General features: G+C 40.4%; 3 protein-coding genes across 7 annotated transcripts; 1 reads left to right on the top strand and 2 right to left on the bottom strand.

Moving 5' to 3' along the window:
• The first annotated feature begins 2704 nt into the window (after nt 1–2704).
• Nucleotides 2705–10412, top strand: fgf18a (fibroblast growth factor 18a). Of its 4 annotated transcripts, XM_086158688.1 has the most exons (6): nt 2919–4147; nt 7541–7580; nt 7683–7863; nt 9767–9873; nt 10023–10250; nt 10336–10388. In XM_086158688.1, exons 1-6 carry the CDS (start codon nt 4116–4118, stop codon nt 10339–10341), a joined length of 594 nt encoding a protein of 197 aa, XP_086014814.1. In that variant the 5' UTR covers nt 2919–4115; the 3' UTR covers nt 10342–10388. The 4 variants fall into 4 exon arrangements, with proteins under 4 accessions (XP_086014812.1, XP_086014814.1, XP_086014811.1 ...); XM_086158686.1 differs by having other exon boundaries at nt 2705–4147; nt 7686–7863; nt 10023–10412; XM_086158685.1 differs by having other exon boundaries at nt 10023–10412.
• Nucleotides 10413–14155: 3743 nt separating this feature from the next.
• On the bottom strand, nt 14156–31658 carry fbxw11a (F-box and WD repeat domain containing 11a). Of its 2 annotated transcripts, XM_086158682.1 has the most exons (14): nt 31505–31658; nt 28877–28981; nt 24034–24102; nt 22852–23071; nt 21816–22002; nt 21117–21207; nt 20613–20750; nt 19736–19854; nt 18276–18525; nt 17479–17597; nt 16030–16140; nt 15850–15928; nt 15547–15711; nt 14156–15419 (listed from the first exon to the last, which is right to left on the bottom strand). In XM_086158682.1, exons 1-13 carry the CDS (start codon nt 31541–31543, stop codon nt 15550–15552), a joined length of 1689 nt encoding a protein of 562 aa, XP_086014808.1. In that variant the 5' UTR covers nt 31544–31658; the 3' UTR covers nt 14156–15419; nt 15547–15549. The 2 variants fall into 2 exon arrangements, with proteins under 2 accessions (XP_086014808.1, XP_086014809.1); XM_086158683.1 differs by lacking the exon at nt 28877–28981.
• A 1819-nt stretch (nt 31659–33477) lies between these two features.
• On the bottom strand, nt 33478–42334 carry etf1a (eukaryotic translation termination factor 1a). The gene is made up of 11 exons (XM_086158204.1): nt 42243–42334; nt 41755–41865; nt 40414–40589; nt 39402–39541; nt 39177–39315; nt 37381–37571; nt 36397–36526; nt 36121–36294; nt 35950–36014; nt 35018–35165; nt 33478–34224 (listed from the first exon to the last, which is right to left on the bottom strand). The coding sequence occupies exons 2-11, from the start codon at nt 41838–41840 to the stop codon at nt 34142–34144; spliced, it is 1332 nt and encodes a 443-aa protein (XP_086014330.1). The 5' UTR covers nt 41841–41865; nt 42243–42334; the 3' UTR covers nt 33478–34141.
• Between the last annotated feature and the right edge of the window lie 18614 nt (nt 42335–60948).

Raw genomic sequence — 60948 nt, 5'->3', positions numbered from 1 at the left:
AGATCTACAGCGGCTACTGGGCCCCAGATACACGTCCACAAACACACACACACACACACACACACACACACACTCACAGAGCTCTCATTCACTTTAATGAGATGAGAGAGGAGCACAAAGGCATAACGTCCATCAGTGCCGAGTCTATTCAACACGACAGAGGGTATATGCAAAAAAAAAAAAAAAAAAAAAAAACATATGTCCCGGTGACTCTACATGTTTGCGCACATGTGCATTTATGGATAAATTACGATCCGGGCGAGAAGCACGGATTTGGTGACGGGCTGAGAAATTACAAGGGGGGGGGGGGCGCGCGCGAGTGCGACGACGTGCGCGAATACAAGTTTGTGTGTCTTAGCTGAGGATCAATAGGCAGGATCTGCAGAGGCAAAGACACGAGCGATCAATAAGCTGGCTGCAAAAAGAGGGAGGGACGGCGCAAGCAGATAAAATAACAGATTGTAGAGACAGATAGGGAGGACGGAAAATGAAACACGGTAAGAATGATGTGATGGAAGAAAAACAGAAAGACAAAAGGCTTCATCGGTTTTATAAATGACTCCTTTTGTAACGAACTCTCCGTGAGTTCGGGGATTCGGGGAACGCGAAGTTTGTCGTTTCGACAAAAAAAAAAAAAAGCACGATCGAAAACATCCGCTGATCATTTGTCATCACATTTACAGGCGTCGACTAATGAGTGTTTAGCAGAGCAGGGAGGATCACATCAGGATCAACCTTTCAGCAGCTTTGTTCACTGACTAACCTGTTACGGCATCATTCAGGGACAACCTGTCATTGAAATCGCCGGCCATTCCAGATGCGAATACAGCTCAGTTCCTGTAAATCACGTGATTATTTATTATTTATTTACGATCCGAGAGGTGAAAAAAAAAAAAAAAACCAAAAGCAAAACGGAACGGTAATCATCAGCTAAATCCGCGATTACTTTTTTTTTTTTTTTTTGAGTTAGACTCTCGTGTATCGGATGACTGAAGCGCGGAGCTTTCGCAGTATAGGCAGAGGTAACGCGGTCCAACTTTGAACCCTTCCATCTGGGCTTAACAGTACTAGACGAGCCCATACCTCATCACCAGAATGCGGTTCAGTTCCTTCTCCACAACATTTACACTCTTGTCCCTTGCAGCCGTGCGGTGAGCGGTGAAAAAGCACCGAGACACAGGTGCAAAGACGAGAAGAGAGCCAGTGGTAGGAAAGAAGGCCAGAAGCTTGTCTATGGAGCATGACTGGAAAGGCATTCAACCACAGTACCCCTTCCCAGCCCAGCACAATCCTGTCCAGTTGCAGAACTCTCTTTTCTGTCTGTCTGTCTGCATGTCTGTCTCTTTCTTTCTTTCTTTCTTTCTTTCTTTCTTTCTTCGTGTATGTGCACACGCGCATGTGATTTGAAAGTACAATGTAGAAAAAGAATAAGCCTAATCTTGGAGCCAAGATAACTGTCCCTGATGTATGAGGCCAACCCCCTCCCACCTTCAGTGCGCGCACAGACACACACGTACATGCACACAAGTACCCTCCCTCTCTCTGTTCCCACTCACACTGTGTGTGTGTGTGTGTGTGTGTGTGTGTGTCAATGAAAGGTATGGCAGGAGTGTTGTGTTGGCTTGGCTGACCGTCTGCGGTTGTACGGCGGTGAGAGGGAATTTTGGGGAGCGCAGAGCGGGCGTTGCTGCCGAAATCCCTGAGAAATGTTCGTTTTGGATCCGTGTCTGTGCTTACATACCACCCTCCCGACTGTCTCCCATTCTTTTTCATTTTTCCCTCTTAAGGTTTAACTTAAAAGTTAAGAAACGGGGAGTTTGAACACATGATTTCAACACAGATTGACTGGACTCCTCTCGATCACGCTGTGCTATGCGTTTGCATGTGTGTGTGTGTGTGTGTGTGTGTGTGTGTGTGACAGAGAGAGAAAGAGAGAGCACTGTCCTTCATCCTGAGGCAGCAGCGGCGAGGTTATCTTCGGGGCCAAGATGTCTGTTGATACAAATATAAATCCACTTTTGGGGCAGGTGTCCTTTCACAAAAAAAAAAAAAAAGAAAAGAAAAAGAAAAACAAAAACTTATATAACAGATTATCTCCACACTCCGTCGAGTTTTAAACCCAGTTGAAATGTTTTTTTTTTTCTGCATTTATGTGTGGATGAATTGACATTTCCAGTACATTTTTTTAATCGGAATTTGCAGGCGTGTCTCTGTCGAATTAAAGCAATGCGAAACAAGGAACCCCGAGGGAAATTATTGTATCATGACAAACTATTTGGTAACATTCGCACTGTGGACAGGAATTGGTATCAACTACCCGGCACTTGCTGGAATTTATACTTTTTGCAGTTGAAGTTTGGTCGGCATCGCATAGCCACTGACTAATCCCATTTTGATCCAGTAAGTGTGCATGTGCGTGTGAGTGAGAGAAAGAGAGAAAGAGGTGGGAGGGAAGGAGGAGAGGAGAGGAGGCGAGGGGAGGGAGGGAGGGAGGGAAGGAGGGAGGATTGATCCGCGTCTGTTAAAATCTTGTTCTGGTTTTCTTGGAGTGAGGTCTGTGCCTGCCGACGCGCCTCTCCTGTGCAGCCCCCCTCAAGAGGAGCTCTTTATGGAAGGAAACATTTGGATTTTTTTTTTTTTTTTTTTTTGAAAACGAGAAAGAGCTTCTTAATACCAGAAGAGTGGATTAAGGCGCACGACTGGGTTGTTTTTTTTTTTTTTTTTTGCCTTTTTCTCCTGTGAATGAAGAAGGGGGCATGTATAAGGGGGAGAGGGACGGTCAGGGTTCTGGGTTGGGAGTCGATCTGTCAGTGTGATTTCGGGTAAACACATTTCCCGTGCGCCCGTTTAACTTTTAAATTATTATTTCTGTAGAAATTGACGACCTTGACTCCCCTCTTCTTGCAACGCGGAGTTCGTTTTTTTTTTTTTTTTCTTTTCTCGGAACGGAGAGACTTTCGTGTTTTTTCCTCCCTTCCAGAGAAACTCCTAAAAAAAAAAAAAAAAAAAACTTTCTACGTCTAAAAAAAATAAATAAAAAGATCGGATTGCATTTTCCCCCCTTCAAACATTTTGGAGGTGATGTCATCGTGCTGTGTTTTTGGCTGATATTGTGTCGAGAAGGCACACGGAGGACTACTGCAGCCAGGCGGTAACCAGCGGCTGAGGCAGCGGGGGAAGTCCGGAAAATCAGGTGCAAAGTGCGGCTGTCATTTCCTCTGCGTGTCGCGGGTGGCGGACCACAGCTGTTCCCATCCTCTCCAGCCACCCCTTCCCCCAACCCCTCCTGAACGGGACCGCTCCAGGACTACCCCCCTCCCCCCCCCCCCACACACACACCGCCACCGCTTCTTGCTGCAGGACACCGTTGGTCAAAGACCCCTTGACCCGGCTTTTACGCGCAGACATGACCGAGATCGCCTTCCACTGCCCTGCGCCTGCAGAACCCCCGTCTCCAGCTTGCCGTTTGCACCATCAACCTGACCAGACCGCCCATCTCCGACAGTTACTACAGCTCTGCCAGGACTAAAAAAACAAAAAACAAACCAAAAACCAAACATCCCTCCCGCACCGACAGTTTTATTTAGTTTCAACCAGGGGGGGATCTCGCTGGATTACGCACACAGGGATTACGCACGGAGCGCAATCCGTCCCCATCGCGCGTAATTGTGCGGGTCAACGCGGTCGTAAGAAAGCGGTGCTGCGTGTGATCCCGCGAAGCGTGTGCACGATTTCACCTGTTCCTTCCCCTGTCGGGGACGCGCAGTGTTTTAACCCCCCCCCCACCCCCTCCCACCCTCCTTTCACCCGCACCCTCCCCACCCCCACCCGCCCACTTGACTCTCTCCCGGTCCCGGACAGCTGTTAGGAGGTTGCCCGGCGGTCACAGTGGCACAGTTCATTTGGCCTCACACCCCACCGAGCCCGGGACCGCGCACTCACCCACGCCGGGGGGAAACCGGGTGCACGCCGTCGCCCATGCCAACGGGAGTGCCCACTGACTCTGCCCAAGAACCTTCGGATCTCAGCCACAGAGGGGAACTCTCCTCCGGACTGGCTCGGACCAAGCGAGGAGACTGTCTCTGGCCCAGTTTCCACAGTGGAGGGGGGAAGCGATGTGGTCCCTTCTTTCCACGCTGACCGTCTTGTAAGTGACTTTCTTCTTTTTTTTTTTTTTTTTTTTTTTTTTTCAAAAAAAAAAGGTGCCATACTAGAATTTCTTCGGCCCCGGGCCCCGAAACTTTCCCTCCCGTCGGCGCCGAGCGCAGGTCTGGTAGGTGCGGATGAAGATGATGGAGTGGAAGGTTGCGAATGTCTCGAAATGACATCACTCCTCATCAGTCCCCGTAGAAAACATGCCATGAAGGCCCTGTTTTGATTGGCTGACAGTTCAGGGTCACTGGGTCAGAGTCAGGGCCCTGTTACTCATAAAACCTGCCATAAACATCTCCATCACCATCTGCACTTACTTCAGGGATGGCCAAACTGGCTCAGAAAGTCAATTTTCTCATTGCCAAAAATGTTTTTCCCCTCCATTGAAAATATTTAAGAAGTTTAGTCAAATAACACCGGCTCTATCTGGTGGGATAGGAAAATGATAACGCGCCAAGTGCAGATCTCAGGAAGGGGGATAAAGACTTAAGGGGCTTGAGTTTGCCCATTCGAGGTGTGTCTTGTTAAAAGCCAATGGATTTATTTTTCTTTCTTTGTGTCGGCTGTACTTCACCCAGATGGCAGTCATCTCCAGATATTTCTCATTCCTCACACAACCTGGACAGGGTGTGTGCCGCTACTGCTCGAGTCTGCCTGACTTTCTGTCTTCTCTTCTGCGTCTCACTCTCTCCATTTACCCACCTAACTGCCTACATCTGTCTTCCAGTCTCGCTTATACCCCCTTTTTTTTCCACAGATACTCGCTGAGATAAAAAAAAAAGAAAAAAAAAAGTATGAATTAATAACTGATGAATGATGGCGCCCCTGGCAGTATCTGAGTGGAGGCAGACCGACTGTTTAGTCTGCTGGTTTTGGTTTGGTTCTACGAGAGCCAATCATCTATCCGTTCATTTCCGTCTTGCCCATCACCTTCGCCGCAGCCAATTGACTTCATCGAAATGTGCATCCGTTCCCAAAACGACGTCTCGCCGCCTCGATCGGGCTCCCCGGGCCGAAGGGGAAGGCGGAGAGCGCATCGCCGCGACGACAACCTGTCGCTCTTTCTTCGCCGTATCGAGGCCGTCTGCTTCTTCAACCATTGTTCCGCCGCCGGGTCGGTTAACGTCAATACCGCTCGTACGCCCGCGGCTGAACATCTGAGACTCCTGCAGCGGGCCGAAGCCCACCGCGTCGGCGTCGGCCTACCGCTTTAACCGCCGCTACACACAACCCGAAAACCACGGCTCTGTGCGGAGCCCCACCGGGCCGACCGCTCGCGCTCCACACACCGGTGCCCGGTCCTCGCTGCTGTGGCCTGCTCGTCTAACCGCAGCCTTCATATGGTAAATCTGCTGGGACGCAGGTTTATGATGTCAGACCCTTGTTTGTTTTGGCCCGAACCCAGCGCGCACCGGGCTTTCCCTCCTCTCTCCTGTCTTTACTCTCCCCAACTTTCACGCTGCGCTTATTCTCTCCTTTTCTCATCCCTCCCCCACCCAAGTGATCCCGTCTCCCTCTTTCCTCTCTCCTTCTCCTTCTCTTTGTGGCTGGCATAATATGGAGTGTCTGTGGTTTTTGTGGGAGCAGGGAATCCAGTGCTGAGGCACTTTTCCTGCAGTGTCCTCGGCAGCGGCGCAGCTTTGGTGTTTTAACAGCTGAGAGTCCTCACCATGCACAGGCGCTCGGGTTTTTTCGGCTGTGCAGGCAAAATGTTTCGGGCCCGGTGTTGCATTGCCCGGGATGTCTGCATCTATTAGAATGACTCAAAAGCCAACACACCAGCTATGGGAAAGTAAGGGACGCCGGTGTCAGTGATGTATGTATGTATGTATGCGTGGGTTGGGAAGGAGCGACGTGCCGGTGGAGTTCTTCAACCCCCGAACCCCCTTTTCGTTCTTTCCTATTATTTATCTCTTTGTCGCCTAGCGCCACGCTAGGCTATCACTCCAGTTTCTCTAATTTGGTCACCTGGAAATGTCTTACCTGACACGCCTTATTGTCACCAACCTCGGTGAAACCTCTTCCTCTATTCCTTTTTCTTCTTCTCTGGCTGCATCTCTTGTTTATTTATATTTACATCAACTTCCTGTGTCCTACCTGCTATCCCTTTCTGTCCCTCACAGCGTAGCTCTCTCTCCTCCTCACTATCTACCTCTTTTAGCAGTGCATATGTCTTTGCTTTGGCCTGGTTGTCAGCTGCCTGCTCCTCCTGTTACCCCACCACCACCACTCACACACACACACACACACACACTCTACACAAACACACACTGCACACATCTGTGTTCATGCCCATGACAGTGTGGAGGAGTCACCTTGCTAACCCCAAACATAAAGATGGGAGGCAGGGAATGATAGGAGAAAGGTATCGGTGGTGGTTGGGGTTGAGGAAGAGAAAGAGAGAGGGAGAGAGTGCACGAGAGAGAGAGAGAGTGCACGAGAGAGAGAGAGAGGTATGCAGAGAGACAGCAAAGGATGAGGTGGGGAAAGACAAAATTTCTAAAATTGCTTTTCAGCCCACACACTGGGTTCTGAACTTTGTCAAATCTTCAGCCACTAATTCAGAGCAGCTCAAGGTCTGACAGACTAGATTCTAGACAACAGAACCATTCCTGTCTATAGCTATAAATAATAAATGATGGATTCAAGGTCACGGTATAAACTTCAATTAAGAAGCAAGAAAAAAAATAATTGTGAATGTAACCAGCTGTTTTCGGACTCAATGTTGCCTGTAAATGTCCAATAGGAGCGAGTTACTAACCGGTCAAGAGAGAAGCTGTTCGGCTTTCGTATCGGCGGAATTTCACAGCGACGATTTCCCCATCGGCGGATTCGTCCACGAGTGACATATTTGGTAGTTAATATTCCCAAATTTTCACGGCATCTGTAATAACGGACACAATCCCCGACTTTCCGAAGCCACGTCATAGCAGCGTACACCTGTAGTCCAGCCCAGCTGTCTACATATACGGAGCAGCCAAATAAACCGTTCCCTTTTATGTCCGAAGAAAAACATGTTCTAGCTGTCTCGGCATTTGCAATTTCACTACGGTCCAATCGGGTCATTTGGAGGCCAGATTTCGGTGCGGGTGAAAGTCACAGCCCGGTCAGAAAGTAGGCTCGTACAGAAGGCTGGTAGCATAACTATAAACACGGCTCTGGGTGTTGTCTGTCCGCCCCGATCCCTGGACATCTGCCTGTCCGTATGTCACGTCGCCGCCGCCGCCGCCGCCGCAGCCGCGTGAGTAATCACCCAATAAGGAAAAGAGATGTTGAACAGACAGACCGGCAAAGAAGAAAGAGATGGAAATGATGTTGTCACGCCTGATTCTTCCAACCTTCCATGTTGCCTACGATTTCTAAGCCCATCTGTTTCTACTTTTTCCAGATGTATCCAGATGTTGCTGGTGATGTGCAATCCATTACAGGTGAGAGTCTATCGGATCCGTAAACGGACGAGCTAACGGCTCGGCGGTTGTGTGTGTGTGTGTGCCAACCTTTTGGATACGTGTGTGTGTGTGTCATCCCAGCAGGTGCTCGGCGTGGATGGGGTCAACTTCAGCGTGCACGTGGAGAACCAGACGCAGGTGCGAGACACCATGAGTCGACGACACCACCGCGTTTACCAGCTGTATAGCCGTACCAGCGGGAAACATGTCCAAGTGCTGGGACGCAGAATAAGCGCCCGCGGAGAGGACGGAGACAAATATGGTAAATCACACGCAGATAGATGTGCGTCGAGACAGCGGGTCGACTGTTAAATGTGCATTTAAACGCAAAGTCGTGCATGTGCCTTCCCGGCCTTTGGCGCCGGCGAAGAGGAGCCGGTCTCGGTCGTACAAAGGCTTCATCGACTGTCTGACTCGATGATTCACAAGAGAGGAAAAGGCAGAAAAGCGAGAGGAAGAAGTCGGCGAAAAAAAAAAAAGCGTGAGTTCGAGGGAAAATCCTGGTAGGCAGAGTGTCAGACTGAGTGTTAGAAGCTCATCTCCTTTATTGATCTATTTATTGATTTCTTATCCACACAGTTTTCTCCTCTGGATTTAAAACAGCAGGTTTTTTCCCTTCCTCCCTCCATTCTTTAACACTACCTCTTTCCATCCCCCACCACATCCTTCACTCCACCTTCTCCCTGAGCAATGTGTAACCCATTCTGAAACCCCACACAATCAATGGGCAGAGGAGAGCCAAGTCATGAAGTACGAGACTTTATACAACTATCACCGAGCTATTATCCGGCAACCCAAGGCGGATCGAGAAGAAATAAAGCACGCACGGGGCAGGTGCGCAAAGATATAAACGCAAAGAGACAAAAAAATAAAAAGCAGAAAGCAGATGAGAGGAGAGTCGGGGGGAAGAGAGGAAGAGGACAAGAAGAGGGAGGGAGGTATTGATTTTTCTTGACCCCTTTGTTGACTGAGGTCATGTAGGAACCATTTTAGGCATTTATTTTTAAACAGGCACAAACAGGCTTTGAAGATGTGTAGTTGTGAAGTGATACGGGCCGGCCGGGTGATCATGCGTGCACCAAACACACACACACACACACACATACTAACCACTACCACACATGCGTATTCCTCGCAACAACAACAACAACATTGCAATCAGTCGGAATATTCCCCCGCTTTTCCCGGCACGCTGCGCACCGTCCACTCCGGACCGTTATCTTTTTTTTACGAGGCCCGTTTGTGGTCAGTGGCCTCACATCCGAGTGTGTGACCAGGCTTATCTTAAAACCATCTGTCCGACCGGAGACGTTTACATCTGTCTCTGATTTATCCGCAGGTTTAAAAGCAACTATGAATCCTAAAAGTTCAATTTAACGTGAACTGTTATCTGGGTTTTAAAAGTCAAACCTGATTTAAAGGTACTTTGGCGATCCGTACAATTAGTGTCGCTCAAATTTGTACTGGGTTTCTTTTTTTTACTTTTTTTTTTTTTTTTGGAGGGTAAGGGTGGAATGAAAAGCGGGCAACATCATTCTTTTTAAAGAGCGATGAAAATGAAACATTACGTACTGACAGTATTCTTTTCATCTCGGCGACGTGCGGTGAGGTTCGTAGCTGGCGAAGAATCCCTGGAAGCAGGAGCGCCCCCTACCATGAGGCAGGGGAACTGCGTGCCTCACTTCATGGCTCTTTGCGGACGTTTTATGATCGCCCGGCACAACAAACTAGCAACACTCATACTGTTGTTGACTCTGTACATTGGAAATGTAGTTCATACAGCAAAAGCATTTAAAAATCTTGATAGGGACACACAGAGAGACGGCAATACGATCTTAGTGCAGAGCGTGCCGGCAGTCAGCTGCGCATTCGACGTTGAGGCTCAACTGTCGGCTGCCTCACCGCACATCTCCTCTCAGTACTTGAAAAGTAAATGTGAAAATCCAGCGACTTTGAACAGAAAAGCAATCTAAAACTGATGAAGTTGAAAAAAAAATACCTTTATGGTGCAAATTAGGGATAAATCTAACCATTTAATTCTTTTGTTTCATTCCAAGATTGGTAAGTGAGGCACGGCTTCTCCTGCCTCCCCTGATTGCACATCAGTGTTTTATCTCCCATTAGGCTCTAATGTCTGTCTGTCCTTCTGTCTGTCCCTTCACAAGCCCAGCTCGTAGTGGAGGCCGACACCTTTGGTAGCCAGGTGAGAATCCGGGGTAAAGAAACCAATTTCTACCTGTGCATGAATCGCCGAGGGAAACTGGTGGGAAAGGTGAGAAATTTTTGGATTCTCAGATTTCTGGTTAAAAAGACATGTTATCTTACGGCTTTCCTGACCAGCCTTTTTTTTTTTTTTTTTTTTTTTTTGTCTCTCCCCGCTGTGCTTCTGTGTGTCTACCTGTGGTTTCTGTGCTCTCTCAGAAGGCCAGTAATAGAAGCGCCGACTGTGTCTTTGTGGAAAAGGTTCTGGAAAACCACTACACAGCTCTGATGTCAGCACGCTACACAGGCTGGTATGTGGGCTTCACAAAAAGAGGGCGTCCTCGCCGTGGCCCTCACACACTCCCCAACCAGCAGGACGTACATTTCATGAAGCGTTTCCCGCCCGGGGAGCAGCCTGACCTCACCACACCCTTCCGTTTCACTACAGTGAGTAAGCGGGCCAAAAGAGTACGCGCTACTGGGCCCCGTTAGTAGCGGCTAATGCTAACACCCACTGTCTTGTCATCCAAAGCCTTGACCTGAGCCTGCCCATGGCCAACCCAGTCATCTCCTTCATTGCACAGGATAAGCACGTCCGTGTTCGGGGGGGGAAAACAAAAAACAAAAAAAACATTGAAACCGGATGATTCATTCATGGGGTTTAGCTTTGCACCTACTAATTTGCCACTACAGCCCCATACTAAGTGATCATTCCTCCCTTCCTGGACCAACAGGACCTTTCGCAGTCCATCACTGGAAGATAAGCGGACCTGGTCTGCTTCATTTTAATGACCAGAAATATTGATAGGAAACCTGAAGGGGAGACAAACACAGTCTGAGGACCTCTTGCTCCTCAAAGACAAAAACAACAAGGCCTTAATTGCTCCGGCATCGGACCAGCTGGGCAATGTCAAATGTGGGATTACAACCAGGCCTTACAGAGAGACAACAAGGGTGAGAAAGACTGTACGAACATCGGGTGGGTGCTTAGCCTATGAACAAAAGGGAAATGGGAAAAGAAGATAAAGGAACTGTAGAGTGGACCAAGGGATAAAATGATCTTCACACATCAGGTGGACCAAAAAAATGGACTGTTGACATGTGAAGCACTTATTTTCCTCACCAACAAACTGGTGGGAACCTGTGAGACTAATAATGGATGAATGAATGGACGGATGGCTGACAAGAGGCTGAATGTGGCAAGGATAAAGTGACTGACTTGTTGAATGATCATGTTTTCAACAGGTAGAGGAAGACAAAAATGTTTATGACAGTGCGTGTGTTTAGTGAGCGCGAGTGACTGAGTGAGCGAGTGAGCGAGCGAACGAGTGAATGCACCAACAACCGCAAGTGAAGCTGGATCACAAGGGACTCTGGAGTGGGACTACGCGGTCCCTGATGAACCTGTGACGACACACCGCAGGGAGAGAAGCTTTAGGAACTGGAATGTAACAAAAAAAAAAAAAAAAAAAAAAAATTTAAAAAGAAACAGCAAGCTGCACCAAAAATGTCAACCCATCAGACAAAAACCAACCAAAGACAACTGGAGATCCTTTTTTTTCTGACTTCTTCCTGTGCCCTGCCCACTGAGGACTCAACTCTCTCAGCTTGTAAGTGCAGGAGGAGACTAACGCAGGGTTGGGGCGGTGGCGGCGGCGGCGGCGGCGGGGGGGGGACGACGCTCGATGCCTTCTCTATTAGCATTGCTATAGAAACGACCCAGGGGACGATGCTCCTGTGTGATACCGTGGATACAGAATGCTGCTACCAGGACATTCAGTGGAAAAAAACAAAACAAAGTCTCAAGATGCATACACACAGGAGAAAAATATTAAGGGAACAATTTATTGAAAGTATATATATGTATGTATGTATGTATATGTATATATATACATATATATATATTTGAGAGGACTGAAACCCTAACTAAGCAATCTTACTATGATGGTTACTATAATTATTATAAAATTATTTCATTTATTTATTTCAGCTCTATGTGCAGCAGTCTCTCTCGACTCAGTAAACCTTACAGAAACAATGCCCGTGTCTGACAGTCTCTTTGAAATGCCACTTTACGTTTTTTTCCCCCCCCCTTTCAAGAGGAGATTTACATTGAAAAAAAAAGCTCCTGAAGTGGTAAGTCGACCAGAAAGCATGGATGATGTTTGGGGAAAACTTGCAGGCTCTTTTTTTTTGCAAATTTGAGGTTTGCACGGTCTTTGTTGTCGATTTGTTGTTTATTCCGAGCATACGCACAGGCTCCGCCGAACAGTTTCATGGCTAAACACCACGTTTATCGTAGCTCTAAGGAGCAAACAAAACAGGATTTCAGCACCAACCTGTGTACATCCAAGACTAAAACCAACAATATAATACTAATTGTTATTAACCTGTTAGTCAATTTAAATCAAACAGGGTTTGCAAAAGCCTTTATGTTCGGTCTCTTTTTTGATTGTTAGATTTCTGACCAGATTTTGATCAAATAAGCCGCTCTAAACCATATTAGTAGGATATTTAAAGACAGATTTGCTTTATTATGTTCATCTGTTTGCAAGACTATTTGCATTAAAGCATAATTTTTCAGTTTTTCCTGCATTAGCATTTTCATAAACAAGAGTATAGTATGAAGAGTCCCTCTTTAGATGTACACGACATAGAACAAAACAACAACGCTTAATCTTAAGACCAGTCGGGTTGCTTTATTGACGACCAACTGCCAGATTCGTCTTCACGAAAATAGAAGTTCGCAATTATCCCCATGCTTTGTCATATCCTGAAACCTGAAATCAGATTTCAGGATAAAGTCGTAAAAGAGGGACATGCAGTAGGTTACTTTCCCTTCTCATCTATCCTGCACTTACTCCCCCCCCCCATCCCTCCCTTCCTTCCCTATCCTAGCAGGAGGTCACTGAAGAGATGTTACTGCCAAATGACCCAATCATGCTGGCAGACACAAACAGCTGACTCAGGGGGAAAAAGGGTTGTACCAAAGGATTCCTATTGCAAGGCAGCAGGAATCCATGTGTGTCTGTCAGTGTGTGTGTGTGTGTGTGTGGGTGAATGAGGAGGAGACAGTGGGATGGGAGGTAGGAGGGAATTTTGGTGTGGGGGTGGGATAAAGAAGAGCAAGTAAGGGGTGGTGTTGGGGTGAGTTGTTCATTTCTGGAACCTTGTTCCAGTTCCACTCGGGACTGATGGAAATATTCTGTGTAGCCAAACCCAGAGAGGAAGGTGTATGGTAATCATGTCGAGGAAGGAATGCCAAATATGTGCGTGAGAACGAAGCTGTGACCTGAGAGCTGCAGGAATTATGGGCCAAAATCCCACAGACCCAGCGGAAGCAAACACACCCATACACACACACACACACACACACATCATATACTAATGGTGCTCCACCAAGCACAAATCCATCCCATAACCTATTCCTAGAATTCTAAACATTCTACGGTGGTAGACTACACATAGAAATCAAGGAAACATTTCTGAGCAGCAGCACACCCCATCCACAACAAAATACTTACCGGTAATTTGTCAAAAGGCCTTTTGACTGGAGTTTAACACAATAAACATACATTAAACATGTGTTGCTTCCATGCAGTTGAAGACCGTGAGATCTGTTGGAACAGGTTGGTTAGATTCTAAACTTGGCTAACAAAACACTGAAAACCCCAAGTGTCAGATTTATTTGGGGGATAGCTTGGTGTACACTGCCATCTGGTGGCCATCATATTTCCAGGGGTCCCAATAGCAAAGCCAGTGTTTTGGATTTTAGCACATAAAACCTTGAGTGTCTGACTGCATGTAAAGCGCTTTCATAAATTTTATATTAATCATGAAATGCAGTGATGAATAGTTGTATATTTCTTTACACGGGGGTAGTCAGGCTGGTGCGCGTTTAGGGTTGAAACCCATAAAGCCTCAATTGTATTGACATTCGTTGAGAATAATGTGTTGCATGATCTAAGGTTTTGTTGTTTCTTCATCATCTACTTACAGATGACAATTTAATCCTGCTTATCTGAAGCTAGGATTTTTTTTTGACACACACAACTTCAAGTAGTCAGATGCTCACTTTCCCATCACAAATGTGACATTTCTTCTCATTTGAGATTTCTCATATTATAATATTTGAAGGGAACCAGCAACCGTTGAAGCCATTTCTTCCTTTTTCAGGGCTGAAACAAAGAGAATGTCACCCGTAGGATGGATTTGACGGTCAAGGGACAAAAGCAGGAATTTGTACGTCGGATGAAGCTCCCTGGCACAAACTCACTCACACTGACTTACAGACTTTCATGTACAATTGTCTCAACACTCCACTGTCAAGTACTTTATTCACAATAAGGTCATTTTCTTCTTTAAAAAATCATTTTAATATACAACACAATTTGACAAGACAACTCTGTTTACAACTAAATTTGAGCTCTTGAATTCCAGCTTCTCTCATGACCAAAGCAAGCACGTAGATGATGGGGGGAGAGAAAGATGGGAGTGAAAAGGACAGATGACCAAGGGATGAAGTTAGAAGAATGAGAAAAGACAGTAAAGAGAGAGGACTACGCTTAGTATGATTTTTGTACTAAGAACCAAAATACTCAAATTAAATTAGAAAATAACAGTAATAAAAAACAGTAAGAAATTAAGAGTTAAAGAGAAAAAAAAAAAAAAAAAAAAAAAAAAAAAACTAGCTGAGGTGTACCCGGATGCTGTATCCCAGGCAACCTCACATGCATGTCTGTCAGATGCCATTTCTCGGTTCGGCCATTTCACAAGTCCACGTATACGATCACACACTCATGCAAACTTGAGTGCGTGTGTGTGTGTGTGTGTGTGTGTGCGTGTGTGTGTGTGCCCCCATATTCCAAGCGAGTGTGCATCTCTGAGGGTTAGAGGGGATAAAGCGAGGGGGGGAGGGGGGTTAGAGAAACAGGGAGGAGAGGGAGAGAATGCCCAAGGACACAAGTTATCCTTGACATTCTTCTCCCTCATTCACTCCCTCCATCTCCCAGCCATTGCTCCTTTCCAGGAGCTGAGTAAAGAGTCTGTTTCCCACATCACAGCTCAGGTCATCCTCTGTCCAACTGTGCTGCCGTGTGTGTGTGTGTGTGTGTGTGTGTGTGTGTGTGCATGTGTTTTTCTATATATATCTATATATTTATATGCATATAAATATATATCTTTAAGCAAATCATGATCTGTGGAGAACTGTTTTGGCGGGGCTTGAAAACTAAGAAGCAGAAGCATCTTAAATTTGTATAAAGGGGACAAAAGGGGAGCTTGTGACTTTTATAAAGGTCTGTGTTCATTCTGTCAGTAGTGTACTTCATTAAACATAAATTAGTAGTAGAGGGTCAAATTCTCGGGAGAGCGGTACTGGTACTGATAGGCCATCCTCGTCCGCGTTGACCTGTGCGTGGAAAACACAGGGCTGGTGGGAGGAGGGCGCAAGTCTGTCAAAATGGAGTCTGTCAGAGGGGGGGTGGCATGAGCAGGGTGGGAGGTGGACAGAGAGATGACGAGGAGGAAGGAATAAAGATGGGCTCCGCGAAGGATGCGCCCATCAGCAAATCAGCCCTGGGCTCCGACAAGAGAGGGAGCAATGGATGGTGCCACCTGGAGGAGACGGACAAAGTTACACACCGGTCTTTTAACTGGGTGCCAGCAAACGTAACAGCATCCTCCGCACAATAAGAGTACTGTATTAAAAGATAGTACAATTGTATGTCCGATGTCGGAGTACCTGCTATCTACAAATGTAAGTGTAGGTGCGGGATGGGGACCGTCCCTCTGACTGGCCATTGGTTGAAACGTTCAGGAAATCCCAGATCAGAATGGTGTCATCATGAGAACTGCTGATGATCTGGAACTCATCGAATTGCAAGCGGAACACACGGCCAGAGTGCTCCTGAAAACACACACGATGAATTATGGAAATTGAAGTTTTTGACAAAAAAAAAAAAAAAAAAAAAAAAGTGTTTTTCCACTCGAAATTTTTATTCCGGCAAATATCTCACAATCCAATGAAGGCTAGAATTTTACTGACCACAAGTGTACGAAGACATAGTGTGCTGGCTGGGGCTCGTGGGTCCAGGGCTGCTTGCAGGTCCCATACTTTGATCTTCCTAAAGAGAAATATGATGCGGCGCAATATTTGAGACAAATGATATCTGGAATTATAACTCGAGGTGTTGGGAGGCGCGGGGGTGGGCGAGGAATGACTCACCCATCGTAGGCGCCGCTGACAATTCTCTTGTTGTCAAAGCGAATGCAGCGCACGAGCTCTTCATGACCCTCCAGTACTCGCAAACATGCCCCACACTCAATGTCCCATAACCTGCAGGCGAGGCGCATTCATCAGGACGTAATTCCTCCATACTGTATTCACACTCCTCGATAGACAATCATCGGCCCATTGATAAATAAAAAAAGGTGTTATTACACCATGGTAAAGTGATGATACGGAGCCCGTGGATGAAAGATACAAGCTGCTGGTATTTGAATGCGATAAAAGGTTTTGAATAGGGACAAGCAGATCGTCCTTGGAAATGAACATTCCTGGTTTGATTCCCAGTGTTCACCAAGACATTCAACTCGCTCAAGGGATTAATAAAGAATAAATTATTATGATTAAATGCATCGTAACTTCCGGACTATAATCCGCTACTTTTTTTCACATGCTTTCAACACTCCGTCTTAACAAGGATGTGGCCGATTTATGGATTTTTTTTGGGGGGGGTAACGAGCTTCATGCCGCCAAAACATTTAGCCTCGTCTGAACGGACGAGTGAAATAACCGTGAAAATTCTGAGGCCGCTCAATTCCGTCAACGAAGAAGACAATTTAATGGCTTTAGTGCACAGGAGGAAGACGAAGATGCCTGGAGTAGGACAAAGCGGGGATAGAAAATGGATGGATGGACTTTTCCTTGTGTTATTTATTATTAATCTTTCTCATCAGCCGCGTTACAGGCACTGTTCGGAAAAAAGCGTTTCCAGGACGTATTTGTGGATGTTACCGGTATGTATTTAATTAAAGAAAAAAAAGATTTGTGTAAATATCTCTTGTTACAACGTAGACACTTGCGGCTTTCTGACAAGTGCAGCCTATATATGCACACATATATTTATTTAGTTATTTTTAGCAGGTGTGGATTATATTCAGTACGGACAATAGGGTAGACCTGACCAGGCAGCTTCACATATTTTGTCTCTCCATCAGCGGTTAAAGATAGCATATTCAGAAAACTTTTCCCCCAGCTACATATTTCTACCCAAGTTTTCATTTTTCAAAAGTAAAACCAGATTGTCTTATGATAATCTTTCAAATCATGTGAATGGCATTCAAAATATATCCACACATTGAAAATATTTCACTTTTCACTGAAAAGATTAGGGTTAGATCATCACAGAAAGAAAAAGGAGAACTTTGCTCATCTTATCACCAAGATTCTGTGATGACGAGTTTTTTTTTGTTTTTTTTTCCCCCAAATGAACACTGTAGTTTTAAACAGAACCACTTAAAAATGGGTGCCCGCTTGGATACCACCGGTCAAGATCAAACTGCAAACCACCATAATAACATTAGATGGTTGCTTGCAAGCCATTACTAACTGATTTTAAGTTTACAAAACTTCGTAAAAGAGCTTGGTTGAGGTGAAGAAATACATACGCACCGGATTGTGTTATCAGATGATCCACTGACAACCAGACGATCTCGATACTGTAGACAGGCAATGCCCCGCTTATGACCATTTAGAGTACGCACAAACTCACAGGTGCTGGTGCTCCATACCTTTAGCAAAACAGCAACACAAACTTTGTGTCAAACAAACATGCTGAAATAAACACCGGCCCACTTAAACCAAAAACATAGTTGCGTATCTCTTGTAATAATAAGCACTTTAAAACAACTTCCATGTGGAACACCACAGTTCAACAACCATCGGAGCAAAATAACTTTTTCAATAAAAAATGTGAAGAATTCAGTACAATGCAGGGTGAGGGTAATTGTAAACATGAAGGTAAGCCAGGCTGCCTGAAATATATATTAAATATTACACACACACACACACGCACATGAGGTGGCAAAATCAATTGTCTTCGAACTGTTTTTTATCTGGTTCAATTCCAAAGCTCCTGCTAGTTTGTCAGAATGTTGTTGAGCAAGACACTGAACCCCTAACTAGTCCCTGGATGCTGGTAAGTGGCTACTCACTGCTAATGGTTGACCCATGACGGGTGAAATGCAGTGGTCAAATTTAGCTGATGTTGTAATGTACGCACAACTGCATGTGATGACGTCAAGCGTTGTCACACACACACACACACACACACAAAAAAAAATCATATTGAAAAACAATGTGTCTATCTATGTATCCATCTATCTTTATATATGTGTATGGAACCCCCTCCCTCACACACACTTTTTCCCCTCAATATGATTTTCTCAATCATTTCTTGATCCAGTTACCTTGATGGTACGGTCCCCTGAGGCGGACACGATGTATTTGTCGTCAAAGTCCACCACATTGACGGCCGCCCGATGTCCTACGAGGACGCGACGTAAGCTGATGTCAGTAGGAGAGGCCATATCCCAGACAGCAATAGAGCGATCCTTGGAACAGGTGACCATCAGACCACTGGCGAAGCGTAGGTGCAGCACTGCTTCGTTGTGGTGGATCAGTGTGTTGAGTACCTCACCTGTTGTCACCTCCCACACCCTTCCAAGAGGAATTGGAAGGAAAGGAGGAGGAGGAGTGGGGGATGAGAAAAACAGAAATCGTAAGAAAATGGATGCCAAAACACAAGAGGAAAAGGTGACAGAATGAAACGAGACAAAGAAAAGGAGAAATGGAAAAACAGGAATGTGGAATGTAAAATGGAACATGAGACACAGAGTGAAGGAATGACAAAGGGGTGAGAAAATTGAAAAACAAAGGGAGAGAAAAAGAAAAATAAGATGAGAGGTCAAAATGAAAGAAAAGAAAAATGAACTTGGAAAAGGGAAGAGACATGTAATGAGAGTAGAGAGAAAAACAATAGAGATATGGAAGAGAATCATGTTTATTAGTTTAACAATGGAGGGTAACTCCCAAGTTCACACACACACATTGTATGCACTGCAGATCTGTGTAGACATAGGGGTAGCTGTAAAGAACATATTATTGCATTGCACCCCTGGGAATGGAGTGTCAAATACAGAACACTCTGGAAAAGCTGACCAGCAAACCTACAAACAAAGTGCCTGTCAACTTATTGCTAACAAAGTGATGTCAGATTTTCCTTGGAAACAGCCCTGCAACTACAGTGTGAAGTAAGAAGAGAAGTAATGCTGAGCTTCTATATGTAATCGCCTAGCAAGTGTCAAAGCGCGCAAATATTCCTCATTTGCTGGAGTGTGTAACAAATGGAATACTTTATATTCCAGCTGTGTTAGGGCGCCATCTTCATCAACTTCCGAAGGGGATAAACAACAAACATTAGGGGTATCCTGGTGAGGTTAGTGATATTATGTAATACTACACGAAAAAAAAGGAGGTGGGGGGGGTAATAGCTCTCCAAGAATAGCACTATACTGTACTGCAAACTATCATCTGACAACTGAGACCTCTGGTGTCGGGGGGAAAAAAGTTTTGAAGAAATTTGATTTTTTTGGAGCTTCCAATGTTTGTCACGTAACATAGCCCTGTTGGTTATATGGTTAGTTATCTTTAAATTACGTGGCTACATTTTGAGGTCATTAATGTCTGTTGAATGTGCATGAATGTATATGAGGTGAGAACAACTTTATTAATCCCGAAGGAAAGGTTTAACCACTATCTTTGGAGCCAAAAAGAGACGTCTTCATTTATGAAACGTGTGCATATTTTTTTTGTTATGAAAGTTATGAAAGTAGGCTTTTACAAATAAAAAAAAACAAGTATTCTGTACCTGACTGTTGAGTCAGAAGACCCTGTGACAATGACCCTCTCATCATACTGGAGGCACAAGACTGAGCCTGTGTGACCGGTCAGTATCTTCAGACACTCCAGAGTCTGTTTGTCCCATATCTATAGTGAACAAATACAGTTGCAGGAGGTAAAATGGCAAATATATGAAAGAGAAGAGATAAAGACACAAGATGTATACATTGGTGGATTTGCACAAGTTTCAGAGTGGGTTGTGTACTGGGTTGACTTTAGCGCTGTATGCATCTACTCAAGACCCATTTAGCTGCTGCCTGGGTTCGCATCGGCCTAATCCACAACAAACAAATGACAATTTGTTTTTTCCTCTCTCTATTCCCCCCCCTGCTCTTCATCATCTTCTTGTTCTCCTCTACCAGGCAAGACCACTAAGTGGAACACAAAGCCCAATTAGATTTGAGGCCTTTCAGCCTGTAATTCATTTATGTCTCTGTGCCATAGACAATAAGACGGTAAGTCAAACTAAGCCAAACCAAAGACTATTCATAAATATAGCAATGTGGTTACTAGGAAACAGCCGCCCAGCATGCATGTGTGTGTGCACAACCCATCACTTTTTGTTTTTTATTTTTGTTGTGTAAAAGGGAGTGAACTAAGTGGCTACTTATTAAAAGATGTCAGATTAGGTCATGACTACTACAGACAGTACATTACTGCTTTGTTTAGGCTTAAATTGTGAACAGGATTTATTAAATACTGATTCTTTATGAATATCCCCAATAACAAAATGAACAACCTTTTATCCTCTTGTTCATCACAGTTTGCCAAAGCAATTCAAATGACAGGTCATTTCAAGTGATTACCTTGGCAAGACAGATGTGATGTTTTCATGTCACACATACCTTGATGGAATTGTCCCTAAGGCCACTGATGATCTTGTCATCGTCGTACTGGAGGCAGTAAACGCCTTTACTATTTTCTGAGCGACACTGAATCCTCTGCAAATTATGTCTGCCACATCTCCAGTTTGCCTCAATTGTCTTGAAAGAAGAGGGAGAGAGATGAGAATTAAGTACACAAAAGAGATCTATAAAAGGCTTACCGAAAAAAAAACAAAAAACAAACAAACAAACAAACAAAAAAGGTGTAAAAAATATATTATACTGTGTAAAACAAAGCTAGACCAATCACTTTTCAGGTAAAAATTAGACTTCTTTGAAAGCCAGTAAAACTGGCACCAATGATATATGTAAGGAATATATATACATTTTAAAACTGTATTGTCAAACTGAGATGACAATCAAGACCAGTTGATTAACATTTTATTAACACAGTAAACTGACCAAAATGACAGAAAATAGCAATGAAAAAAACATTTTATTGTGGATATCTGCTCCAACTCTTACCTCTATGTCTTGGATGATTTTGGGATAGAGGGAGTGATAGTAGGAGTTAGGTGGGACTTCAGATGTACGGTTCTTAAACAAATATTTCTCCCTGGGGCAAAGGATAGAAAATATGAAGAGTGGCAGTTCATATTTTTTAACTAATCTAGACACTTAAGAGCAATCAAATAGATCTAGTCTTGATTCCTCTTTTTATTAACAAGTCCATCATATTAGATCAAATGCCAAAGGCTAGACTCTTTACAAGCATTTCGAGCATAACTGAAATTTTTGACTGATAAAAAAAAATGGGTTGTAAAAAGGTGAATTGATTCTATGAGATTTTTAAGACCAATACTGATGACAGAGCTTCTAAATGCGATGACAGTATAAACACTGTGTATAACCAGGTGACTGTGTTAAGTTGATAGTCCAGTTTGTGCAGATTTTATTTTTGATGCGAGTCAGGGAGAATTTCTTTATACCTCTGCTACTTTCCACAAGGTGTGTACCGTGCCTTTCATTTGCATCACGGTCTATAAAAATGTTTTATAGATGCACAATATGATACTGAGACACTAATATATGCCAGTACAAGTTCAATGGTAAACCAATATAGATTACTAAATCTGATACGCCATTTTTCCTTCAAGCTCTGACAAGGACATACAAGGATAGGACAGCTGTCCTTGTACTGTAGATGAATTCATTCATTCTTACCACTGGTGTCTCTCAGACAGGCCTTTCCACAGTGGGTCAGTGCGGACCATCCGTTCAATGAGCTTCTTCCACAGCATGCCCTCAGAGATGACCCTTTGCCACTCCTTACACACTAGCTCTGCTGCACACAGTGAGCGCGCATCCAGGAAGGACAGGATGTTCTCAGCTATGTGATCCAGGCCCTGGGCTGGAGGAAGGGAAAGAAGGAAGAGTGACTTACAAGGTGAAAATCATCGGAACTCTGCTGATCTGCCTGCTGTCTATCAGTGTATGACTATGCAATTTGTGTTTTTATTCTTCAACAACCAATCAAAGAATTTCTTTGTGTCTTGATTAGAGGTAGGTGATATCAAATTTTCACGGCCGATAAAAAGTTGATAATCAAATCTATGTATCCATTCAGCTGGCAGGGAGGGTGTACGGTGTATGTGTGTGTTTGAAATAAAAATAACTTGTACTTAACCTAGATTGGTCCAAGCATTCGTATTCCACCAGTTATGTTAATGTGATATTTTTCCAAGATTTAAGATAAGATTTTTAAGATGAGAAATGTAGCAGTTAAGCTGAAAAATCTCACAGACAAAAACAAGCTAAATGTAGATTTTTGCTTTGGATTATTTAAGTTAGGTCAAATATTTCTGATTTATAAAACGGCATAACTTCATACTTCGGGCCCTCAACAAACATTTAGACCATGAAATCAAATTCACACAAGGTATTATTAACTGAATAACTGAATTTCATGAATTCAAAATGATAACTAGCCAACTACAATTGGCTGAGTCAATTTCTGATTGCTAGTAGTGACTGGTCAAAACCAAAACAATTAGTTGTCCCTCCCTGTAGACATTATTGTCTTATAAATGAAGTAATGGTTTACAACTGTGGTTTAAATCCAATGATTTGCTGCAGAAGAAAAATATATTCTATGTATAGATGTTTAAAAAAAAAAAAAAAAAAAGCAGCATTCAGTCAGTATAATGATGCTTTTCTTCCCAAAGCTATCACTTAAGGACACGGATATCTAAATTGGTACCTGGCAGCGCAGTAATGAAGTCCCTCTGCAGCATAGGTTTGAGGTAGGAGTTAATGTGGCCGTGCTGGTAGTGGCACATTCGGGAGATCAAACGTTCAACGAACTCCACCTGGTCGGCCTCTGACCACTGGTCAAATAGTGCGATGCAGTGTTCCTTCTCTTTCTCGTAGTTTCCCTCTGATGGACGCTTGCGGGACCCCACAACTGGACCATTACTAAGCTGCAAAGATATTTGAAATATATTGTCATATAAGAAATAGGACTTGTATATACACATGATGAAAAGAAGGCTATGGTTTTTATTATCTAGTATTGCGGGTTTTTCGCTGCTAATCGTAATATTTGCACGTTTTTACTGTCTATACGGTTTACATAGTGTCACATCATTTACCTACCTTTATATACATATACTGCTCAAAAAAATAAATGGAACACTTAAACGACACAATGTAACTCCAAGTCAATCACACTTCTGTGAAATCAAACTGTCCACTTAGGAAGCAACACTGATTCATTTTGACTTGTTTTAAGGACATTGCATCAAAGTTGGATCAGTCTGTAGTGTGATTTTCCATTTTAATTTTAAATGTGACTCCAAATCCAGACCTCCATGGATTAATGCATTTGATTTCCATTGATCATTCTTGTGTGATTTTGTTATTAGCACATTCAACTATGTTAAGAACAAAGTATTTTTTCAGAATTCATTCAGATCTAGGATGTGTGATCTCGGATAGTGTTCCCTTTATTTATTTGAGCAGTGCATATTGTTAGCACTGTTAATTGCTTATCCTTATTACCTCTATTTTTGACAACTTCTCTTGCACTGTCCACTTTTGCTGAATGTGGTTGATTTTTGCAGGAAAAAAAATACGATTCTCACTGCCAAGTGTTAAAAACTACTTGATGCAGGAGGTGTGTATGTGTTGTAAACACAGCAAAGACGTTACAATGCCTGTTTATGTATGTTTATGTAAGCCACTGTGACACCTCTCACAAATCATGGATTTGTGGGCCTATGAATCAAATAGAGAACACAAAACCTGCAGTATATTGGTTAATTCTGTTCAAATATGAAGAAGAACAGTAGTTCAAAATGTTTAGGTACAAGCAGACAAAGATGTCTGTATGCTGTTATGCAGACCTAATGTTACAACAAAATAGACACAACCACATAAAGACCTTGAGAACTGTGTTCTTCTTTGGCGACAGATCGTCTACAAGGTTCTGTGACTCCATTCCCGATGTGTTCTGTGGAAACAGGACAGAAAAGACAGAAAAGTGTGAATCGGCTGGTAGTTTTCAGCAACTCCAGGCTAAGCTGAAGGCACCACAAGAGCCAGGGCAGCAGTGTGATTATCGCTGGACACGAGTGCCACGACACAGCCAAGGAAGGGTAACCATCATGACCTCTGAGGCGTGCGCTCACAAACACACGTGCATACAGAAATATGGAGCGAGAAAGAGCACTGAGCACGACAAGAAAAGGGATTCATCTGCTTGTTTGTCTGATATGTGGGCTAAGAAGTCTGGACAGGAAATTAACTAGCATCTCAGGTATGTCACAGGCACCAGCGAAGGCAAGACTGTACTTAAATTAAAATCAGACTGTGGCTTTCCTGCATATAAAAGAAGTTTCCAAAGTGGCCGTAAATCTATATCCTCATTTCTCATGACTTCTAGTTTTCAAATGCACTGCAAACCTGTTAATAAGTTTAAATTGTGCTCACGGTAATTTGTTCCTCAACAGAAATCGGTGTTTTTGCTAAGCAGCTGAATCCTCTGATCACATTAAAAGTGATAATCCAGTAAGGTTTTATATTATTGCAAAATTAGCAGTGTGTGGCCTCAGTGGAGCCTGTTTGAGCACAAACAACTGACCTGACAGAAAGTAACCTTGGTATATCATAATAATTTGTTAGTTTTACATGCTAAATGGCAGGTATTATTGAAGGAAGTATTAGTGAGCTTTGGATTAACATATAGTTCCAGCGAAAAAAGGGAGAAAAAAAAAAAACATCTCCATAAAAATGCTGCCCCTAAAGAACATACATACATACACACAAACATATATATATTTTCTTCTTCTTCTACATACAAGAAAAAGTGCTGACCCCCCCAATCAGCCCAATAATGAACATCCAAAGTTCTGAGAAATGTGTTAGTACTGATTGATAATCAATCTTAAAGGAGCTACTTAAAAAAGTGTGTATGTTACTGTTTTTTCTTTTAACATTAAATTTGCCTTGTTTTGGGGCATGATAGCCCAGGTACAGTGAACAGAAGTATTAGTCTAACATCTTTTGAGGGAAAAAAAAAACTTAAATAAAACATACAGTATTTTTCCCAATTTGTCATTTTCAAATGTAACTTAAATATTTTTTTAACAGAAACTCACATGCATTCATCACAGTTCCTTTACTTAACCTATAACTTAAATCTTTTGACTCATCAAGATTCTTTCAGTCTCTCTTTCATATGACCAGCAGTTAGTTACACATTACGACTTACCACAGCAGGAGTTAAATGGGATATAAAAAAATGTGCACCCTTAAAATCTTGAAGCTTCTGCATAACAGCTCCATCTAATAGCTGATTTCCACCACAAGACAAGGAAGTTCAATACATGTAGCATAATAGTATAACATTCACAAGATATAACACTGTTTCCCTAACTAAGCTGTGGTGTTGAGTGTATATTTTGTTTTTTTAATGCATCAAAAACATTATAACTTTCACGAGTCCCATGACTGAACTACAGCCGTTATTTAGCGATCACTGTTGCATGAGGGAATGTAATCTATCGCTTTCTGATATTTACATGCCTATCCGTGCTATGATGGAATGCATACAAATATTTGCAATTATGGACACTGAAAATAAATTATTTTGATCTGGTGCATCTACTTTTCTGAATTAATGACCAAGATACGTTCCAAATACAAATACGATTACTTTTTGTGATCCAAACAGATCAATAAACATACATAAGTTAAATACAAAATAATAGAATGACCAATACACAAAAATGCCAGTCAAAAGCGTTTTCCCAAATGTAAAATTGAATATATATTTTATTTTCAGGATATCTTAAGACTTACTAACCGAGCCAAGTTGACAACTATAAATACAGATATGAAGGCATTTGGGAGATCAAATCACTGTGACCACATTTGAAGTTGGTGCAGTTGTCCAGCTAGATCATTTAACAGTTTCCTAAAATTGAATAAAAAGGTCAGTGGAAATTGTACGTGGTCAACACAAAGGATAATAATGACAGACTGTGTCTCAATTTAGATTTGATGATTATATCCGTGTGTCATTGGTGGTGAACATAAGCTATTATGGCTATGTGTTCCAGCAGGAAGAGAAAAAAAAAAAGAGAGAAATAACAGAAATATGTAGTAGGGCTTTACACATGGAAAAAAAATGGTTATTCTCATAAAATATGTCATAAATGAAAACTAATCATGACTGGGCAACAAAGCATGTGTAGACAAACTATTTAATGCCAACTGAAACTCATATTCAAAGCTGTCCAATTATACTCATTCCACTGAGGATGCAAGTTAATACTAGGTATTAACAGGGCTTCAGAAAAAGCCTTTGGTGTCCAATTAATGGGTGGGTCATTTTGTTTTTGCAAAGACCTCCATGCTGCACTGCCAGTGGCCCATAAAGCACAGACAGAGTGTGTGTAGTTTGGCAGGTGGCAGAAAAAGTATTTAGATGCTGTTTGTTGCTAAGGAATAAAGTGGTTTTAAGAGGACTCAAGTCGGTATAAATCCACAACATAAAAAAAGCAAACGGAAATTGAGACAAATTGATTAAAATATAATAAATATACAAACAAATGAATGAATTAAAAAAAACTTGTCGAATCTGTCAGATGGACTGATGCTGTTCACTGCCAGACAGGTGACAGAAGTCTGAATGCTTATCTTCTCAATTTCACACCACTCCAAAATATGAATTTCAGTAAAGCCATTTAACAAAGGAGACAAAATGGTTTACAAAAGTATACTGAGCTAAAGCTTCTTTGACCATTTTTTCCACCACTCAAATCTTGTTTTGTGTGCCACTATTGCAGTGGGGTCCTGAACAAACCCATGGGACTGATGGCAAGTAGAGCCTCTGGGCTGTTCAGTTTCCTCTAAATAGCTGTAAAATTCTAATCAACGATACTTTGTCAAGAAGAAAAAAAAATGCTCTCCTACATTTTTGATTTTAAAAGCATTTAGAGAACCCCCCCCCACACAAACGCACCTATAATAAATACAAGGGTTTACATAAATGAAGATGAAATAAAGGATAAAACAGAAAAAAAAACAGAAGCTGCCTGAGATTTACAGGTTAAATGAAAGTTTAAACCCTAGTCTGTTATTATTTTCTTCACTTCAAACCATGAGCCTGGTACGTAGGGTCAACCAAATTCTGAGCATACGGTGTTGTTAAACACCAAATCAGAAGCGGGGGAGAAAAATATACACCAAAAAACATCAGTGAGAAAAACAACCTCCTCTTAACTGTGACCTTAGATGGTATTTTGTTCTTTACTACTGGGCAAAAAACATTTTGTATAATTTGCTGTTTTGACAGCTTTGATAAGGAATACTAAGAATTCAAGGCACTCACTTGGCATGTCAAACAGAAACTGGGCCAGCATGTGTCATCCATTGAAGAGTTTAAACTGATGCATTTATTCCTTTGAATTTCTGTTGTTGTACAAGCCTTTTTATGAAGTAAACCTACAGCTCTGCTATGACAATGGGCCTTTTTGATATGTAACAAAGTATTATTATGCTTACAATGTAATTATTTTCCTCCTAAACCTTTTAATGGTTTATGTGCCCTGTCAGTCACAACAAAAAACTACACATAATAAGGCAGAACACAGCAAAAAAAAAAATGAACCTTTTTATTTCACTGCAGACAAATCAAACTGTTGATGGTCTGAGAATGATGACGCAACAAACTGATCTGTAGCCTGAACACACCTGTCACTTGAGTGTGGGTTCGTATTTCAGCATATGCCCAAAGTGTGTGGTTGCGTTCAGGTCAAGCCTTGAAATGGGTGTGATGGCAAAAATCAGAATAAGTAATTTATCAATATTAGCCATGTATACATAGATTCATTTCCACCTAAAAACAAGTACTGTTTCATATTGTTGTCATCACAGACTTATTCCTTGGTTTGTTTGTCTTTTTTTTTGTTGTTGCTCAGATCATGTGTCATACTAACGGTTTTTTTTGTTTTTTTTTTTCACGTGGACATTAAGCAAAAAACTGACACTGAACATTTTAGTTATTGCCACTGACAATCACACAAACAAAAGGTCCGGCACCAAGACCAAGCAGACAGGATAAGCAGCCAGGATGGGCTTGCTGATGGAGATGATCATGCAGAGCAGAGAGGGATAGTTATTAAAGAACAGACAAACCAGGTTGGCCAGGCAGGCAGGCAAGCAAGCATGTAGTCTCTCAGAGCTTGAATAAGTACCCTCCCCTATTTGATCCTCGCACTTCAAAAGCAGAAGATGAAAAATGCTTTTGAACAATAAATATAGGGGCACTGTGTAGAAAAAAAAAAAAAGTGTATCCTACTGCAACCAAATTGCGATATGGATAAGATCCCCTCAAAAGCATCTAACTCGAAAGCCCATTTCCCCCTTTAAAATACACAATCACTGTTTAATCTATGGCTTTGTCCAAATTCTGCTTTCTATTTGGATTTCGAGTACGGTGATTAGAAACAATTATCCACCACTTTTGAAAACAATGAGTTCAGTTTCAAGCGGAGAGAGTCAAGCAACGCATTGAAGGGGAACCTGGTCTGCCCCCCGATAGGGAGGACAGGACAACAAAAGATGAGGAGGTAAGAGGGTGGGTTTGGGTGAGTGGATGGCGTCGGTATAGAGGTGGTCAGAAAGTCATGTGAAGTGGGCAAAGAAAAGTGAAAGGTGAGGAGATGACAAGGGAGGAAGGAGGGAGAGGAACAGCAGAATTAAGAGGAGATAGGCAGAACCTGGTTGTGAGCCCGGGTGGAGGGGATGCTCTGCAGGCACCTGAGTGCACACAAACTCTCAGCCACCGAGGAGCAGCCCAGCCAGAGAGAGCGAGGCACAGAGCACTGTGTGAAAGAGAGAGAGGAAGGGAGGCAGGGAGGAGGAGAACGAATTGGACAGGGTGAGGGAGGAAGAGAAAGGGAAGAGCGAGAGACCAGAGATGTAAAGTAAAGGAAATGAGGAGGAGGGTTAATGAGGGAAATCGGGAGGATAAAACCAAGGATGTGAGTGAATGCGTGAGTTGAAAAAGTGGTTGCGGAGTTCATATGAGGAGTGGGGTGATAGTGATGTGTGGTAAAGTGTATAATACAAAATAATGGATGAATAAATTGGTTGTGAATCAAGAGGTGTTGGATGTGTGACCATCAAAGGTGAGGAGAGAAGAAAAGGGGAGGAGTTGGGGGAATAGTGAGGGGGAAAAACCAGTATTAGAGCTACACACACATTGCACAGTGAGCGCAGGAACACACACTCCTTCACACAAGGTACAGACAGATAAACATACACACAGAAGCATTATTAGACATGAACTTGGTGGGGATATGTAGAGGAAGGGGGCAATGGGATTAGCTGTCAATTACTGTCTCGCTTGACAGAAACCCCACACTGTTCTACCATCCCCACTCTTATGTGGATTGTGAGTAACACTGGGACGAAAAAATACAAAAAACAAAAAAACAACCCAGACAAAAATCAATCTGTTCTGTGATGGTGTTAAGTTTTCTCTCACAGGACACTGTTCAAGTGACAAGTCCTCCCTCGGTTAAGTATGTGCTACTTATCTTCAGAGAAAGGAAATAGATAATGTGAAACGTAGGTCCAGTAGCGACATACTCCGTGTGCATTTGTTAGAAAAACCCATCCATAGTTATAGGCCCTGTACAAAGCTGATGGGATTGTTCGAAGCAAAATTTGCTTAAAGCATACTTTATAATAACTCATCAGTGTTTCACAAACAAATAAAGTCAAACATGCCTAAATTGGTACACATTACCCCAAGAAAATCCACTTAATAAAAATGTTTCATCGGGATAGTCTAGTACAAAAGGCATATGAAACTAATGACCTATGTTTTTGGATATTTTTATTAAGTATGTTGGAAGCATGATATCACAAAATGATTTGCCTTTCGACAGGGGACCTCCTGGACACTTCACAGAAACCTGAGGAGGTCTCCAGATCTACCGCTGAGAATATCATCCTGAGCAAAATTATTATTATTATTGTTGTTATTGTTATTATTATTTTTTTGCTACGACCTACTTAAAACTAATATAAACAAGACAACTCGTATTCTTTTGGAAAGATCCCCAAAAATCAGGCAGTAATACAGATAAGTAATGCCTTCAGAAGTTTCTATTTTAACAATGTTGAGTACAATTTTCGCCCATCATATATTGCTTCCCCTCATGGTTAAAAAAACAATTTTGAATTTGACTTTTTGTTATTTTAGCTGAGACAACCATCATTTGAAGATGCTTTGGCTATCCCTGTCACAGTTTGCTAAGAAAATACGGAAACACATGTCGACAGGAAAGTAGAATGCGACACAAGACCAGGCTGACCAAGTCCTGTGAATAAAACTACAATTAACTACATAAATGCGACGGCCCAAGTATATTAACAAACATGACGTTTAAAACACGACGTGCCATTCCTTAAGTAACTGACTTCAAATATCTTTGTCCACTTTGTGATTATAAGTTACAAGCTCTGCTTTAGCTCTGTTTAGCGTAGCTAACTAGCTTAACAGGACAGCTAACCATGTAACATGAACACTTAGGTTTTTGGACCAAAATTCGTGTCAACAACCACTAGCAGGACAGTCATTTTGAAGCTCCTTTTAAAACGTACAAGATATTTGTTTAGGGATAAGGGTGATATTAATATTATCACATACACCTAGCTCCTTTAGCACGCTAGCTATATTGCTGGTTGCTACATCGCTAATGGTGGTGAAGCTATTTGAATGAAAATGCAATACACTTCCTTCTACGCACTTTAGAAAAATATAGAAACAATGGCTTATTGTTTCAATTTAAATCGCATTTCGTGAGGTTACAGAGACTCTTTGGTCATCCCAAACAATCGTTATAGTAAGGAGTTTCGTCACACAAGCTTGATAAGACATCGGTAAATTTAAATGCTTCATCGTTTTCTAGCCAGCGTTAGCTGAAAGGCTAAGTAACGTTACCAGACAGGGCCCTGTTAAAGTGGCGCAGCGTCACCGCAGTGAATGCTACCCCGAGAATCCTCGGCTGTCTTCGGCCGAAAACTGTACATTATTCGTTCTTCACATCGTTTACTATTGTTTCTGACCACTCATGTTTACGGTGAACATTTGTGAGATGTTTACACTTGGGTCTTTTTTCATGGATCCAGCCATGATCCGGAGTATTTTTGGTCAAATATATCGATAATTTCAGGCCCTCCCTCTGATTTCAGGTCCCCCCCTCCTTTCTCCTCCACCTCTACCGATAAACCGCTTCAGCCCATTACTGTCCTCAAACAGCCTCGATGCCTCCACATTGTACACATTACACAAAGCACTTTAAGCGTCCAAAACGCCGTACGGAAAGGAATCTTACCATCAGCTCCAACGTTTTGTCCTCCATCTCCGGCTCCATGTTGACGATCCCCCCCGAAACTCGCTCTGAAAATGGAAACCCAGCCCTGCGTCGGCGGCCCGCAAATGCAGAGACGTCATTCACTTCGCCCAGCCAAACAGCTTTGGTAGGGCAGTGTCAGACTGTGGATGGGAGTTGGAAACGCCCAAGCATTGAAACAACTCGCTCATAGGCCGTATTTCTATAAACGAGGCGTGGTTTCACACCCTTGCCTTTTTATGATTGGCTTATTGGGCTACCAAGGCTTCCCCGGTGACTCCCCCAAACAAAAGGGCAAATGGATAAAGATGCTGTTGCTATCCTGAAGAGGAATACACGAAGGCAAAATCAATCATCCGCATAGCTTTGCTGTGAGATGCAGAATTTGGGGGAAACTTAATTTGGTTAAATAATGCAAGCTTTTTTTTTTATGAAAAACAAACAACTGAAAGTTGTTTTGATTTATGGTTTGCTGTCCTATGTTTGCATTATGTTTAAACCTGGACACAGGCTAGTGCAAAAAAGTTGATTCAGGTTTTATTTTGCAGAGTTATTCTAGCAAGTCCAACTAGCTGCAGCTTACCAGCTATGGTCCTCTTTAATTGGAATCAGTACCAAAACAAAATGACTTGAATTGCCCGGCTGTAATTACTGTATGGCCTACTTTTAAAATTCTTAAAACATTTTCCTCATCATTATCAATTTAGTAAAACACAGAATCCTGTAGCTATTAGGATATTGCTACTTGTCTTCCAAACTGTAGGGACAAAATCATCTTTTTTTTTTTTTTTGGTGGTGGTTCAGTAAAAAAAACAAACATTTGAAAAACTTATCAGCAATGTCTCTTCTCATAATTCATGGCTTGGTTACTCAAGATAATCCAGTTTGTTTAGAGCACTTTCATGTAAAAGGGTGTAATGCATTGGAGATCAAATTTCTTTGTAAAACTGTTCAATTTCTGAGCACTATGTTGAGTAACCGGGCTGTGACATGAGCTGAAGTTGCTTGAAAATATGTTTGTTGTTTTTTTTTTCCATCTTTAAGCTCAAGAGAAATGTTGTACAACATTGGGGAAAGGCAGAAATTCAGAAACTAACAACCAAGAGGGAGGACAGCCAACAAGAACTGCTATGGTGAACAAGTGCTTCGCCATTCAATATTTTCCACAGGGAAGCTCCTGTTCAGGTGCATTGCATCAGTTTGGATGCATTTATTATAATTTAGATAATGATTTTGTAAACATTTAAACAGCTTCTTGAATAGTTCATTCTACACAGTATATCTGCAAACATTAAAAACACATCATTAAAAATGTAAGCAGATAAGTGCAACCCAATTTTTCAGATTACACTTCTGTATGGACTGTTTTAAATGATATAGTACTGAATTTTCACCACATATTAAGAGATGGTTTATTAAAATTAGGATACTTGGACATTTGAATTCCTGCAGTCTTAAAACAAACAGACTGTATCGCCAAAGATACTTGGCTTTTTTGCGTTTATTTATTCAACATTGTTCAGATGACTAATTCCAACTTGAAAAGGTGAATCCCATTGACCAGTTAAAATTAGAACTACAAGTGAGAGTTGCACACAATTCAATTAAATGACAGCTATGCCACTCTCATTGCTGGCACTGTGGTGAAAATAATTCACCTTGGCACCTCCAAATTCTCAAGAAGCCCACTTTCAATTGTGACATTCTTGACCATGACTTGTTTGGTTTAAGTGCCTCACTCCTTTTGAGTAAATGTCATGTTCTACAAATAATGTGTTGGCTTGGAAAAAACATAGTTTACAAGGCAACCCATCTCGGTGGAATGGATAGGCTAAGGGCACAAGGGTTCGTTTTCAAATGAAACAATTTGTTTTTATATAATGGCAGTAATGTATAGAAATTCTACACAGCTGATTGATAGGACATGAGAGACCACAGCAGATGAAGAGGTAGCAATGGTTTTCAGCAGTTCAAATTTAATACTTTGTCCCCCTTTCTCTACAGAAACCCAGGTAAAAAAAATCCCCCACTCTCATAAAATACAACAGCAGCAGTTACCAGTAAAAAAATGAAATGCAAAAAAAAAAAAAAAAAAAAAAAAAAAGGTTAAAGCATAGAAGGGAGGAGAGACGATAGGGACAGGGGGGGGCAAGAGAGGAAGATACATTTTCTATATTTGAGGAGTCAAAAGTTCATCTTTTGACCAGATTAAGGGCAGCGAAGAACCTGGGAACTTGCTGTTGTGTTCATTCAAAATGGAGGGGAGGAGGGGAAAAAAAAAAAAAAAAGAACAAAAGTGAGTTGAGTCCAATCCAACTAGGGGAAGGAACCAGCACTCTAAGGCAGGGATTTATTCAGGAAGGGCTTTTTTCTCCCTCTCTGGATGAAAGAAAATCTCACTCCTCTTCTCAGCCTGTATGATGTATTGCATTATGTGTACAGATGAAATGTATGCGCAAGTTTGTGTATGCAACAGGTAAATTGGAAGTTGTGTCTGTCATAATATGGTCAACACCGTTGCACTCCTCACTTGCTGTAAGAGAGGTGGCATTTTTCTTTCCTTATTTCTTCATTTATTCCTTTGCTTTTTTTTTCTTCCCAAAATCAGTCCCCGACTACCTAGTAGTCATCCAAATCAAAGAACTCATCGTCCTCTCCTTGGTACTCCATGCCCTGGAAATCCACCCTGTACCGCAAGATACCTGAGGATGACAGAGACAAGAGATTAACGCTGGAAAAGTGATGCCTTACCAGCTTAAGTCATGTGAGATCTAAATCCAAGCAGACTTTGGGGGAAAAAAAAAGAAAAGTTAGTCAAACCTCCACTAATTTGCAGGGCTATTACAATGGAGAAAAAGCAATATATCCTTAAATTGCCCCCTAACAGCCTTTACCTGAATTACAACCAAATTAAAGACTGCTTAAAAGTTAAGGAAAAAAAAAGAAAAATCAATATTTCAGTTATAAGATTGGACTTATGGATACATTTTTTCCTCAAGTGAAGAATTTCCTCCTTTAAGAGTCACATGACGTGGGTTTATTCAGTTCAAGTCACTCCCCACAACCTAATGTGATCCTCTCCATTCACCATGAAACATATCAGCTTCTGTAATAGACAGTGTTGGTATTGAGAGGGAGGGATCTGTGGCAACGGTCAACTCTTTGCTGACCGGCTCTCTCAGCTAGAGCTCATCTGCAACCGGAGCGTCTCGCGTGCAAAAATGCAAGTGTAAGAGGAGATTGCAGTAAATTGCACTGCAAGTTCAAGAACTCAATTAGCAAAGGTTTGTTGTTACTTTTTTGAACAAAAGACAACCATAAAATAGAGACCTTGGGACAATAACAGTTCATAATTTACCCAGACATTTCCATAATGGATGTAGTGTTTGAACCCCCCTCCATCCTCACTGAAGAGTAAAATGTACATACAGGGCATACTTAAAATTATTTCTCAGAAATACTACACAAATGTACTATTCTAGTCATATCACTCACCCCCAATGCCTCCAAAGCCCTTCACAAACTGGGATCCTTCCTGGCTCTTGTCTGTGACAATCTCCAGCGTCGCTCCAAATTTTTTATAGTTGTTTGCGAACCACTCTAACAGTGGCATGCTCTCGATCAGTTCATGCTCTTGTCCTGTCTGTTGGCCAAAGTCAAGGGTCATGTTACAATGCGTGGCAGGTCAGTTCCTGCAGAGCAGGGCTAAGTCGGATATTGGTTCAATCAGTATACCAGTATTCATTATGTGTAAGGTATAACGCTGACACAGAGTTATTCAGCTATTTGAGCCAAGTATTTACAAAGGTGCTTCCTAAGACCCCCAAGCTTTGTAGATATGCCAATAGAAGGGTAGTATGGGAAAACAACATATCAAGCCTTAGTAAAGATTCTGACTAAAACACAATCAATCAATTCCAACTAAAATTGCAAAACACTGGGAAAAGCAACATTTAGAGTTTGTCACTCTGAAAATCCAATTATTTATTGGATCAAGTTACCAACAACAATATTGGAACAATATCAACACACTAAGAGTACACGGGGTTAAGAGGGAAATTAAAAATCAGTTGAACTTGAATATATTTTGCATTAAAAAAAAGAATGTAAGCTCTTCTCTCACACTGAAGTGTTTTGTATTTGAAGTGACATGGAACCAAAGTATGCTGAGAACCTGTTGCCAGTAGTGGAAAGGCATCCATCTTACTGAAGTTCCTAGATAAAAAAGTGTTTGTGATAATGGCTGTTAAATTAAGGCCGTCAGATTTGAAGTTTTGGCCCTTTCAAAATGTACCCCCCCCAATAAACAAACAAACATGATAGATTACATTGTGTGATACCATGTAACTGTCAGAATACAAGTTTTAGGTCATACTGCACAATATCTCAAAATAAAAATTAATCTTATTGGCCGGTCTCTCCTTTACCTCTTTGTCTGTGAAGTGAGACTTGTCCTTCTCCTGCTCTGGCGTTAAGTACAAAGTTTTTTCATCTGCAAAAAAAAAAAAAAAAAAAAAAAAAAAGGCACTAATTAGATTAACATCGCAGGACATTTCTGGACAATGATGCTAGGGAAAGATAGAGCATAAATTTGATACCATTCTCTGCTCCGTTGCTCTCTGCCCCATGCACACGTAGAATATAACGCATGGTGTCTAAGTTTTCATAGACTATGAGGATTTCCACTGCTCCCATTTCAAGGGCTTTAAGTGTGTCCTCCACACCAAAACAATATTTCCCCGTGTCCTGACTAATCTCATCAAAGTACCGCCCTGTGGTAAGAGAAACAACAGTGGATGTAAATCAATGAATATTTACTTAACATGAAAACAAAATGCAGAACACAATAATATTGCTAGAATTTGCCAACTAACCTATAAGTTTCTTCTCCTGAATGAACTTAACATTTGAGAGAACCTCTGCTGATAATTCAATAGCTTGGTTGAAACCATTCTCTCCACCATAGGAGATGTCCACCAGCTTCAAAACCTTGGCCTGTAACCTCTGTTAGGATGACACAAAAGTTTAAGAAGGAGCAAGGTTTCATTAAGCAAGGTACCAACATTTTCCTTAATAAACCCCTCTAACTTAATTTGACTTTACAATCATACTCTCCTTGTTAAACATGACGGGGATATATCCTGTGCTACAGTTTAATGCTCTGATAACTTAAGTATTCAAGTGAGTTGTTTTAGGCACAGACAGGTGTTTTTTTTAATAAAGAAAGCTTCCAAAAATTCTGTCCCCTCAGGCAGAACTCTGTCATATGGCTTCCGACCGCAGTTATTGTTCAGAATAGCTGACGGACAGACAACACCTGTAATGGACATCCTTGACTGTCATTTAATTACGGTGTGGAATGCTAAGAACCTTCAGCTCATTTGATTTATGATGTGCAATGATGACTGCAGTTACACCTCTGGGCCCCATCAATTTTTGTTTCATAGATTCATTGATAAACCCTGCAGGTAATCAATAATAAAAACTGGTCAAAGACACACTTTTGTAAAGTTATTCAATGTATATATGTTTTCCAATTTTTAACTAGTTGCCAGTCAACTGGGATCTAACATTTGAGTCATGAAAGTTGAATGTAAACTGTCCCCATACAAACCCTCGCCACACGAGTGCCTTAACAAATACGCTACAGGAAGAAAACAAGTTTTGTGTTTTACGCCAGCATAAACCTTTGAATGAAATGTACATCAGCACTCAGATAGGCATCAGTGCGACATCCAATGACTTAATAATTGAAGCAAATCTGACAATGGCAAAAGAATTGACAATGCAACTATAAAAATAGTCACATGACATTTAATAACTGAAATTGTAATAATCTTCATCAAAACTGCACTTACTGGGTCAAACATGTCAGACTGGCTCAGCTCAGTCTTGAAGTCAGCAGAACCAGCAAGAACCATTCCTGCCACATTAACTTTGTCATTGGACACAAAAAGCTGGACAGCTGTCTCGGCCACTTTTCTCACATAGTTGTGTCTCTTTTCCATCCTCAGACGAGCAAAACGCAGAGCAGACTGTCCTCCTCTGCCTAAAAGACAAAGGGAAGTTACACAATGAATCAAAGGCTGGTTTTCAAGGCAAAACAAATTACCGATTACCCATAAACGGGCTAAAACCGCCACTTTCTCTACAGTGGCGTGGAGCTGATAGACAGGACTGACCTAGTTCTATATTATGTCAGACAACTAAAATTATTTCACTTTTATCTAGTCTTTAAAAAATATTGAACTTCAGACATCTTTACAGGACATGCCAACCACTACTTTGCCTGAAGCTACCTTTTGTATTTACTGCAATGTGATTTATGGCCATTTCTCAGGCCCTCGAGGAAACGGTAATCACCGTAATAGGTCCAAATTCTACAAAATTAGGAATTTGGGAGGGACAATGACGCCAATGAGCTCACCAATTAATCAAGAAATTACAGGAAGAGTAAAACTGTCACAAATTCAGCAGAAACTATTATACAGCAAAACTAAAGAGCAAAGGCTGCACAAACCCATGTAATAATGTTAAGTATGAAAGACAGGGACATTTTTAGCTATGTGTGTTCTGGTAGACAACCAAAAACTGTTACTGGATGGGCATTTTCCATCACAAAAAGTTCCTGAGCACTGGTAGACAACTGCCCTCATTGAGGCAAAGCAGATAAGATGTTTGCAAGCCATGAAAATTTAAAGCAGGTCAGCAAACAAGAGTAATAAGCTTATATTTCATTAAGGGAAAATGACAAGCAGCGGAGAGTCAGTGTGCCTGTAAAAAAAAAAACAACCACAAAGAAATTCTAGAACAGTGGTCAGAAAAAACAGGAAAATAAACAAAGAAAAAATTAATTAATGTGAATGAAAAAAGAATGTGGGAGGCTAAGCACAGCAGTGAAGCAGTAAGAAAGAGGAAATTAGATGAAGAATGAAGCAATATTTATGATGAAGTAGTAATAATGGCATGTAAGAGGATGATTAGTGAGATAAGGATGTAAATCCTAAAAAGACACAGTGAAATGTACTGACATTTAGCTATCATTTTGTAATATGCTTATTAATACTGAGAGAGATTCGCTGTGGCCCTTTACTGAATAGGCAATAATTATTTCAGCAAAAATAAACAGCTCTTGAAAATATTCTAAAAAGAAAATATGCACACATAAAATCAAATGTTAATCACAAAAATAGAGAAGGGTTGACACATAATCAAACATGATGATAGCAACAAAAAACAAACTGTAAATTCACTGGATGGTCTGATTTTATATTTTGATTTTGTGGTGCTTCAGTTACAGTATTGAAATCATCACCATCCGTTTGAGGAAGCCAGACTTACTGCTGGCAGCAAACGGGAATTAAAAGGTAACTATTTTTTAGTCTCCGGTTAAATGGAATAGTCAAAATGCATTCTTACTGCAATCCTGATGAAATTTGAAGGACTGCTGACTGTGTTTACAGAGAATAAATTCAACATCATCATCATCAGTTTTATACTTTATGTAACCTTAATTACATTCCGTTTTTCTACAATATTAATAAATGAATTACATTGCACATAAACTGCTATCCAATTATCAGACTGAGAACTGGCAGAGAATGGACTTGTATGTGGTAGAAAATAGTTCTGTATGAGAATTGTGGTGTAGTACCGTGCTTCTTAGGTAGGTCCACAGTGAACTTGTGCAGCACCTCCCTGGTGTTCCCCTGCAGTGTGCCAAACAGCGCCCCACTACCGTCAATCACAATAAAGCCAAACTTACTGTCGTCAGAGAGCAGGGCTGTCAATGCCTGTGTTTAAGATAATGGAGAGGGAATGCGTAAGGAGAACTGAAGCACGGACTGCGGCGACACAACAGCCAAAGTAAAAGTCTCACCTCAGTATGGAACTTGTTGTCGCAAAGGTACAGAGAAGTGTTGATTGGCTTAAAAGGCTCAAAGTCGATATTAACTTTTTTTTCCTTGCCTTCCTCTGTCACAATGGTACCACAGTACACAACCAAACCATTGGGGGGCACTAGAGAAAGTAAAGAGATTATGAAATAAAATATCTTAAAAATATATAGGTCCTCGGAGATAAGTCGAAACATCAAGATTTGAGTGATTTATAAGTTTAACCAAGGCTATATTTCGGCACTGCTTTACATAAATGTTGTCATCAGTATCTGTGGACATGTGTATTTTCAGCTTCTTTTTTCTACTTTCTAATTCATTTTCACGGATATATTTATCCCTATAGACATCTATTTCAACATGGACCATTGATTTAATTTTTTTCTCTTAATTTTCCCATTTAACCCGGACCCTCGGACACACTTCTTGGACTCATAAAATCTGTCACCACCTACACAGTTAGTGTTCTGTGTGTAGGCACACAAAGAACCTGATAATGTAGAGGAATTTTTTGTTGGCCAGCTGAATATATGCAAAAAATATGCAGGATATGACGGTTTAGTTTCTTCAGTATAAGTTTGCCCTAAATGGATGCACTGAATTTGATTAAAAGAAAAAAAAGGCTCTAAGTGAATTGACAAGAAAAATTTCAATACAGGTTCACGTTGCAAATAGGTAATGACAACTGCGCTTGTACCGTATTATACCCTTTGGTAAAGCATGCCTGCTTTAACAACTATTATAGCCTACTCTGAAATTAAAACATACAACCACCACATTGTTTTCCTGGTCAATGATTGGACTTTATCAAAAAATTTCAAAGTACCACGCAATCGTTTCTATTGCCACTCTTTTCTTGAAAGCTCGTTTTTGTTTAGACATAAGGGCTTTTGAATCAATGTTGTAGCAGATCTGAGAGGCTGCTCTTTATTTGATCTTTTTATGGAAGAGCAACTTCCAAAAAAAAACAAAGATTCAAATAGACTTAAAACATACCCTTGTTGTAGAGTTTTAGTCTTTGCTGTACAGAGGTGATGGCCCCAAGTACAGAGAGCCTGTTGACTCGGCTCTTGATATTGGAAGCGGTGCCAAACTCATCGGCCAACATTTTGGCCACTCTGGATATCTGGTCCTTGGGAGGGATGATCAGTGAGATCATACTGGTGCCGTTACTAGAGAGAGACACGGCAGTTTCAAGTTAGACACTCTGTACATGCAAACAAACAAGACCTGACTCCGAATCGCTTGTTGCCACTGAATACATGATGGTCAGCAGGAGGTGAAAGTATCACAGCAACACAACGATGACAACTGTCCCGTCGGTGATGACGGCTGTCAGCCGTATCAACTCCAACGCTATATGTCGAGCCATCCTCTTATTTCCCTTGAAACACTTGACTTCCAACATCATAACCGTGTGAAGTTAACACGCTTCAATGCAAAAAAAAGCTACCCATCGATAAAGGACAAGAAGTCAGGGGCTCTCAGTTGCACGGTTTACATGTGTGCCCTTGACACCAAGTTCCACTGTTCACATTGTTGTCTCTTTATTCGCACCGATGAAAGGGCAAAGGCAGGCTGACACAGCACACACACTCACAGAGGCAGGTACCAGCCACCGGGTTCTGCGAATATAGGGAAAATAAGCAACTTGTAGGGTGGATCGTTGCAGAGCATGCTGTTAGCTTACTTACACTTAAAGGTGGCCGGTTTCTGTAACCATTAGTTGAGCGGCGTGGACCTATCGTGTGATAGAGGAGCGCTTAGCTGCTGTGCTATCAAGGCCATCTTCATGGTTCCCGAGATATGATGAAGCTCCAAAATGGTCGCAGAATAGTTGCCCTGAATGTCAAATACGTCTTCCGAGGTAAGGGAGGGTTTAGTAAACTGTTAGCTTACTGCCGGCCTCCTGCCGGTCTGCTCAACGTGCTTCCATACGAGGAGCCACCCGTGGCGGCCTCCTTCCAGGAATGACGTCTATTAGCGGGTGTCTTAAACCCCGCGTCTGACGTTAACTTTGTTACTCATTATGTTTTCGTCGATGTCGAGGTGACATTTTTCCTCCCCGACCGACACGAAGCGAAACCTCCGTCAAATCCCCGCAACGTCCCTTATCTCTAGCCGGCGGAATGCGACGACACTCACCGCGTTAGCAAGCTACACGAAGCTAAGCTAGCTAAGCTAGCTAAGCTAAGCTAACCACTCCCAAATTCGGCCCTTATTTAGCCGATGTCCAGCTGTTGCGCCGGTCCACGACCACACCGCGAGGAACCGCTTCCCCGTTCGACAACGAACACGACCCCCGCGTGATAAACAAGTTCGGAGAAAAACCCTTACCCGCGGGCAGCTTCCAAACTTTTAATCAGTTTCTTGATTTTCCATATCTCCACGTTCCTGTCCGCCGCGCTGGGGTCGTCCGCCATCTTTCAGCTGTAATCGCTTCAGCACCTAAAAAGATGAGCGAAAGTAGAGCAAAAATAAAACAACACGCACGGTTCATTAGTACGTAACAAGTGTTAACGTCAACCGTGATCGGATGGAGATGACAGGAATGTCACAACTCGATGAAAGCGGTACCTCTCCATGCTACTTAAGGGCTGTCCGTCGGGGCACCGCAGCTGTACTAAACGTGGGAGAACCGCTCTAATCGGACCGTCTCTCACGCCACAGTGCGGGGAGACTGCCGGGCCTACCGTCAGCTAGGCCCTAACGTCCACCCGGTTCTTTGGCTAATACGACACACATCCCACGCCGCTTCGCCGGAAACACAATAACGACTTTCTAGAAGCGGTGATTTTAACTGTTTAAATTGTCAAGTACAATACCTGCGTCGGACAACGCCGCTCCGCTCTCTGTCTGCAGCGCCAACGTCGAGTCGGTGGTCCGAAGAATGACGTCGCCTTCCCTTCCGGTTTCCCCTCCGCACGCCGCGCGTGGTACGTCGGGTCTAGTTCGCGAACGAACTGTTCGATTGGAACGAAGAGTTAAAACGAGCAACGGCCGAGCGATCAGTCCGAATCTTTTCCGAGTAAGTAAAACTCAAAAGTCTTACCTTCCAACCTTCCAACTGCAGAGTGAAAATTTACATTCAGACTATTCGTCACTACAAGCAAGTTAACACACATCATTCGCTGTATGTGCAATAGTTCCATTGCCTTCTGTGCAATAAATTACGATTGCTTATTTTTATGTATTTTTATCATTACTATTGTCGCACTGTTATCGTTTTGGATGTCTTTTTTTACTCTAACTGTATTTTTTCCATTCTGAAAGAATTTTGCCTATGGGAATCAATAAAGTTTATCTTATCTTATCTTATCTTATCTTATCTTATCTTATCTTATCTTAAATGATTTACTGTACAAAGCAGATAAAATATTTGCAAGTGATGAAAGAATTGAAGTATTTAGAGCAGGTAAGCAAATAGGATAATTAGCTTATATTTCATTACGGCAGAATGACGAGCAGCAAAGAGCGTCAGTGTCACCGTCAACGTCCCTATTTAGCACTCCCTCACCACCCCATTCATGCGATACCTATATTTATATTTTGTATAAGTTCCCCAGGACTACAACTGTTACTTTTATAGCCACCGTCCTGTATTCCTTTGTACACATTTTCTTCTTTTTTTTGTCTTATTTTGCATATCCTGTAAGCAGTCTCTCTTGTGTTTAACGTCACAATGGGGAAAATAAATAAAATAATGTGTCACTGTTCGCTTTTTTACCAATACAGAATGTTAACTCCGATGTTGGACTGTATTTTCAACAACATGTGTAAAGAGAAAAAAACATATCTGTTGTTTTTCCAGACTGAATATGGTGGGAATGCAACAGTACTGATTCTGACTACTAAATTTCGCAGAAGCAGGTAAGGGTTGTGATTGTATATTTATATGGAGGGAAACGGAGTAGTTCTATGGAGGATAAAAATGCAGGAGTATTTCACATGGTGAGCATGTTAGCGCCACACATTCTTGGGAGAGTTTTTATGCGGCACTTTCACTCCACACAAATGCACACTAATGAGACTTTTTTTTTGGGACAGATCCTCAAAAAGGATGCGCAACTAAAGTAAAAGTGTGTCGAAAGGGGATGTTGGTGGGATTGGAAAATGTTTTCTTCTCCTTTATGTTTTTTTTTCTTTGTTCTGCTATGATTTTGATTGTTTATTGTTTATATTTTGTGATGCATTGAGGACAACCTAAAATCAAAATCAGAGGCCACCAGTTCCCTCATTCAGTCAAGACAACTGAAGGGCAGAGAGACCAATGGAAGCCCTTGTGCAATAGTATAACAATAGATATAACACAAACAACTAAATAAATAACATTTCATAAATGATTCACCCATAAATCAGAATTCAGTTGGAAACTCCTCATCCCCGATGAAAAGGTCAGCTGAAGTTTCGGAGTCATCTTTCAATACAATAAAAATAATCAAACAAATGTTATACCTCCACAGTGCTTGTCTGGTTAAATCTCCCAGGTCCTTAAAATGTAAACTTGATTAAAAAAAGTGTAAAAAAAAAAAAAGAAAAAAAAAAGGGATTAACAGAATACTGTACTAATGCTCTCAAGCTTAAACACTGAGATCTCCTTCCGACATCATGAGCTCCCTATGTGACATCACAATTTCCACATGGCACAGCATAACTGTGATGCTCATTATTTCCTGTAGTTTTACAGCAGATTTATCAATGGAATTGCAACACCACATCTTTATAGTTGATTTTTCACTCAAAGTCGAGTTGTCTTTCGCAATAACTTATTTATAGTGTGAAAAAATCTGTTCTGTGAAACCTCACAGATGAAAAATCCCTTTGTAGTGTTAGGTAGCATTAGCTATGGATGCTAAATTGCATGAAAAATGAAAAATGTCTCATTGTTTTCAAGCTTTACTTTTCATTTTCCAAAAGTTTCTTTTTTAGATCTATCACTTTAAGTCTGAAAATGATGCAAAAGCGTCATTCCAGGGATATTGTATCTAGAGTCAGTTCTGGAAAAATGTACAGTTTGAACTCAATTGGGACATTTCAAAGTTGTCTTCCTTTTCATTAACATTCTACATTCTATCCACCATCTCCATGCGATCACAGAACTCCTGCACCTCCGGCCCGAGGGGTGACACATAATCAAGCTTGTTGATAGCAACACAAAACAAACTGTAAATTCAAGACTTACTGCTGGCAGCAAACAGGAATAAAAAGTAACTATTTTTTAGTCTCCAGCAAAATGGAGTAGTTGAAATGCAATTCTTACTGCAGTCCTGATGAAATTTGAAGGACTGCTGACTGTGTTTACAGAGAATAAGTTCAACATCATCATCATCATCGCTTAAGTTTTATACTTTACGTAACCTGAGTTACACTAAGTTTTACTGAATTTTACTCTTACTTTTACTACTACTTTTATAGAATTTTACTGTCAGACTGTTTAACACTACAAGCAATAAACACACATTATTCTCAATATCTGCTATAGTTCCATTACCTTCTGTGCAATAAATGTTTCACTGTACAACAATCCCAACTTATACACAAATTTACTACATGTTATCATATACATGTACTTGTAAATAGACATAGATATACGTTACATATATTTTTACATACTTTTAACTTTATCTTTATTTATTTATTTTGCTCTCTACTGTTTATCTTTTTTTAATTTTTTTATTGTCCACGTCGTGTGTCGTTTGATTTTTTTTAACTTTATTTTTGTTATTCACTATTTTTATACTCAACTTTTATACAGCGTTCTATTTGGATTTTTCCCCCTTGACTCTGTCGTAGGAGCTGCTTTCAACGAAAAGCAATTTGGGGGATCAGTGAAATATTATGATTCTGATATTTTTTAATTATGTTTACACTACCTATTTATTGTCAATACATATTCAAATGCACTGGGGACAGCACAGTAAGAATTTCATTGTACAGGGAAACATGTGTCCACATTCTACATATGACTATAAACACTTTGAATCTAGTATCTCAAACCCATTTATTTGCGATTGCAACGCCGAACAACGCTGAGAATTAAGTTTTCAAACGATTCATTTGGCCTACCGAGTTTATTGAACTACTACATCCAAATGAACGACTCTTCCCGTCAGCAGTGCGCCCGTCGACCGAGTTCACATGTGAGAAGTCGTTCGAGTTGCGGCTTCCACTTCCTGGAAACCACATAGTGACCAATGGCAGCGCTCGGTTTCAATGTCAATCATAAAGCTGTCAACAGCAATTGGACAAAGAACTATATGGGAAGATCACGAAAACCTGCAGGGCGGCTCTCCGGGATTTGTGGGAACTGTAGTAAATGTGATTCCGCTCTGACCTCAACATGGTTTAGGTTGGCGGTTTGCTTGGCTGCAGGGAAAACAGTGTTTTAGTGTCGTATCTGAGGTATAAGAGGGTTCAAGTGACACTCAATGTTGTTTTTATCACAGTTTAAGTTAAAAATAACCCACTAAATGGCCTTATTTGCAAACCGATGGAGACATGGAGCAGGAACACCCGACTCCATGTATAAGATAAGATAAGATAAGATAAGATAAGATAAGATAAGATAAGATAAGATAAGATAAGACAAGATAAGATAAGATAAGATAAGATAAGATAAGATAAGATAAGATATCGTAAGGAGGGAAGCTAAGATAAGATAAGATAATGTAAGGAGGCAAGATAAGATAAGATAATGTAAAGAGGGAAGCTAAGATAAGATAAGATAATGTAAGGAGGGAAGATAAGATAAGATAAGATAAGATAGATTCCCGTAAGGGAAATTCTTTTGTCACTGCAGCACAACAGTGACAGTATCAATAAATATGAATATAAATATAAATAAGAGAGACATTAAGAGATAGCAAAAGGCATCCACAAATAGACAGCAGAATGAACAACAACAAGGTTACAGAATGAGAAAGAAAAAAAAAGGGTGAGAATAGATAACCCAATCGACAACACGGATAAGATCAGAAACAGTGACAATAATAATGACAAAAATAAATGAGATACGAGTGAAGTGACACCAACAAGAATAAGAAAAATAGCAATAAAAAAAAAGATTAAATTGCAGTTAGTGCCATCTATAAACATATCTTGGTACTTTGAATCCAATGCTAAGTTATTCAAATAATATACAGCTTCCTATATTAATGTTTTTATTTGAAAGATACAATGTATGGAGTGAATATGACACTGCCATTTAAAAATATTTATAAATATACTGGGTCAACTGATAGCAATGTCATGATCAACAGCACAATAATCATGCATGCAAGCTATTCAAACTGACATCTATTTTATACATAAATATAGAAACATAAGTCAGTAAGTCACGGTCATGAATAAGCATGTAAATATCTGATTTCTTGTGCAGTTATTAAATGATGCATAGATTATTTTTTTTTATTATTCTATTTTGTCAAGGCTAATCAGGTGCCTTCTGATTCATGGTTGTGTGTCGTGGATAAAAAAAAAAAAGTGTGTCTGTGTGTGTGTGTGGGGGGGGTCATTTTAAAAGAAGCAAAAACATTTTCTAATCAACAAAAACTGTTACGATCCCCTTGAATTGCTTCTGTTGAAGGCCTGTGCCTTATAGTTTTATAATATTGCAAGAAAAAAATGAATTTACTGCAGGCAAGGGAGGATATACAAACACCACCATTATTAAGTATATAATTTATTTCTGGAATTCGTCACTGATAAAACCTTAATATAAAACCTTAATATCTCTGTGTGCGCTTGTCTGACAGTTCACACATTCACCTCGCTTCCTTAGAAATCAAAAAAATAATATTGTGGTGCCTCCAGATTTAAGCCACTAGATGACAGCACTGCTAAACAAATGATATAAGTTTTATGCCCTCATTTTTCTTTTCATAGGATAGAGTCCTGTATGTCTGGGATATTACCTCCACCTTTACCACCATATCCTTCTTATATTTGCATTTAATGCGTTTAATGGTACAATAAAAGTAATCTCTTGTTGTTTTGCATTAGAATACACCAATAAAGAACTGGTTGAATAAAGAACCCCAGCTTTTTATCTTTGTTGTTCTCAGCCAATTGGCATTCCTGCTTATTTTTTGGTTATTTTTGTCATTTGTTTATGTTCGTATCCTTATTGTTTTCATTTTGGTTGTCTATTTTACCCTAGTTGATTTTTTTTTTTTTTTTTCATTCAGCTGTCCATTCTTATCCTTGATATTGTTGTTGTCGATCTCCCTGCTGTCTATTTATTAATGGATATCTTTTACTATCTTCTAATATTTATATTCACATTTATTGATCCTATAACTGTTACGCTGCTGTGACAGAAGAATTTCCCCTATGGGGATCAATAAAGTTTATCTTATCTTGCGCAGGCATCAACAAACTTGAAGATTATACTTGTGTCTTATTTCTCTGGTGACGTGATGTAATTTTAGTAAAATATGAATTTGTTTGTGCAAATAGCTGTCACCAAAGTAGCCCAACACTGGTCTCAATACTAATTCATCACCATCTGTCAGCAAAAAGTGCTGTAGCGATCCGTCACTTGGAATGGATGAATTGTTGGATTGCGGTCGAGAGCCGTCCTAATCACAGCTGCTATTTTTCTTTTCTGACAGAATATTTAGATGAGAATGAAATTTGACAAATGGTTGAACCCACGGCGCTGCGTTTTAGCATAATGAGAGGTGTCCCTAATACTTCGACCAATTCAGCGACGCGGCGAAACCGAGGCTGCCGAAACAACAAATAAAACGACGAAAACGGAATATTATAACTGTTATGACGGGATGATTTATAGCAATTATGACTTTTTTTTCAAGGTGTGTCTAATATATTGGTAAACTGCTCTGCAGCCAGAAACCTTGCCGGTGGAAAAAACATGACTACCCTTTTCAGGCTGTTAATGACATCTGTCTGTGCCACAGTGCCCAGAACAGGAATAAGAGAGGAAGCGGTGTGTGTGTGTGTGTGTGTGTGTGCGGCGAACGTCGTTACGCATGTGGAAATGTTAAAGAGCACGTGACCCAAAACAGATGCCATCAGGTTCACATAATTCTATTTTTTCACCCGAGTCCATCTGCTTAACTGGAACTGGAGGGAGAAAGGGACTATTGAAGGTCAACAGGTTATCCAAGGACGCTGGATTGCTGAAAGTTTGAGTAAAATCAGAGAGAGGAGAGATTTGTCATGCACCATACGGGACTGTCTCAGAAAATTCGAATATTGTGATAAAGTTCTTTATCTTCTGTAATGCAATTACAAAAACATAACAAATCAACTGAAATATTGCAAGCCTTTTCTTATTTTAATATTGCTGATAATGGCTTACATCTTAAGAAAATGCAAAAATCCTATCTCAAAATATTAGAATATTATGAAATAGCAATTTTTGTTTTTTTTGACTACATTACAGAAGATAAAGAACTTTATCACAATATTATAATTTTCTGAGACAGTCCTGTATAGCGGTCTAAATCTCGTGAATTTTTCGCATATGATCATTTTTCATCTTTTAACAACAGGCAGAAATAAAATTGAATTAATGGGCATAAATAAACACTGTGATTTGTAATTTCCTACAGGTACATGACTAACATGCTATTTTGAAAAAAAAAAACAACACAAAAACCTGTTGCTATTTTCCTCCTATATTTACATAAAAAACTTGTTCTAATTCCTCACTTTGCTATGTGAAGCTCTTGTTAATGTGAGAAAATCTTTGAACTCCTCAGAAGGCATTAACACTTCCTCTGCGCCGCCCGGTGAACCTGTGACTCAGTGTGAGACGGTCTCACGGTGAAAGAACGGCTCAGAATCGTCAGCGGTTCAATAACTCGCTTATGACTCGGACTCGTCTTCTTAGGATTCACTTCAAGGGTGCAGGAACATCCAACTGCTGTCAGCTGCAGCTGTGTTTCTACTTCGGGAGGAAAGGGAAATTACTGGGAATTGCACAAACAGCGGTATATTTGAATGCGTGCGTGTGTGTTCTAATTTTTTTTTTTTTTTTTTTTGCAAAATCTAACAATTTATATTCTTGTCACATCCTTAACTCTGTACTATTCTCCATAGAGGGAGGAGGAGATTTATAGATGCGAATAACAGTATTAAGCGGAATAATAAGGAATGGTGAATTAAGGCTATTACATATGCAGTGTGTGTGTTTGTGTGTGTGTGTACGTTTGTGTGTTTCTGTCAAAAAAAAAACAAAAAAAAAAACCCTCACTAACCCAAGCTTACTGTTCTGTATATTTCCTGTGCATCGTGTATTTGCAAGTGTATTTGCAGTCCCTATGTCCTCTATTGTAAGTCGCTTTGGATAAAAGTGTCTGCCAAATGCAATGTAATTTAATGTAATGTAACGTAACATATAATGAGGTGTTTTTAGGAGGCTTTCTGTCCACATCGCATGTGCAATTAGAAGTTTATAAACACAGTAGATTGAAGCTAGCAACCTCTATTTAGAGGGCAGGACAAACAGTCAGTTTAATGTTGTGCTGGAAAGGGGTTCATCTCAAAGGTAATATGAAGCAGCTGGCCTCTCTGCACCACTGCCCGACCCGGGGCGTATTCCAACTGATTTTATACCTTAAGGAGCATGGACTTTTGAGTATTTTGCAGTTTAAGTTTGACTTTTAGAATTATTTTTGACCCGTTCTCAAGTTTACCTCTTTGCAAGAGGAGACTGCTTTGCCGCAGTTGCTCTTCATGCCGTTCGTACCATGTATTAACTGCGTACTATTTCAATTTTTTTATATTTATTTTTAGAAAAATAACCTGCACGTGGCTCTCATTGCAAAATGTCACCATACCTGCACAATGACAGTTAAAAATCTTCACAGCTTTCATAATTCTGTCACGCATCTGAAATATTGGATAAATCTTAAATAGATAATTACACATGTTTATAACTGCACCCTATGTAAATTAATAATTTTTTTAATAAAAAATCCTGTACCTGCTCCGAGCTGGAAGCTCTCATTGCAAAATTTCACCTTGCCTGCACAATGACAATTAAAAATCTTAATTCTTGGTTCTTTATCTTTGACCGAAAAACCCTCGATTGGACTCAAAGCAGAGATTAATGTCTCCCCCGGCATTTCACAGCTTTCATAAGACTGAAATATTGGATAAATCCTAAATAGATAATTACACATGTTTATAACTGCGCCTTATGTAAATTAAAATTTTTTAATAAAAAATTCTGCACCTGCTCCGAGCCGGAAGCTCTCATTGCAAAATTTCACCGTTCCTGCAAAATGACAATTAAAAATCTTGATTCTTGACCGTCCCTTCAAAAAAAAAACCTTGAATGCAACTGGGCTCTCCTAGGACTTTCATGCATGGGAAATATTGGATAAATCTTAAAAAAATAATAACACAATTTTATGCTATACATCAAGAACAGCTTCTCAAAATAAGAAAAAAAAATGTTGTTCCATTTCTGCCAACCACACAAATGAAAATGCAGTTCATCTAATTATAAACTTTGCAGGTATGATAAAAAAACCAGAGGTCCCTTTTACTGTTTGCACTTAAAGGAAACTGTCTAGACAAAAGGTGAATACAAAGATCACCGATTCATGATTATTCTGAGTAAATTAGACTGAGGTACGCCAAAGGAAAAACAAGTTTTTAAACTGATGAATTCAGTAAACAGTAATCCATGTCATTACTCAGGCAGCACAGCTTTGAAACAGCCTGAAATCATTATATCAAATGCACTACCATGACAATCTAAATGACAGACTGATAGGGAAAGGAAGACAGGAAAAGAAGATAGAACGGGGGGACAAAGATAGTGGAAAATTGATTTTCTTTTAGTTCCATAAATCAAATTGTCTACAGAAAGGGCATTATCAGTTCAGTGGATTTAATATAGTATATTAAATGAAGACAAAGGCGTTCCGAGTTCGGTTTGAAGGATGATGATGGGAATGAGCAAAAGTCGATGATATTTGATGACAAGCATGTGTATCAAGAGGTGAATTATTTACACCAAACTTGCTTAAGCCCATTAATTACATTCACAGTATCATCTTTTTAAAGCATGTTCTGCAGAAATGGACCCAAGTCAATGAGTGGGTGCTGTGAGAAACCATATGTGTTTGTGCTCTGCAGCGTACAAAGCTATCAGTTGCTAACTGTATGTGTGTCAGCAGCTGGCACATTTAGAGTGCTGTCACTGAAATGAGGACACTGAGCGGAGCGTACGCTACTGGCTGGAATTAAATTTATTTCAACGAACATTGTATCGCTGTTAAGCAATAATCAAAGACTTGCAACTCATGGCGTCATTTCAAGATGGTAAAAGTATAATGGAAAAAAAAAGAATGTTACCATGCATTGAAAAACACTCAAGGAAGATGCACGAAAAAGTAGTTTACTTTAAAAAAATGTAAAGAAGGTAGTTTACTTTAAAAAAAATGTAATCGAACAGAGATAGAGGCTCATGCTAGTTAGCTGCTCTTTGCATTTTTAATAGGTATATCTCTGTATTTTAACGTAAAGATGAAAAAAATACAACTGAGACCAGGCAAAGAATGGCACATTGAAGTAGATGACATTGATCCCTAAGTGGAAAAAAACATTTGAAGAACATTTGAGAAAGAATGTAATGTCAAAATTAGCAGAATATTTTTTACATGTTTTAGCTCCAGGAGAGTCCCTGTGGGATAAAAAAATTATAGCAATTTTATGCTGACATTTTTAAACCCTTTTTTCTTGCAAATTGAATTCACATCACTAAATAATAATAATAATAAAAAAAAAAAATAATACTAATAATCTGAATTTGATGCTATCACTACTACTAATAATAGACAAAATAACAACAACAACAATAATAATAATAATAGACAAAATAACAACAACAACAACAACAATAATAATAATAATAATAATAATAACTATTGTTATTATTATTGTTATTATTACAATTGCTTCAGTTCATGTTCAATCTGTGACAGCCTGACACAAATACATTATAAACATGTATATACACTGTTTATATGTATACATTCATATACATGTGTATATTCATGTATACACACACTGTGTGTACACATCACACACACACACACACACACACACACACTGTGAATAAGTGTGATCATGTTAAGCTGGTATCTCTACCAATTGTTTGTGAATGAGAAATTGCAAAAGTATTTTGAACAGTTTGCAGTAATTCATCACCTGAATGCACACCTTTTATTTTCCGATAGTGAATGCTGCTTGTGTATCAAAGCATTGCAGTCACTCTCCTGATAATATGTTTATAAAATAACAAAATAATCAAGAAATGATGATCCTAACACAAATTTAATTGGCAATCATTTGCTATAGATAGTCCCTTTACTTTTTTTTAATTAGAATGTGCTTTGTTATGTTAAATACGTTTTTTTTTTTTTTTTCTATTGAGGATTGAGATGATCACAGAATTTGAACTACATTACACTTCCCTTGCTTTGACTTCTGAAATTCGGTGTTTCTCAGATATGCCAGTTTCGTAGATTAGAGCACAAAGGCGCCGACAACAGGACTAGGACATTACATCCTCACTTGCAGACTCTGGAGAGACACTTGACTAGGCTTATATTATTTTCTGACATTTTGCTGCTGCTGCCTTTGTATTTTCCTTTTTCAAAGCAGACACATGAAAAGAGTTTATCCTTTAAAAATTCTGTCTATTCAAATCAGACTCTTTTAAAAAAGGCTTTTGAAGAGGTCAACCAGTGACAGACTTTATGGAAGGGTTTCAGCCAGGCTGTAAAATGTGGCAGGTATAGCAGGGACGGAAGATATATTCAGGTAACTCGGAGTTTGTATTTGTTGTTTTTTTTTGGATGGATCAGTTGAGGACCGAATAAAACAATTGTTTTATACATGTATAAATTTGAAAACATAATTTGGTTGTGGTTTATGCATACTGAGTCCTTCCCCATGTTGGTCACTCATGACTGGTCAACCTAATTTTGTAATTTTTAAAAATTTTTCATTGGGAAATTTCCCACATTTGGGCTAGAATCATTTTAAGACAGCAATTCCAGATTATCTGTGGAATTTATCAGTAATGGTGGAATGGGCATTGTTTGACCCTAAAGTTTATAGAAGCATTATTTGGCAGACTTTCTCCTGTAGCGGTAAATCTCCTGTTTTTTTTTTTTCCCAAGGAAGACAATAATCTTATGCATTCCGTGTTGCATTTCGCCACTGACATCAGATCATCAGCAACCGATGTCATCCAAATTGTATTGCGGTGTTTTTTGAGCCCATCAATGTAAATTTAATGTGGGTACATAAATCTTGGCTCACAACAGGAAAAAAAAATGAGTCTCAGCATATGCAAATCTCATCAGCGACAAAAAAATTCACTGTGACAAATGTTGCGTTTTCACTCCAATCAGATGATGCATTTTACCCATTTCACTTCACAGTTTGAATTTCACACTTCCAACAATGAGTAGATCTGAGAAAGGAAGGATGCCTGCACCATGCTTCAGATTTTATGATATTTATTTAGGCCATTTTGTCTTTGCAATTGGATATTTGCACTTTTGGGAATGACGTCATCACTAAAGCCATACGTCATCACCGTCATGAAGCTATACCCAGACCAGGTGTCGGCTTGGGAAAATAAATTATAAATATTTAATTGAAGTGTATATGTGTGTTTTTAACTTTTAGTTCTAAATTGGAAGATTATTGTGATCTTGAAACATTAAATAAAATTACATTTATTATTTTTCACCGCTCAAAATAACGTCACACTCGCGGAAGCCCGTATAGTCCCGATTTGCAGATGCTGTGCGCAGAAGTTCAGGAGCAGAAGTCCCGTAAACCAGGTAAAATAAATATTTATGAAGATATTTTGCAAATGTTTATTTCTTATTGTTTCCTGAAACTGTGATTTTTCCCGATTTATTTTTTAAAATTCGGGTCAAGGCTCCGCTAAACGCTCTGAAAGCCCAAAGCTCAAAATGAGTTCATTACATAAATAAAATTTAATTTTCTCTGTAATACTTTGTGAATTTCAGAAGCAACACACTTGTTTATACAAAGTGTAAAGGTAATAAAAAGCAATATATACAGTGGTACCTTTATTTTAGACATCAATAAGCAATTGCGGCTCCCAGTGTTTTCTTTTCCGAGGAAACCGGGTCCAAATGGCTCTTTGGGTGTTAAGGGTTGCCGACCCCTGATCTTGACATATCGCATCAACAAAACCTTATTTGAACAGCACGGGTTTAAATGGATTCATATGAAATGCGTCTAATGGTCTGCTTTTGAATGTCGTTCTGTAGATTCTTCGTCTTTTCATGGCCACATTCCCTCGAAGAGCCAGCAAGCCTGCGACAGAACACCAGCATGTTCACACAAGCTTGTCCAGCCACAGTTATTCCATTACAAATGGATTAACTTCGCACTGGGAACATATTTAACTTTGACCTACTTATTGATAAATGTATGGATGCCATTGACAACCAATACGATTTAACATTGCCCCCTCACGTTTCTCTTATGTTTCCGCAAGCGACAGTGCACTTGTGACTGTCGCTATTCACGCTGCACCGGGAAAATGTTTTACAAAAGGCTCTGCAGACTGTCTCCAGCCGTCCAGATTATATGTGCAGAGAGATTACGGTCTCACTGCAATCCCCCTGTCAGCGTGCTGCTGAATCATGGACAGAAATACTTTTCCATGGGAAGGATCGCCGAAGTCCAAGGGTAAAACAGCCGCGAGTGGCCGTATTTAGCTTTTTGTTGTATAAAAAAAGGGGACGTGTCATTGAGTTATTTCTACGCATTTGATAGAAGACGGCGAAACAATCGCTGTGTGAGGGATTTTATTTTATTTTAGTGACACGACTGTACTGGAGGCCCACTTCCCTTCAGTTTGCATTCATAGAAAGCTCAAAAGGAGAGAGCGGCGGTGAATCCTGCTCCATCGCTGCAGCAACTATGATCAGAGATAACCGGATACAGACATGTTGACATTGTTGCTAACACTGTCAACACTGTAAGGACAAAAAAAAAAATATCTCATTCAAATGGAAATGACAGCTTGCTGTCAAAAAGGACCAGAAATCCGGCACTCAAACTTGACATAAAGATCTTACCTGTCTAGATAAAAAGTGCACAGTTGTGAATGTATTCATATCTAGATTTTCAACAGGCAAGGACTTAGAAGGGAGGTATTAAACCCTGTGATCTGCATAAACACCCCACTGTTTTCAAAAGGGAAGATTATGTGTAATGTATAGGTGGATTTACGGAATATTCAGAAACACAATATCTTATTTGGAGATTTCCTTTGATAGTCAAGTTTGTAGATTTAATTCCCGAAGCAGGAAATGAAGGAGGTTTTGTACAAGAAAAGCTATTAACAAAATCAAAAGAGAACTTAATTTGTAAACTTACAGGAAACTCTGCTGTGGGAAAACAGTCTTCTAATTATACGCGTTAAGGTCAACACAGAAACCTAAAATAAAGAACACAAACAAAGTATTCACAGCACAGCTAAATATTCTGTTAGCTCAAGTTCAGCAAATTGCAGCAGACTTTCAAAACTTACAGGACTGTCCCAGAAAATTAGAATATTGTGATAAAGTTCTTTATCTTCTGTGATACAATTAAAAAAAACAAAAATTACTTTTTCATAATATTCTAATATTTTGAGATAGGAGTTTTGAGTTTGCTTTGGATGGAAGCCATAATCAGCAATATTAAGATAATAAAAGGCTTTCAGTTGATTTTGTAATGAATCCAGAATGTATGACATTTTTGTTTTTGCAATTGCAATACAGGAGATAAAGAACTTTATCACAATATTCTAATTTTCTGGGACAGTCCTGTATATTCTATCACCTTCTGGTGATCGGAACAACAAACAGTGCAGGTGTTTTTAACCAAACACAAAGAGTGGGATGAAAAATCCAAGAATAATCCACAGAACCAAACCAGAGCAGGGATTACATTAAAATAGCTCATTTGCTGCTGTAACAATTGTGAATTCTAATAAACCCATTTGAATTGAATTTGAAAGTGAATAATGGATAAGGCCCCTGTTTTGTTTACATTTCTAATACATCCATCAGAAGGTGTAATACCTTTGGTTGGTCCATGCAGATTAACAGTGAGTCAAAACAGCTTTTATGATGACAAAACTTGTCAAAATCTTCTTGTCTTTGCAACTGGACTTGAGTTTCTTCGCTTGAAGACGTTTCCAAATATAATATATATATGGCTTACTCATCCTGGCTCTAGTCATCTCTGGACGACTGCAACTCCCTCCTTGCCGGCGCTCCAGCGGTGACCATCAGGCCTCTGGATCTTATCCAGAAAGCGGCAGCCCGCCTGGTGTTCAACCGTCCCAAATTCTCCCAAACACCTCCCCTTCTTATGTTCCTCCACTGGCTCCCGGTAGCCGCCCGCATCAAGATCAAGACCCTGGTGCTCGCCTACCGGGCGGTGGATGGGACAGCCATGTCTTACCTCCAGGATATGGTCAGGCTACATGTCCATACCCGTCCCCTCCGATCTGCCACCTCCGGGCGACCGTCCACCCCGTCGCTCAGAGCCCCCGGCCGCCGATCGATCTGGTCTCGGCTCTTCTCGGTCTCGGCTCCTCGGTGGTGGAACGAACTCCCGAAAAAGGTCAGAACATGCCCATCTTCCGGCAAAAGCTGAAAACATACCTCTTCACCAAGCACTACCCTGCTACTCGTACTTCGCACAACCCCCCAAAAAAACAACTAAGAAGTGAACGTATGTATGTATATGGTTTTGAGATGGCTATTTTGTAGAGTGGTGACTTCTGACTACCGACTACTGTTACTTTGGATCTTCGGTGACTGAATTGCACTTTTTGTAAGTCGCTTTGGATAAAAGCGTCTGCCAAATAACTGGAATGTAATGTAATGTAATACAGTAATACATAAACTGGGTCTAAGGGGGTTGTTATGCTAATAGAGGTGTCGTTCGTTGGAACAATTTCGCGGGATTATTTGGATGGGAATGTGAATAAATAAAGCAAAACAAAGGCGTGGAACCTGCTGGATCACATGGGGCTGCTTCTGGTGGTGGATCTTTCCTGGTTGTTTGGAGGGTGCATGACTCCTCAGTCCACCTGAAGGACAAGGGACGTTCGTTCGCGGAAAGCAATGTCCGGCCAGAGAAGACAGATGGTTCGAGAGAGGAGTCAAAGAAGCCGTCTTTCTCAAAACAGAAAAACCATCTTAAAAGAGAAGGACGCAAATGTACAAGATTTGGACCAGGACCTTCTGCACCCTCCAAACAACCAGGAAAGACCCACCGCCGGAACCAGCTCCCGGTGACGTCCACATGAGCCTCCGTTCATGGGATCCAGGTTTCACCCCTTTGTTTAGCTTTACCTTTTCACGTCCCAATCCGGGTAATCCCACTAAACTGCTCTTTTGTCCCCAACGAACAACACCTCCATTAGCCTAACAACTCACAGCGACCTAGTTTCTACCCATCAACTCTTCCACTTACACAACAAGTCACCATAACCTCGACCCGTCTAAAAACCCTGGTTACATCCAGAAACTCCCCACAGCTCCTTAGAACTGAAGAAGCTTCCGGGATGAAAGTGAAGAAATTCAAGTCCGGTTGCCAAGACGAGAAGATTTCCACAAGAATTCACCGTGACCTCGCTAGGCGACGGTACATCTTCACTGTATAATAATTTCGTTTTTTTTCCTCACCGGAGTTTGGATATAAACTTGATTCGCTCACTTGTACAGTTGCGCCGTTCTTTACAAACTGTCACTCCATCTTTGCCTCTCCTCTGTTTTTAGATTTTGCACCGCGCCGTGTCAATCTCGGGGGAATCGTGTTTCTGTTTCTTTTTGAGTGACCCAGTTGTTCTTGACAAGCCTGACATCGCTGCCTGATGGCGATCCATTTGGTGGACAGAGAGCGAGAAAGGTGGAGCAGAAAACATTTGCACACTGGCGGGCATACATATGAAGAGACCAGATAAGACATAAAATTCTTATTTCCACAAAAACAGCACGGTTCGGTCCGCTAAAAGATGCCAGTGTCGTGCACATCATCGACTGAAGTTCTTCCAAAGAGAAAAACATAGTTGCCAAAATAAAAAAAACATGATCAAATTTGCTCACTCAAGGGAGTTTATAATCTTAAGGACATTTATTGGCTTTATTAATTTCCCCACATGGCTGTTTCTGTAAATTTAATCCAAAATGTTGTTGATTTTAATTGAGCATTTAAAAAAATCCACACACACACACACACACACACATTGTGCTTTAGTCATATGTAGTCGACTAAAACAAACTCTCCTTGTGAGCAATTTCGCTGTGTTCAAATGTCATCCAATAATAGGTTTTTTAGTTCTTGCTGGTAACGATTGCAATAATTTCTACGCTGATCAATCATTCTGACAGACATGCATGCGGGGAAACATAACAGATTCTAAATTAGCTCTCTCGTGATTTTCAATCAAATAAATGGATTTTGTCGCAGTTTTATGGAACAAAAAATATGATAGAATTAGCACAAAACCTCTGGATTCAATCTGTAAATTACAGTTTAGGATTTTCAAAAAAGGAAGCTAGAAAAATGTAAATTAAACTGCTTTATTAAGGTTGATACAGCTGTTTGAGTCACTCATTTAGGACTCAAATAAAAGTCAAAATATACTGATAATGATGCTGAAAAGAGTGGAGTATCACAGCAAAGGTTGGGAGACGAGAGACAAGAGTGGCTGAAGGGGTTTGGGGATAAAAGAAGTGAGAAAGATGTAAAAATCTGTAAAAATTCCAAAATGGAAGACAGACAGGGATCATTTCAAAATACTACGCTGTTTTTTATGATTTCTCTGCATTTTGTCAATTGTGTCTTTTTTTTTCCTCTCTCCCTCTGTCTTATTTTGAGTGGCACGGGGGTGAAATGGATATTATAGGTTTTCCTGTGGGTTCTCTAGTTTCTCGAGTTAAGCTTGCAGTTGGTTAATTGAAAACTCAAAATTGCCAAGACATTGTAATTAGCGTGTCCCCATCCCCCAAAACACACATACATATATATATATAAACCGTAATTTCCAGACTATTAGCCTCTACTTTTTCTCGAACACTGCGGCTTAAACAATAATGCGGCTAATTTATGTATTTTTTCGGGCTAACGAGCTTCACGCCGCCAAAACATTTAGTTTCGTTATATCGGACCAATGAAATAACGTGAAATTCTGAGGCCTGTCAATTCTGACAACGATAAAGACGAGTCTGATGGTTTTAATGTTTTTTTTTTTTTTTTTTTGCAGGATAGTGATTAGCTGGAGTAGGACAAAGCAGGAATAGAAAATAGATGATTTTTTCCTTGTGTTTTTTTTATTTTTTATTTTTAATATTTTTCATCAGGTACAGGCACTGTTTGGAAAAAAAAATTAAAAATTCCAGAACGTTTTTGTGGATGGGATCGGCATGTATTTGATTAAAAGTAGAAAAAATGTTTCTGTGTAAATATATCATATTAGACATGTATAGACAAGTGTGGCCAATATATATTGCTCAAAAAAATAAAGGGAACACTTAAACTTGTTTTAAGCCTTAAAACAAGTCAAGGGCAAATTAAGGACATTACATCAGTGTTGGATCAGCCTGTCGTTTTTTTTCCCCCTTTAATTTTGAGTGTGACTCCAAATCCAGACCTCCATGGATTCATAAATTTCATAATAATTTATAACTTTTTAATAATCATTTAATAATTTAGTGTGATTTTGTTGCCAGCACATTCTACTATGTAAAGAACAAAGTGATTAATAATAATAATTTAGTAATTCAGATCTAGGATGTGTTCTCTTTATTTTTTTGAGCAGTGTATGTACACATAAATAGTATTTATTTCTTTCGTTTTAACCGTGGCAGCTTATAGTCAACTGTATAGTCCAGAAATGACAGTAATCTATATCCTCATAAAATCCAATCATTAACATTGATGACTGGCTTTACCTTGTGAAAAAACGCCAAATAAGACTTACTTTGCAAGTAATATCAGCTGTTATTAGCAGACTCTCCAACAGAGCACCCTCTGTGACTCACCCCACTCACAGTTATATAATATACAATGTTGACATGTGATAATGTTTGCCCTTGGACCATTGTCATCATTCACTGAGACCAAATCCTTCCTTGTTGAACCCTGTAGATTAGGGTTACAGGCGCTTCTCGGAAAAAAAGCATCTCCAGGATGTATTTGTAGATGTTAACAGTATGTATTTAATTAAAGATGTTTCTGTATAAATATCTCATGTTACAACATGGACACTTGCAGCTTATAGACAAGTGTACACATTAAATAAGATGTACTGTATTGATTCCCATAGGGGAAATTATTTTGTCAAAGCAGTGCAACAATGACACTATCAATAAACATGAGTATAAATATGAATAGAAACAATTAAAAGACAGCAAAGGACATAAAAAAAAAAATGGACAGCAGAGTGAACAACAAGGATAAGGATGGACAACAGAAGAATAGAAAAAAAAGAAC

This window comes from Fistularia commersonii, chromosome 13, assembly GCF_037954325.1.
Source record: "Fistularia commersonii isolate RoL2024-O1a breed Wild chromosome 13, RoL_Fcom_v1.0, whole genome shotgun sequence".
Taxonomy (NCBI): domain Eukaryota; kingdom Metazoa; phylum Chordata; class Actinopteri; order Syngnathiformes; family Fistulariidae; genus Fistularia; species Fistularia commersonii.
This window is presented reverse-complemented; position numbering and strand designations above follow the sequence as displayed.

What these genes read in the sequence shown, in the direction of transcription:
- fgf18a (XM_086158685.1), top strand. Translation starts at nt 4,116, where the DNA reads ATGTGGTCCCTTCTTTCCACGCTGACCGTCTT. An exon ending in TGATGTGCAATCCATTACAG is followed by an intron (nt 7,581 to 7,682) that starts GTGAGAGTCTAT and finishes GTGTCATCCCAG; the next exon opens with CAGGTGCTCGGCGTGGATGG. An exon ending in AGAGGACGGAGACAAATATG is followed by an intron (nt 7,864 to 9,766) that starts GTAAATCACACG and finishes TCCCTTCACAAG; the next exon opens with CCCAGCTCGTAGTGGAGGCC.
- etf1a (XM_086158204.1), bottom strand. Translation starts at nt 41,840, where the DNA reads ATGGCGGACGACCCCAGCGCGGCGGACAGGAACGTGGAGATATGGAAA. An exon ending in ACAACAAGTTCCATACTGAG is followed by an intron (nt 39,316 to 39,401) that starts GTGAGACTTTTA and finishes TCTTAAACACAG; the next exon opens with GCATTGACAGCCCTGCTCTC. An exon ending in CTCACTTCACAGACAAAGAG is followed by an intron (nt 35,166 to 35,949) that starts GTAAAGGAGAGA and finishes TTTGGCCAACAG; the next exon opens with ACAGGACAAGAGCATGAACT.
- fbxw11a (XM_086158682.1), bottom strand. Translation starts at nt 31,543, where the DNA reads ATGGAGCCGGAGATGGAGGACAAAACGTTGGAGCTGATG. An exon ending in CCACCCGGGCTCACAACCAG is followed by an intron (nt 24,103 to 28,876) that starts GTTCTGCCTATC and finishes CTGTTTCCACAG; the next exon opens with AACACATCGGGAATGGAGTC. An exon ending in CTTCATTACTGCGCTGCCAG is followed by an intron (nt 22,003 to 22,851) that starts GTACCAATTTAG and finishes CCCTTCCTCCAG; the next exon opens with CCCAGGGCCTGGATCACATA.